The sequence below is a fragment of the Vigna angularis genome, chromosome 9, assembly GCF_016808095.1.
Source record: "Vigna angularis cultivar LongXiaoDou No.4 chromosome 9, ASM1680809v1, whole genome shotgun sequence".
NCBI classification, from domain to species: domain Eukaryota; kingdom Viridiplantae; phylum Streptophyta; class Magnoliopsida; order Fabales; family Fabaceae; genus Vigna; species Vigna angularis.
The window spans coordinates 20623851-20695939 of NC_068978.1; the positions used below are offsets into that span (position 1 = coordinate 20623851).

The window sequence follows — 72089 nt, forward strand, 5'->3', positions numbered from 1 at the left end:
AGAAAATTAAATTTGAATGCAATTTGATCAATGGTAGAATAACACAGTGATGAACGGATGTTGTTTGTAATATGAGATGAATATGTTGTTGGGGTTAGATTTCACCAAGTTCCCTCTCATGTATGTAAGAATTATTCTTTAAGCATTAATGTTGACGTCACTCACTAAATCACTTAAACCTGATTCCTCGACAAAGAAGCATGTCCTTAATCACCAGTTCATGCAATTCCTAGCATTCCTAGTAATTAAATGTGAAGATCAAGAGCTTAAGACGACCAAGACTCATACCCTCATCATTGAGCAATATTACTCTTGGGAGATATCAACAAGAACCTGAATTGTATGGAACCTTCTCGCACTCATGAGATTCATACAATTATGCAATGAATGAGTTAAACAAAGCATGTAATAAGCACAAATGAATTACCCTAACAATTAATGAAAAACCATGTGTTATTAAAAATCAATTCAAATACATGAGAGTTCACAAGGTTACATCATCCCCCAACAACAAATAGAGTTTAGTTCACCATAAACATGGTGAAACTAGATGTAGCCCTAAAAGAGGCGCCCGGGCGGTGAGCGACACTTCTGGCGCTCAAGCCCCTCCTCAGGGGCGTCCAAGCCTCACGGAATTTTTCAACACTGCGCTTTTTTCTCTTTTTCTGCAGTTCTGCTTGCTCCTTGAGTTCCGACTCCTTCATACTTTGATTCCTCTTCCAAATCACTTTATTAACCTACTAAAACAAATGAATTTAGTTATAAAATCATTAAGTTCAACCTCAACTCTCTTATTCACACAACTTAACAGAAAAACATGATTCCAAGCAAGTTTCTAAGCAGAAAAGGGTGTATTTAGTGTCAAAATTACATCACAAATAATAGTATTTTCAACCGTTATCACATGGCTGCTGGGATGATGATGGGGCAGACTGTCCTTGGTGAGGTATCATTGTCCTAACCAGATTTTCAAGATTGTCAAATTTGGCCAGAAGTGAATCATAAGCCTCTCTACTAACGACATTGCTCTGGTGATATGTGTCGGATGTAGATGGTTGATGTTTCAATATCCCTCCTCTTCCAACATTGTAATTGGAGGCAAGTTGTGCTACCCCATATAGTCTTCCTTTCTTCTTCCCCCCGACAACCTCAACCCATCAGTAGGCCCTGATGATGTCATCATCAACATCTACTCTAGAGTCAGCATCATGAGCAGATCCCACCTCTGATCTCACCTGTGTTGATCTTGCAGAAAAATCTTCCTGTTAAATTTGTTAAGAAATGTGAGTAACATGAATTTGAAAGTGTGAAACAAAAAAAAGGAGTACAAAACTGAATGTTGTTAAAAATTTTACTTACAATGATCTTACGAGACCTTTCATCAACATATGTGTCAGTCCCCTTGCGAAGATGAGTTTGTGTAAACACCTTGTTTCGGTGCACATGACAAGAATCAACTCATTTGGAGTTCGGTGGAGAAAGATATGAGCAAAAGAACAAGCAAAGGTGAGAGTTGGCAAAAATATATGAAACGCTAACTTGAAACAATAAACTGTACCAATTCAGATGTCCAAAAATTACAAATTAGTAGTCATTGGAAAGATGTTTGAGTCTAGTTTCTAATAAAAAAAGAATCACATCATTTGGAGGTCGGTGGGAAACGTTATCAGTAAAATAGCCAGCAAAGGTCAAAGTTGACAGCATGTTATCTCACCCAAGTTGCTCACCTCATAAACATTGTTTCTTTCCTCCATCATGGGGTGCCAAAACATCACTTCCCACCACTGAAACACAAGGAACAGCCTAAGACAAGTGCAAAAGTGCCTAAAAGTCACTTCTTTTTCCAATGGTGACCCTGTTCATCTGCCTGAGTACCTGTGTTGGACTTTCTGTACAAATTCCAATTTTCTCTCGGGTAATCGTTTACAGGGTCCTGGTAATCGATTACAATGGCAAAAAAGGCCTAAACTTGATTACCATGACATAATTTGAAAGGTCTTTGAGTCTAGATTCCAACAAAACAAGAATCAACTCATTTGGAGTTCGGTGGAGAAAGATATGAGCAAAAGAACAAGCAAAGGTGAGAGTTGGCAAAAATATATGAAACGCTAACTTGAAACAATAAACTGTACCAACTCAGATGTCCAAAAATTACAAATTAGTAGTCATTGGAAAGATGTTTGAGTCTAGTTTCTAATAAAAAAAGAATCACATCATTTGGAGGTCGTTGGGAAACGTTATCAGTAAAATAGCCAGCAAAGGTCAAAGTTGACAGCATGTTATCTCACCCAAGTTGCTCACCTCATAAACATTGTTTCTTTCCTCCATCATGGGGTGCGAAAACATCACTTCCCACCACTGAAACACAAGGAACAGCCTAAGACAAGTGCAAAAGTGCCTAAAAGTCACTTCTTTTTCCAATGGTGACCCCTGTTCATCTGACTGAGTACCTGTGTTGGACTTTTTGTACAAATTCCAATTTTCTCTCGGGTAATCGTGTACAGGGTCCTTGTAATCGATTACAATGGCAAAAAAGGCCTAAACTTGATTACCATGACATAATTTGAAAGGTCTTTGAGTCTAGATTCCAACAAAACAAGAATCAACTCATTTGGAGTTCGGTGGAGAAAGATATGAGCAAAAGAACAAGCAAAGGTGAGAGTTGGCAAAAATATATGAAACGCTAACTTGAAACAATAAACTGTACCAACTCAGATGTCCAAAAATTACAAATTAGTAGTCATTGGAAAGATGTTTGAGTCTAGTTTCTAATAAAAAAAGAATCACATCATTTGGAGGTCGTTGGGAAACATTATCAGTAAAATAGCCAGCAAAGGTCAAAGTTGACAGCATGTTATCTCACCCAAGTTGCTCACCTCATAAACATTGTTTCTTTCCTCCATCATGGGGTGCGAAAACATCACTTCCCACCACTGAAACACAAGGAACAGCCTAAGACAAGTGCAAAAGTGCCTAAAAGTCACTTCTTTTTCCAATGGTGACCCCTGTTCATCTGACTGAGTACCTGTGTTGGACTTTCTGTACAAATTCCAATTTTCTCTCGGGTAATCGTGTACAGGGTCCTTGTAATCGATTACAATGGCAAAAAAGGCCTAAACTTGATTACCATGACATAATTTGAAAGGTCTTTGAGTCTAGATTCCAACAAAACAAGAATCAACTCATTTGGAGTTCGGTGGAGAAAGATATGAGCAAAAGAACAAGCAAAGGTGAGAGTTGGCAAAAATATATGAAACGCTAACTTGAAACAATAAACTGTACCAACTCAGATGTCCAAAAATTACAAATTAGTAGTCATTGGAAAGATGTTTGAGTCTAGTTTCTAATAAAAAAAGAATCACATCATTTGGAGGTCGGTGGGAAACATTATCAGTAAAATAGCCAGCAAAGGTCAAAGTTGACAGCATGATGGATGATATGGGTGAATGGTATGAACGTTCGTTATTTGATTGTATGAATATAATGCATGATATTTGATTTATTGAAGTACATGAACGTTCGTTATTTGGTGAAATGAGGTATATGAATTTACATGATATGGATTGTAAAAAATGTGGAAGTTGATGTTGATATGAACGTATGGAGTTATGAGAATTTCATGTTGAGATTGAACTGGAATATAAATGGATTGAAAAAGAGTCTTCCGTGATAATTAACATTCGTGCCAAACGGTCTTTAACCGTTCGATTTCCTTATTTAAATGGTCATAATGGGATTCGTTCATTTGGATGGAACCTTGTTGAGGACGAGCGTCGTCATGTTCTAAAGCTTTGTTTGAGCGTTCGGTCAATTACTGTGGTGTTCGGTATTCTTTGATAAATCCCATTCCTTTATATTTATATAAATATGCAATAGTATACTTTACCATTCGTAAATACTTCTTCGAAAATCCCTTAGTATAATTATCAAAGTCTATTATTTTAAGGCTATTAACGTTCAGTTCTGAACTGAGCGTTCGTCCTAATTGGTGTTTAGTCTTATACTGAACGCTCGTTCTGTTTGGTGTTCGGTTCATAATGAGCGCTCGCTCAAAATGGTGTTCGATCTTATACCGAACGCTTGCTCTAATTGGTGCTCGGTCTCACACTGAGCGTTCGTCCTAATGGTGCTCGGTTCTGAACTGAGCGTTAATCCTTTAGGGTTCTCGGTTTTATGCTGAGCACTCGTTCTAATTGGTGTTCGGTCTTATACCGAACGTTCGTTCAAATTGGTGTTCGGTCTTATACCGAACGTTTCGTTCTAATTGGTGTTCGGTCTTATACCGAACGTTCGTTCTAAAGGGTGTTCGGTTTTATACTGAATGCTCGTTCTAAATAGGGGCTCGGTCTTAGATTGAGCGCTCGCTAAAAATGGTGCTCGGTCATATACTGAGCGTTCGTACTCCGATTCTTAACGAGCGTCCTTTTGGTCCAGTCAGCATGGTTCGTCCTCGTTTTCTTTGTGAGGGCAGGACGATCGGTTTTTGATGGTCATCCTATTAATGATGAAAACGGTTGTGGAATGATGAAAAATAAATGATGAATGTTATTTGAGATGAAAAGAATATTATGGATTTGAACGAGCGTTCCGGGTTGGAACGACTCCTGATTGAGAGTTTGAGAATTTGTAAAGTATGACTGTGGGAAGTTAATGCTGGCTGTTCGATCCTGATGTTCCGTGAGTACTCATCCTCAAGTAGAGGGAGTACGTCATGTGTGGGAACGACAGGAGGTCCTCGTCCTTAGGAGTACTTTGGACGGAACGGATTAACCTCGGGTTGCAGCTGATGAGGATGCCAGTTACCACACCACTCGGGTGCGCGAACGCCTGTGACTACGCAGAATTCATACAGTCCGGACGTTCAGTCGAGTGTTGAGTTTTATGTAGTACGTACGTTGAATTGTGTTCATGTGTGATGAATTGTTTACATGAATTTGTATGTTGATGCATGAGTTAAATTACATAAGCTTACCCTGCGTTTTTCCTTGTGTTGTCTCGTTTTGTACATTCGTCCTGTCGTTGCAATGATCATCCGTGTGGATGTGAGCAGAGGGAGACGAGCGTTTGGAAGAAGCACTGGACGAAGCCAACTTAGTTGAAGTTGAAGTGAAGAATGAGCAGTGAGAATGAGACGCTCGGCTAGTAGTGGAGTTGTTGAATTGAGTGGTCATTCGACCACCTCCTTCTTTCATTTTGGTTAAGACCGTTCGGTATTTGTCCCGTGTAAACCGTTCAGTCAGGTTTTTATTTTACGTTCGACCTTAATTTGTAACCCTTATTGTATGGACGTGCGGCTTTGCGCGTTCGTTCTTTATTATTCTAAGACTATACTCAAGGACGTTCGTCCTTGAGCGTTCGTTCATTCGGTTTTGTTTTTAGTTGGAAAACTGTTTTGAATTATTATTAAAAGTGATTTTCTAATTATATGGTTTATGACTGTATTTTTAGGATGTCACACTATCTCATAAGACTTGAAATAATACATTATTTCATTGATTAATTTATATGTATTGTTAAAAATACTCGTGCAAATACAATAAGTAAAAAATATATATATATTATTATTTTAAATTTATTACGAATGCAAGTACAGTTAAACTTACAACTGTAAATTCTAATTTTAAAATGTAAAAAATTAAAAATTCTAAAAGAATTTAGAAAATACTACCAAATTTTGCGCCATCAAAGTTGTTAATATACATTAAAAAGAGTATTTAAGAAATAGAATTTCTTGACATTTTTATTTAAAATTAACTTCTAATTATTAGCTGAAATTTTTTCAAAATAATTTACTTCGTCAGAAAAAGAATTCAGAAGTTAGAACCATTTCTAAAGATAATTATCTGACTGTTAAAAAAAGTTAAAGTTGATTTTTATATTGAAAAATATACTTTCCTCCGTTTTCATCACTCTAAGTTGAAAATATTTCATTTTTTTAGCCATTTTCCAACTCAAGTAATTTTTGTCACCTAGGAGAATGAGATGTATGTTTAATATATATATTTTCTGTTTGTAAACAGGTTTTTTAATTCACATATTTATGTAGGTGATGTAAAAGTCCAGCTCCGGTAACGATTCATGACTCACCAAAAGTAAAAGTGGAGTACATGATGATGGAGACCTTCAATGTTACCTCTTTTCTATCTTTACCATTGCAGCTAGACAACCATAGCAAAATTTGTATTTAAAACAACTAAAATAACATATCAGAAAACCGTGATATGTATACAAACTTCTAAATTGTCTAGATCAGATGCAGTCAGAAGCTACAGTTTTAAAAGGTTGTTTACATTGAGACACCAATTAAGTATTCTTTTGTGCTGGTTTCTTCGAATTGTTTTTTCGACGAACCTTCACCAAAGCTTTCTGTAAATCCTACAATCAGTGAAAAGAAAAATGATCATTCGAATCATTCATCCTACAGTATTTATCTCAAGAATACATATTCATCATCATAATAAAAATAATAAAGACATATGTCTATGTAATTGCTCAAGCCTAGTTGAACCAAGCCATATACACTAACATAAGCCTAATCAGATAACTCGCGCGAGCCCCCAAAACCCATCAAATGCATGCTCTAAAACCTCCACCAAGAATAACTTAAAGTACCATTTTCAACTACTCTTGACACAAACTGGTACAGGAATTGGCCTCAATCACAACGCCTAATCCATAGGAAGATTTGGTGTGGCAATACCATCATAGTATAAATCCAAGTAGTGAATGAATGTTAAGGTGGCAGGCACAGAAGTAAGAAATGGTGAATTCCACTTAATGGTTTTCAAATTGAGTTTTATTTGGTGCGCTGTTATCTACACTATTAACCAATAAAAAATTTGGTAGGTATGACAATGTAAATATAAGCTATAAATCAAAAAATGATTAAATAGTAAACCTGTAACAAACCCAAACTATATCTAACTATCTTACAACTTAAAACGAATATAAGCTAGCCTCGTACTTACCCCATCAGGTTCATTTTGAATTGTCCCTCGGGTCCAAAGACCCTCCAAATTGTAGTAAGCTCTGGCCTTTTCATCAAGTGCATGAACTATCACTTTACCTAAACATAAAAAAAAAATGAACCAAAAAGGGAAAGCAAGGCATGTTAGAACTATAAATCCAATAATTGAAAGTTTTCATAACATAAAAAGCAATGTTCACTGATCTAGCAAATCATACATCACCAAAAATAATAGACTGATAGAAGGAAAGTGACAGAGAAAGGACCTATTAAACCCTAAAGACTAACAAAGTAATTTTTTCCCCGAAGCCTTGTCAAGCCACCGCATGCGCTAAGCAATGAAAAGTTAACATGAAAGAATCACTAAATTGCAACACCTCCCGAAATAGATAAAAAGAATTAAACCACAATGTTAGATTAGTTGTAACAGACAAAATTCAGTTAATTCTTCAATAGAAGAGTCATGCATGTTGAGGGGCAGGCTCACCCACACTTTGGCCAATGGGCTGCAGGTTATAATGCCCCATGCAGATTGACGGGCTTAAATGTCCAGCCTACCCACACCTTTTTACAGCACCCGTCTTACCTTGTTATCCCTAATCACCCAAGAATGGTAATTCGCTGGCTCCATTCACCAGTGAAGAAACTGGAATAAGTGCAAGAAAGAAAATCAGAGGTTGTAGAGTGTAGAAACTGATACCATGCTGAGACTAAACTCATTATCTTGTTTGATTTAATGAATATCACGCAAAGCAACATACGCTAAGACAATAATGTTGCGGAACCAACAAGTTAATTTAACAACTTTCTAGTACTAAGGAACTAGTAATTTGTCACACAGGTAGATCAATTAGCTAGGATAGAGTATAAGTCTCCACTTAAACTGCATCAGTAGCTCTCTGATGTGAGTTTCAACCAGTATTTGCATATTGGTTTACTAATTTATAACATCACACAACATCTATCGTGTGGATGGAATAGACCTCTCTAAAAAAGAAGACCCCATTAAAGATAGTAAACTAGTTCTTCGTAAATATTAATTATTGGAAAGGCCTGTGAATACCTAACATTCCTAAAAGAACAGAACATTTAGCAAATGCAGTCTGTTAACTGAGAATAATATACTCACTTAAGGTATGTGCTGCATAATCTCTTATTATTAACAAAACGTAAGTTGGCTTATAAAGCCAAAATACAGATAACTGACCGAAAAAGAAGGACTGAAAGGACTGTATCCACCCACGATTTTTCATCCTAAAATTACGTGAATGGTTAACTGATCTAGATTTAATCTGCATATCCTAGAAAATAGGATTGCACAACTTATTTTAACAAACTGGAAACAGACTAACATAAAATAAATATCTCCTAAACCAACCAACATTCCCTCCCTTAAACTATATGCTATGACATCTAGTTTAATTTTGAAATTTCAATCATGCCAAGCATACTACGAAGCTTTAAGAATTGATCCAGTTTCAGAGGCTTGGTCATAATGTCTGCAATTTGAATCTGTGATTTGCAATAGCTCATCCTGACAACTCCATCCTTCACCAAATCTCTCAAAAAATGAAACCTTATATCAATGTGTTTGCTTTTCCCATGAAACACTGGATTCTTGGATAATTGTATGGTTGAATTGTTATCACACAGAATTAACGTACTGTTCTACTCGTTAAGGCCAATCTTCTCCAATATCCTTTTAATCCAAACACATTGACAAGCACAAGAGGCAGCTGCTATATACTCAGCCTCAGTAGTAGACAATGTTACTATAGGTTGTTTCTTAGAGGACCATGAAACTGCTCCAAAGCCAAGTAAAAACACAGATCCAGAAGTGCTTCTACGATCATCCAAGTCTCCAGCAAAGTCACTGTCAGAATAAGCCACAACATTTGTGCTGCCACCCTTCTTGTAAAAAATGCCCAGTTCAGTGGTACCTTTTAAGTACCTTAATATGCATTTTGCTGCCACCCAATGTGATTCAGTTGGACAAGACATGAATCTGCTAATTAAACTTACTCCATACATAATATCTGGACGAGTAGTCAAGTACATTAGACTGCCAACTACTTGCTTAAACATGGTTGGATCAATTTTAGTCCCTGCAACATCCTTTGACAGTTTTGTACCTGGGACAATAGGATTCTTTACTGCATTGCTATTCTCCATGCCAAACCTTGCTAGTATCTCATGAGTATATTTTCTTTGACAAATAAAAATTCCATTTGAATTTTGCACAACCTCTATTCCAAGAAAATACCTCATTCTTCCTAAATCAGACATGTCAAACTCTGACATCATTGACTTTTTAAATTCATCACATATGCCCCAATCATTTCCAGTATATATCAAATCATCAACATAAAGGCTTACAATTAAAATTTTACCTCCCTCTTTTGATTTTGTAAAAAGAGTATGTTCACAGTAGCACCTTTCAAAGCCTTTACGAGAAAAATAATTCTCTATCTTACTGTACCATGCTCTTGGGGCCTGTTTAAGGCCATACAATGCCTTTCTTAATTTGTAAACTTTGTCTTCTTCCCCTTTCTTGACAAAACCAATAGGTTGTTGCACATAAATATCTTCCTTGAGTTCACCATGAAGGAAGGCACTTTTCACATCTACTTGAAAAACTGGCCAACTATAATGAGCTGCTAATGCAAGTATGATGCGAATAGTGTCAAGCCGAGCAACCGGGGCAAACACCTATGTGTAATCAACTCCAAATTCCAATACTGTTTGGAACGTAGTAAATTTTCCATCAACTTTGCCCAATGATCATAATGACCAGCAAATTTTGGGATTGCAGGTTGCACATACTTATCATTCTCTGCCATTCTGTTTTCACACTCTTTTTGAAATAAATTTGTTGTTTCTTTCCACTCACTCACCACTATTTCTCTCACTCTCAAGGAGATTTAGGATCAGGCCCCTATATAGGAGCTCTGATACCAATTGTTAACTGAGAATAATATACTCACTTAAGGTATGTGCTGCATAATCTCTTATTATTAACAAAACATAAGTTGGCTTATAAAGCCAAAATACAGAGATAACTAACCGAAAAAGAAGGACCGAAAGCACTGTATCCACCCACGATTTTTCATCCTAAAATTACGTGAATGGTTAACTGATATAGATTTAATCTGCATATCCTAGAAAATAGGATTGCACAACTTATTTTAACAAACTGGAAACAGACTAACATAAAATAAATATCTCCTAAACCAACCAACACAGTCAAGATGCTAATTCATGACATTGTATCTGTTATCAGCCATTATCGCTACTGCAATTTTCTTTAGTTGGAGTTCTGTTTGGACAAATTTCTTCAAAATACTTTAGGTGAGAAAAATTAAAAAAGAGAAGGTAAGTTAGATTAGCTCATTGCACAAAGTAAAAGATAAAAAAAAAAACAAAAACAAAAAGTTATATAAGAACAATTCTACAAATTTGGGTATGTATAAATTAATTTTAACCGAAAAAAACTAGAAGATTGTCCAAACGACCCCTAATGGATTTTCTAAACTCAACAAAATGAACACAAAAATGATTACAAAAGCACGAGATACCAGAGTCAATGACTATCCACTTTCCTCCCTCTTCCCCTTCTACACTCGGTAGCATCATTCGTTCAGCTCCTCTCTGTTTCTGTTTGGCCTGGTTAATTACACAAATATACATAAGTCGGAAGAAAAACAAAAATGAAAACCACTTTTGAGTTTCAATCGAAAATCAATGCAAATATAGCGATAAAAAGGACGAAGGAAGGAGGGTGTGGTGCCTTGTAAATTAGGGCTTGGGCTATGTTCTTGACGTGCCAGGTGGACCTGCCAGTGGCGAGAACCATGAAATCGGCCCAATCGCAGTGCTTGGGAACCGATATCACCTTAACGTCGTCAGCTTTGATATCCAACAGAACCTTCTCGATCTCCGGCAGATCCAGAAGGCAATTACGGCCGTCAATGGCGGACAAAGAACAGAACCCTACCTTCTTCTTCCATGGTTGATGAAGAAGAAGGGCCTCTGCATATCGCAAACACGTTCTAGTTCGAAGAAGCCCCCACATTCCAGTTCCACGCTCAAATCAAACTAGAGCAGTACGAGTGAGTTTGTGAATAGGAAAATGTTATTTGGAAAACGTTTTTTTAACACTGTTTTGACAACGCCACGTGTCAGCGCTTCATTGGCTTAGTGATTTGAAATGAAAACAGAGAAAGGGTTACGGGGCGAGGGGTAGTTTGGGATTTCCAGGTTAAAATTTTAAGAATTGGGTTTGGCGGTTTAGGGTGGGAAAGACGTTCGTTCTCTCGCTCTCTCGGAAAGACGTTCGTTCTCTCGCTCTCTCGCTCTCACGCTCTCTCGTTCTCTCGCTCTCTCGCTCTCTCGCTCTCTCGCTCTCACGCTCTCTCGCTCTTTCGCTCTCTCGCTCTCACGGTCTCTCGCTCTCTCGCTCTGTCGGTCGTTCAATCTTTACTGTAGTACGGACGTTTATTGGTGTAAGTAAAAATGGGCGAGCCCTGGCATTGTGTTTTACATTGTGTTTTTGGCGTTTCGTTAAGTTGAATGATATAACTGAGTGTGGAATGTTATCTTGTTAGGGCCGTTTCAATGGAAGGGAAAAAAGCAAGTGTAAGAAAAATTTTAATGTTGTGTTTATATATTATTTAATTATGGTATTAATTTTTGTTAGTAATAAATATTTATCATTTTTTTTGTAGTGGTGTAAGGACCGTGTCCTTTATGCTTTTATTATTTTATTTTATTTTAATAGGAGTGGAGGACAATTAGTGCTGTAGCGTTTTGGTTGTATTGAGAAATTAGGAAAAAAGCAGCAACATGCTCTCCGTGATTTCTCTCATTTTGGCACCATTCAAACGCGTAGGAGAATAAATTTGGGGTAAGGGGTTCTGCACTGGGGGAGGTTTTGCTGCTATATTTTAGTAAAGAACGTGAAGTTCAAAGTTGCTGGAGAGGAAAGAAACTTAGTTCTGCAAGTCTTGGAAGGAGATCCAGACACTTGTATTTCTAGGTTCAAGATTTCACAAAGGAAGTCTTCAAGAGGTAAGGGAAGCTTGTGTAATTTAACTGGTTTGATGTATGTGTGTGAACGTTCGTTGTTAACTGCATGAATATAATGCATGATGTTGCTGGAATTTTGTTGTACGAACGTATGTCATTTGATTAAATGGATATAATGCATGATACTTGATATTACTGAAGTACATGAACGATCGTCATTTTAATGAAGTGAGATATATGAAATTGCATGGGATGAATATTTGGGTTTCTGGTTTCGTTTCTGGGTTTTCTGCAAATTCTGAAATCCTGCAGGCGCGTTCGTCCAATTTGGCTTCAAATTGGACGTTCATCCAAATTATCGAGCGTTCGTCCAATTTGGTTTCAAATTGGACGTTCGTCCAAATGCCTAAGAACGTTCGTCCAGATATTGAACGTTCGTCCACATTGGAGTTCGGTCTCATACCGAACGTTCGTTTAAATTGGAGTTCGGTCTCATACCGAACGTTCGTTTAAATTGGAGTTCGGTCTCATACCGAACGTTCGTCCAAATAATGCTCGATCTCGAGCGTTCGTCTAATAGTGCTCGGTCTCGAGCGTTCGTCTAAATAATGCTCGGTCTCGAGCGTTCGTCTAATAGTGCTCGGTATGAGCGTTCGTCCAAATAGTGCTCGGCTCGAGCGTTCGTCCTAATAGTGCTCGGTATGAGCGTTCGTCCAAACAGTGCTCGGTCTTGAATGAGCGTTCGTCCAATGAACAGTACCAGACTTGTACATTTCTGAGCTTAAACCGTTCGTTCTTTGATTTGAACGAGCGTCCTTTTGGGTCTCATTTTACAGCGTTCGTCCTCGGTTTTTGGGGACAGAACGTTCGGTCTTGGTGGTTTCTTATGAAATGGTGAAAATGATTATGTAATAATGAATAGTAAATGATGAATGATAAATGATGAATGATAAATGATGAATGATAAAAGATGAATAGTAAAATGACGAAGAGTTTATGAGATGAATGGAAAGTTATGATTTTTGAAAGAGCGTTCCGGGGAGGAACGACTCAGAACTTGATTATTAAGATTCGTAATGTATGAATGTGGTAAGCTTAGCCGGTTGTTCATCCTGATGTTCCGTGAGTACTCGTCCTCACGTAGAGGGGGTACGTCATGTGTGGGAACGGCAGGAGGTCCTAGTCCTGGTGATTATTTGGACAGATAGGACTAACCTCGGGTGACAGCTGATGAGAGTTCCAGTTACTACATCACCCGGGTGCACGAACACCGAAGCTACACAGAGTTCATACAGTCCGGACAGTCAGTCGTGTTAAGTTTAATTTGTGAATACGTTAAAGTGCGTTGTTATTTAATGAATGTGTATGTATGTTGAATTGTTACCTGAAATTGCGTATTGATGCATGAGTTAAATTACGTAAGCTTACCCTTTCGGTTTCCTTGTGTTGTCCATTGTACTTGTACGTCCGTCTTGTCATTGCAATGATCATCCGTGTGGATGTGAGCAGATGGAGACGAGCGTTTGGAAGATGCGTTGAACGAAGAGAACCTGGTTGATGTTGAAGTGAAGATCGAGCAGTGAGACCGCTCGGCCAGTGTTGTATTTAGTAGAACTGAGTGGTCGTTCGACCATCTCTTGTTTTCTTTTAAGTTAATTCGACCGTTCAGTAATTTATCCTGTGTGAACCGTTCGGTCAGGTTTCTTGTACGTTTGGCTTTAATTTGTAAACTCTCATGTGTGACGTGTGGCTTTTGCACATTCGTCCGTTATGTTGGTTTTGTACTCAAAGATGTTCATCTTTGAGCGTTCTTTTGCTTCGCATTTCTTTAACTTTTAGTGTAAAACTGTTTGAGATTATTATTAAATGTGATTTTTTCTAAATTTATAGTTATGACTGTATTTTTGGGATGTCACATTAGTGGTATCAGAGCAGTTTTGTCCTCTTAAGGACACTGTAGGTTATGAGTACACTGTGTTTTTGCTGTGTGCTTAAGTTTCGTTCAATGAGTTACTTTCGACTCTTTTAATAGGACTAACATTCGTTCCTTTTCTCTATTCCAGAGAATCAATGGCACCTAGACTTTCCCCTCTTTCTCCACCGCAGACCAATGAACATGATGTGCCCAACAACACCAGATTGTTGGAATCCGTAATTGAAAGGTTACAAGAGCAGAACGCTGTTTTGACGCAGCAAAATGCGGCTGCCTTACAGAGTTTGGAGGCCGCTCGTGCAAATTCTGAAGTGACTCAGAGACAACTTATGGAGATTCTTGCAGCTACCAGGGGTACACCGGGAGCATCTGCTTCAAACACTACTCATCAGACTGAGTGGAGTTTGGAGAACTTTTTACAGCATCGTCCTGCAAAATTTGATGGGAAGTGCCCTCCCGACGGAGCTGATCAGTGGATAAGGGACATGGAACAGATTTACGATGCTAAGGAATGTCCGAATGATCGAAGACTGGCATTCACCGAGTATCTGTTGACTAGAGAGGCCAGCCATTGGTGGTCGACTGCGAAGATGATACTAGTAGAATCTCGCAGTCCTATTTCCTGGACAGTCTTCAAAGAGAAGTTTTATGAGGAATATTTCCCGGATAGTGTTCGATTCGGCAAAGAGGTGGAATTTCTCCAATTGGTACAAGGTAATATGTCTGTCTCGGAGTACACCAACAGGTTCAAACATCTGGTTCGCTTTAATACCCTTGCCACCAGTGAAGTGTGGCAGTGCAGGAAGTTTGAAAATGGACTGAGGAGTGATCTTAAGGTATTGATATCCAGCCTCTGCATTAAGTCCTTTCCTGCTATGATTGAGAGAGCAAAAGTATTAGAGAAAAATGTGACTGAAGCAGAACGATTGAAGAAGCAGCAACAACCAACTAGAGGACCCATCATGACCAGGCCGAATATGAATCGGGATAAGTTGTCATATGCTCGTCCAACACAACCATCAAATTCTCAGGCTATGGTTGTTGCGGGACAGTCTGGACAGTCTGGATCAGTCAGATGTTTTAAGTGTGGAGGACCACACTACAGATCGTCGTGTCCTCTGTTAGAGGGAGCAAAATACTGCACTCGCTGTAGAAGAAACGGTCACATGGAGCACGAGTGTAATATGGGAGGGCGAGCAGTAATGAGGCCGCCAAATGCTGGAAGAGTGCAACAGGGAAGGGGTGGACGAGCACAGGCTGTTGGTAGAGTTTATGCGATCACGACCGCGGAAGCTGCCAGTTCAGGTACGCTCGTTACTGGTACTTGCTTATTACATGGAATGCCTGTTTGTGTGTTGTATGATTCGGGGGCAACACACTCCTTCATTTCGAAGGCGTGTGTTGAGAAATTGGGATTGGCCGAACGCGAAATGCAGTTCGACTTGGTAGTATCAACCCCAGCGGCTGGTGAGGTTAGGACGTCTACTGTATGTGTTAAATGTCCTATAGAGGTTGAGGGGCGTAATTACAAGATAAATCTCATCTGTCTACCCTTGAAAGATCTCGAAGTAATCTTAGGGATGGATTGGCTGGCTACCAATCGCATTCTCATAGATTGTGGTGCAAAAGAATTGGTGTTTCCGGATGAGTATGAAGTGGATCTATCTGTGACGCTCGGTCAACTGAAAGAAGACATCGTGGATGGCGCCAGTTGCTTTCTGATAATGACACATTCGGACGAACGACTTGAAGGTTTGACTCATGAGCGATCGTCCAGTAAACTGAATGGAGGACGATCAGTCATGGATGAATTCCCTGATGTATTTCCTGATGAAGTGCCTAGATTACCTCCTCCACGCGAGGTGGAATTTACTATAGATCTAGTGTCGAATGCTGGACCTGTCTCTATTGCACCCTATCGGATGTCGCCAGCCGAGTTAGCTGAACTCAAGGAGCAGATTGAAGAATTAATGGATAAGCAGTTTATCAGACCAAGTGTATCACCTTGGGGAGCGCCTGTACTCTTAGTGAAGAAGAAGGATGGCAGTTCTCGTCTCTGCATTGATTACAGGCAGTTAAACAAGCTGACTATCAAAAACAAGTATCCTTTGCCTCGGATTGACGACCTGCTAGATCAATTACATGGCGCGACTATATTCTCAAAGATTGATTTACGGTCGGGATACCATCAGATTCGGGTGAAGGAAGAAGACATCCAGAAGACAGCCTTCCGATCTCGTTATGGACACTACGAGTATGTAGTGATGCCATTCGGTGTGACAAACGCCCCAGCAATATTTATGGACTATATGAACCGTATCTTCAGGCCGTATCTTGACAAGTTTGTGGTTGTATTCATTGATGATATTCTTGTCTACTCCAAGAGCTATGAAGAGCATGAAGATCACTTGAGGGTTGTTCTAGGCATCTTAAGAGAAAAGGAGTTGTACGCCAAGTTCTCTAAATGTGAATTTTGGATGAAGGAAGTGCCATTTTTGGGACATGTGGTTTCAGCTGGAGAAATCTCAGTGGATCCGGTTAAAGTACGAGCAGTGTTGGAATGGGAGAGTCCACGCTCGGTAACTGAAGTTCGCAGCTTTGTGGGACTCGCGGGCTACTATAGACGGTTCATTGAAGGGTTTTCCAAAATAGTGGCTCCGCTTACTCAGCTGACCAGAAAGGATCAACCGTTCGCTTGGACCGATCGGTGTGAAGAAAGTTTCCAAGAATTGAAGAATAAGTTAACGAGCGCCCCGGTATTAGTCATACCTGACACGGCTAAACTCTTCGTGGTATATTGTGACGCATCTCATCAGGGTTTGGGTTGTGTACTCATGCAAGAAAAGAGGGTGGTTGCGTATGCATCTCGACAACTGAAGGTTCATGAGAAGAACTACCCAACTCACGACCTGGAATTAGCAGCAGTCGTCTTTACCTTGAAAATCTGGAGACATTACTTGTATGGGTCGACATTTCAAGTATTCAGTGATCACAAGAGTCTCAAATACCTGTTTGATCAGAAGGAGCTGAATATGAGACAGAGACGTTGGTTGGAGTTCTTAAAGGATTACGACTTTGAACTACTATACCATCCGGGAAAAGCAAATGTTGTAGCAGACGCTTTAAGCAGAAAGGTAGTTCACGTCTCCTCTATGATGGTCCGAGAGTTGAGTTTGGTAGAAAGTTTTAGAGATCTGAGGTTACAGTTTGACTTACAACCGAATTTTATCAAATGTTGTACTCTTAGAATCTCCAGTGACGTATTCGACCGGATTAGAGTGAAGCAACGAGAGGATGAAGAGTTGGTGAAGATCTTGAGCGCACTCGGTACAGATCAAGCAAAACATTTTAACACTGGAACTGATGGTATGCTACGCTACATGAATAGAACGTGCATTCCGAATGATGGTGAGTTGAAAAGGATGATTCTTGAGGAAGGACACCACAGTCGTCTTAGCATACACCCTGGTATGACTAAGATGTATCAGGACCTCAGGAAGTCGTTCTGGTGGCCGGGAATGAAGAGTGATGTCGCACGTTTTGTGGCATCATGCTTAACGTGTCAACGAGCCAAGGCTGAACATCAAAGGCCAGGCGGTCTACTTCAGCAGTTAGAGATTCCAGAATGGAAGTGGGACGGCATTGCGATGGACTTCGTGACCCACTTACCTCGAACGGTCAGGAATCATGATTCCGTATGGGTAATTGTGGATCGACTGACGAAGAGTGCTCATTTCCTAGCAGTCAGTCTGAAGATGTCAATGACGAACCTGGCTAAGCTTTACATCAAGGAGATCGTTCGTCTACATGGAGTTCCGTCTAGCATTGTTTCAGACCGAGACACACGGTTTACTTCTCGGTTCTGGCGATCATTACAAAGTGAACTCGGTAGCAAACTCCATATGAGTTCGGCTTAGCATCCACAGACGGACGGCCAGTCCGAGAGAACCATGCAGACGCTTGAAGACTTGTTGAGGACGTGTGTCCTAGATCACATGGGTGTCTGGGATGAAGTCTTGCCTTTAGTGGAGTTCACATACAACAACAGTTTTCAAGCCAGTATAGGAATGGCTCCTTTTGAAGCTCTGTACGGGAGAAAGTGCCAAACGCCTTTGTGTTGGTTTCAAGAAGGGGAAAAGGTGTTAACAGGACCAGAGCTCATTCAGCAGACGACTGAGAAGGTGAAGTTAATTCAAGAGAGGCTGAAGACGTCCAGGAGTCGACAGAAATCTTACGCTGACAAGAGAAGAAGACCCTTAGAGTTCGATGCAGGAGATCATGTTTTCCTTAGACTGCATCCGACCACGGGGGTTGGGAGAACCATTCGACCCAAGAAGTTGTCTCCCAAGTTCATCGGACCCTATCAAATCTTGAGGAAGATTGGACCAGTTGCGTACGAGTTGTCTTTACCACCTCAGTTATCCAATCTTCATCCAATCTTTCATGTTTCTCAACTCCGGAAGTATGTAGCCGACCCTTCTCACATATTGGAGTTAGAAAACATTCATCTTCGTCAAGATCGTACGATAGAAATGCAGCCAGTACGCATTGAAGACAGTGACACCAGGTACTACAAGAGGAAAGCAGTCAGATTGGTGAAAGTCGTCTGGGACGAGAAGACGGGTGATTCTACGTGGGAAGTGGAAGATGCTATGAAGGACTTATATCCCCATCTGTTCGAGACTCCGTCCTAATTTTTTTCGAGGACGAAAATTTTTGTTGTTGGGGAGAATGTAAGGACCGTGTCCTTTATGCTTTTATTATTTTATTTTATTTTAATAGGAGTGGAGGACAATTAGTGCTGTAGCGTTTTGGTTGTATTGAGAAATTAGGAAAAAAGCAGCAACAGGTTTGCTCTCCGTGATTTCTCTCATTTTGGCACCATTCAAACGCGTAGGAGAATAAATTTGGGGTAAGGGGTTCTGCACTGGGGGAGGTTTTGCTGCTATATTTTAGTAAAGAACGTGAAGTTCAAAGTTGCTGGAGAGGAAAGAAACTTAGTTCTGCAAGTCTTGGAAGGAGATCCAGACACTTGTATTTCTAGGTTCAAGATTTCAAAAAGGAAGTCTTCAAGAGGTAAGGGAAGCTTGTGTAATTTAACTGGTTTGATGTATGTGTGTGAACGTTCGTTGTTAACTGCATGAATATAATGCATGATGTTGCTGGAATTTTGTTGTACGAACGTATGTCATTTGATTAAATGGATATAATGCATGATACTTGATATTACTGAAGTACATGAACGATCGTCATTTTAATGAAGTGAGATATATGAAATTGCATGGGATGAATATTTGGGTTTCTGGTTTCGTTTCTGGGTTTTCTGCAAATTCTGAAATCCTGCAGGCGCGTTCGTCCAATTTGGCTTCAAATTGGACGTTCGTCCAAATTATCGAGCGTTCATCCAATTTGGTTTCAAATTGGACGTTCGTCCAAATGCCTAAGAACGTTCGTCCAGATATTGAACGTTCGTCCACATTGGAGTTCGGTCTCATACCGAACGTTCGTTTAAATTGGAGTTCGGTCTCATACCGAACGTTCGTTTAAATTGGAGTTCGGTCTCATACCGAACGTTCGTCCAAATAATGCTCGGTCTCGAGCGTTCGTCTAATAGTGCTCGGTCTCGAGCGTTCGTCCAAATAATGCTCGGTCTCGAGCGTTCGTCTAATAGTGCTCGGTATGAGCGTTCGTCCAAATAGTGCTCGGTCTCGAGCGTTCGTCCTAATAGTGCTCGGTATGAGCGTTCGTCCAAACAGTGCTCGGTCTTGAATGAGCGTTCGTCCAATGAACAGTACCAGACTTGTACATTTCTGAGCTTAAACCGTTCGTTCTTTGATTTGAACGAGCGTCCTTTTGGGTCTCATTTTACAGCGTTCGTCCTCGGTTTTTGGGGACAGAACGTTCGGTCTCGGTGGTTTCTTATGAAATGGTGAAAATGATTATGTAATAATGAATAGTAAATGATGAATGATAAATGATGAATGATAAATGATGAATGAGCGTGCTGGACGAGCGTCCTCGCTGGGCGAGCGTCCGCTGAGAGTCTTCTCTGAACGAGCGTCCTATGCACGTCCTCTCTGGACGAGCGTCCTCTCGTGAGTCCACACCGGACGAGCGTCCAATTCTATCTGAGCGACCGTCCTCTCATGCGTGCACATTGGCCGAGCGTCCACCTTTCTCTGAGCGAGCGTCCACACTGGGCGAGCGTTTCTTGATGTGTGCTTGTTCCTTGTGTTTGGTTCAGCCCTACACATTGTTGGAGACTCTTCCAAGCTCATTATTAGCTACAAAATAAGAGATTATTGAAGAAAGTACAACGAAGTAGCCTAAAACACAATTATTCAGAAAACAAGACAAAAGAAGAGGATTAAACATGTTATAAGTTATAAAGGAGTTGATTTTGCTACTAAAATGATGCTTAGATAATGGTAAAAATTAGCATTATCAAATACCCCCAAACTTAGAACCTTGCTTGTCCTCAAGCAAAAGGTATCTGTCTTTAACGCAACAAAATTTTCAAAAGCACAACCGAATTCACAATACTTGCTTAACTTGAAACAACTGGAAATGTATAACAAATTAGTCTTCCACTGTGGTGCTCACAATACATTGAATCAATCAAATGTCACAGTTTATAAGAGATCAACAATCATGGCAGAATGCTTTACTGAACTATGTAGAACCAATCCTCACTCAAGATAGTGTTTCACTTTAATACTCTGGTGTATAAGGATGTGTATCTATCACTCTACTATCACAATGTCACACACATCAACTTTGCCCTTCGTTTCAACCGAATTAAACACATTCACAAGCAAGTTAGCATCACAAGGACTTTGATTGGCTTGTATTGAGGTTGGGCTAAGAAAGAAACATGGTTTTTCTGGATAACAAAGCACCTTGAGCTTAAGTGATAAAACAATTTACTTCATGATATAACATTAGTCTCTCTCTTTGCTTCAGAACTGGATAAACCACTTCTCAACTTATTTCCCAATTCTTTTTCAATGAGTTCATTTTTCTTCCTCTTCTTCTTTTTCCTTACTTTTCTATCTTTCTATTTTTCTCCATACACCCATACTGAACAAACTCCCCCAAACTTAAACCATTCTCCATTAGTACAAATGATTGCTCAATTAAACTCAAGGTAGGGAAATCAAGGAATTTTCAATAGACTTGAGGTTCAAAGAGGGAAGACATCTTTCATTAAGGTTGAAGGGGTTAGTATTGGCTTATTTGGCTCAGAACATGTAAAAGAGGTAGAAGAGTAAGATGGCCTTGATCATGTCTAACAAGCAAGTAAATGATTCAATTCAGAGAAACTCAGGCAAAGTCAATTGTGATCTAACATGATAGCATTTACAAGAAAAATATAAGGCACAACATCTCACAAGGTTAACTCAAGGTTCCACAACATCATGAAGCAACTGCCATAAATATTGATCGCAATTAAACATAAAGCATTCTCATAATTTTCCTGAAGAAAGCAACCACAATTTGAACTAACTTGAACCATCTCAAAAATCATTTCATATTCAAGCATAAGCATCATGGTTCAGCACAGTCTATCAAGCCAGATAACTTAAACATCTTCAAACAAACTAAAAAGTAAAAGTCACACACAACTTTAAAGACAAGCAAACAAAACATAAAAGCAAAATAAAAGGGTTTGTGAGTGCACAGAGGAGTCTCCAACTCTACTCATGAAACGTTATCATCGCTCATATCAGAATCCTCCTCCTCATCTGCATTATCTTCACCAGCTTCTGCTCCAACTTCCCCTACAAAATTGGTCTGGTCTCCAGGCCAAGCTACTCTGGCAGCATACTCCGCTGGAGTCATGAAACCTGGGTGAGAGGAGCAACACATAATCAAAGTGAAATGCAATGTTTGTGCAAAAGAATGTTCATTCAAGGCTTAAAATCATACACAAACAATTAGGACAAACCATCACAAACAATCACAAGAAGATCAAAAGGCAAAAATTGGAAAACAGTTGAAAAACTCAACACAGGCCGAATGCTGGCAGAACGAGTCGCGCCCGGGCGCGACTCTGCAGGGGGCGCCCGGCGCGAGTTATGCAGAAAAATTCTGCAGAAGTTTGGCTAGTTTTCTTGAGCCACAGCCTCTCCAACATTCAACAATCAGTTCAATTACAAACATCTAACCCTATTTCAAACCACGAACAGAAATACAAAGTTAAAAACAGAGAAATTGAAACCTGCTTGTTTTGGAGAAGGGAAATTGATTTTGAAATTGGGGTTCTTTGATGAGTTGAGAGTTTTTCTGTGAGTGAAGAGTGCCCAGATAGACTTGATTTTGTGAAGAGAATGAGTGAGTGTGATGTTTAAGTGGTAAGGTTTAGTGGCTGGGTTGAGTGGAGTTGAAAGGGTTCGTGAGTGAGAGAGTTCACAATGGTGAGTGTGATGGTGGTTGTGTGGTGACAGTGAGTGTGGTTGAGATGGAGGTGTATGGTGGTTTTGGAGGCTTTGGGAGGATGGGTTACGAGAGAGAGCGAGAGAGAATTGAACTGAGGTGAGGATTAGGGTTAGGAAATTGAAACGGACCACACTGTGCACTAAAACTCAGAAAGATAAGCCTGCACAAGTCGCACTCGAGCGCCCCTCGTGTGGAGGGCGCCGGGCGCGACCAGCACGTAGGTGGTGCCATATCGCGCCTGGGCGCGCCTGGTCAGGGGGCCTGGGCGTGAATTCTGCAGATTTCAGCAGACTGCAGATTGCTCAACTCACAGTACAATTTTCTGATTTTTGCATTCTCTAGCTCTCAAAACAACCCAAAACACCTTGATTTTACTAAACAAACTTGCTCAAATCTCTAACACTTGAAATTCAATTCAAGAATCAAAATTTTGGTGCTCAATTTCAAAAGTTCTCAGCATTCTCCAAAACAAGCAATTACAATTCAAGACACAACAAAATCACACTATTAACATCTCAGGCTACACAACACATTAACATGCTTCCACACAGCCCAATTTTAACAAGTTCTAAAACACATTCAAACAATCAAAATCACACTCAAATAACAAAATAACACTGAAGGAAGGTTAGAAAGCTAGGTTGCCTCCCAGTAAGCGCTTGTTTAACGTCAGTAGCTTGACAAATGAAGCATTTAAGTTTGGTTTTTGATGTTGGTGTGCTTCTTCCTTTCATGACACCAACATGTTCTAAGTAACTTTCTTGTCACCAACTTGACTCTTCTTGAATATGGAGCCTCGATTTCGAGAACTCCATTTGCTTTGATAGCCTTGATAACCCAGACCCTACTCTTGAGCTTAACTGGTTTGCCAGGTTTGGGTTCATCACTTTCCACAATAGAGCCTTGGTGAACTATTTCATCTTCCCTAACTTCTTCCTCTTCTTTCACTTTTGGGGAGAAACAATTAAGGCTCTTCTTGACCAACTTGGCAGCTTGCCCTGTTAGACTAGTCAATGATAAAAGTTCATCTGTGGCTTTAAGACTAGCCTGTTTTTCTCGACTTTGTTGCTGAGCTTCGAAGACATTGAACGTTATCTCTCTATCTTGGTCCTTTAATTTCAATATTCCCTCTTCCATATGAATGACAACCTTAGCTGTCTTCATGAAAGGTCTTCCAAGAATGAGTGGTATTTCTGCATCTTCCTCCATGTCCATCACTACAAAGTCCACCGGGAATTGGAGCTTATCAATTTTTATTATCACATCTTCAACTACACCAATTGGATATTTGATAGATCTATCCGCCAATTGAAGCATCATTCTTGTTGGCTTGGCTTCAAGACCACCAATCTTTTTAAGCATAGAGAGAGGCATCAGGTTGATGCTAGCCCCTAAATCAATAAGAGCCTTCCCTATATCATGGTCTCCAATGGTGCACGGAATGGTGAAACTCCCCGGATCTTTAAATTTTGGAGGGAGGGTCTTCTGCATGATGGCACTACAATTTCCCTGCACTTCAATTGTTTCCTCATCTAAATACCTCTTTTTCTTGTTGAGGAATTGCTTCATGTACTTTGCATAGGCGGGAATTTGTTGCAGTGCTTCGGTCAAGGGTATTTTGATCTCCAATTGCTTGAAGATATCCATGAACCGCCCAAACTGCTTTTCTTTATCCTTTCTTGAGTATATTTGTGGATAGGGAAGAGGCTTCTCAACTTCTTTTTCTTTTCTTTTTCTTCTCTCATCCTCTTCTTCTCTTCTATTCTCAAGCTTTGTCTCATTTTCATCTTTTCTTTCTTCACGCTCCTCTGAGTTCTTTTTCTCCCCACTCACTAGCAACTTGCCACTTCTTATGGTGATTGCCTTACATTCCTCCTTTGGGTTGGCTTCAGTATTGGCTCCAAAACTCTTATAAGGCTTTTCTTCTAGCTTCTTGGCCAGTTGGCCAACTTGTATCTCCAAATTCCTTATGGATGCTTCTGTGCTCTTATGGTTGGAGATGGATACTTGCATGAATTGTTGAAGAGTATCCTCCAATTTAGAGGTCCTGTCTGATAGAGAGGGATGTGGTTGATATTGTTGTTGAGGTGGTATGTTTGATGGCCCAGCTTGTCCTTGGCCCATGCTTGGGTGAGGTCTCCATCCTTGGTTGTAAGTACCTTGGCGGTCTTGATTACCCATATAATTCACCTCTTGGAAATTTGCTTGCAAGGCACACTGACCATTTATATGATCTCCACCACATAGCTCACAACCTTGATGTTGAGCTTGCGAAACATTCTGGAGCTCTTTAGGAAGTTGAGAGAGCTTGTTCATGAGAGCTTCGAGTTGTTGGGTCATTATTTTGTTTTGAGCTAACAAGGCGTCCTGAGATTGTATTTGAAAAACACCTTTTTGTTGGAGTTGAGCCCTTTCATTTTGCACTTCATTGTCATTAGAAGCCATATTCTCTATCAGCTCATGTGCTTCTTCAGGTGTCTTCCATCTGATGTTTCCTCCAGCTGAGGCATCCAACATTAATTTGGTTTGGGATTTAAGGCCTCCCAAAAACATATTCAGGACGGTAGGCTCGTCAAACCCATGAGTGGGCGTCTTTCGTAGTAAGCCCTTGAACCTATCCCATGCTTGACTCAAAGTTTCACTACCATCTTGCTGAAAAGATGAGATTTCCTGCTTTCCTTTATTTACTTTTGACTATGGGAAGTATTTGTTGAGGAACTTGGCAACCACGTCCTCCCATGCCGTGAAGCTATTCTCAGGAAAAGAATTCAACCACACCTTGGTGTTTCCTCCCAACGAGAATGGAAACAGGCTCAGCCTTATAGCTTCATCAGGAACATCATGAATCTTCACAGTATTACATATCTCAAGGAAGGTGGCCAAATGATTGTACGGATTCTCATGAGAAAGGCCCTGGAACTGATTGTTCTGCACCAAATGGATGAGAGCAGGCTTTATCTCCATGTTGGCGGCATTAACTCTTGGCCTAGCAATGCTGTTGAAGTGAAGAGGCCTTGAGAATGTAGAATAGTCCTCCAAGGTGCGTCTAGCTTGGCCCTCACCATGACCATTTGGATTGGCGGCCATATCTTCTCCGTCCTGATCAAAAACAGGTAAGAATGGTTGCTCAGGAATCTCTTGAATGAGAGAAGTTTCTCTAGCAGCCCTGTTTTGCCTTTTCCTTCTACTGTTGTTTCTACGGGCAGTTTTCTCAACTTCAGGGTCTAAAAGGAGAGGTTCAGATGATGTTGTGCTCCTAGTACGGATTGTGCCCTGCATACACTAGAGACAACAATACTAGAGCACAAAGTTATCCAAAAATAAAAGAAAACAAAAAATTATTCACAGTAAAAAGAATATAAGAATAAAGCCTAAGTTGGTTAGAAACACACAAAAGTCTAGTTTAACACGGGTCCCCGGCAACGGCGCCAAAAACTTGTTGAGACTTTGGCAAGTGTACCAAATCGTTCAAGTAATAAAACCGGTAAGACCGGATATCGTTTCCCAAGAGACTCGTGTCCTAGACAATCGTATAATATCTAACTAATTTAGACTAAAGAGTGATTCCATGTTTTTGGGGTTTTCATGCAATTAAATTAAAGATAAAACATAAAGGGTAAAAGTGATCTTTGATAATGCAAACACTTAGGAAATGAAAGATTAGAAATGATATGGAATGGTATTGTTGGGGGTATGATTTCACCTACTTCACTCTTATGCATAGAAAAACACTTCCTCTTTATTAATATGCCAATGTCAATCTACTAAATTACTCAAACCCAATCGCTTGGTAGAGAGAGCCTAGACTTACTTCTTAAACTCCAATCCCTTGGAAAACCTAACAAGTTCATCCGCTTTAAGAATTGAGATTCAAGACAACCAAAGGTCCTAGTTCTATCCCTAGATACAATTTCCTTTAGGTGTTTAATCCAATTCTAGATTCACCCAATATTTCCCAATATCAAGCAAACCCTAAAATCATGATATGGTTGAATCAATCATACAAGCTTTAAGCAAAGGAATTAAACACTAACAATCAATCAAAGAGGCATATAATCATTCAAAACAACTGTAATTTACATAAGAGATCCGTGGTTACATCAATCCCCCAACAAGAATGAAACTAGCTCTCCATGAATGGAGAGCTTGATCTTACAACAATGGTGGAAATGGAAGAAGGAAGAAGAACCAAGGATGAAGAAGGGCTGTTCCCACAGCTCCTAGCTCGCCTCTGGACGCTCCAATTGAGAGAAATCGTGTCTGGGATGCCAAAGATCCCAACCCCTTTGCGTTTTAGGGTTAAATAGACGTATCTGCCACATCAGTAAAAGTCGCGCCCGGCGCCCTCTGTCAGTCGCGCCCGGGCGCGAGGCTCTCGCAAAAAGTTGAAAACTCGCGAAAAGTCGCGCCCGGCGCCCTCTCTGTTTCGCGCCCGGGCGCGAGCCTCTCGCAAAAAGTCGCGCCCGTCGCGCCCGGCGCGAACCATGTGGATAAATGGAAAGTGGACGAGCGTCCTCTTCTCTGGCCTGGACGAGCGTCCTAAATCTTGGACGAGCGTCCTCTTATCCCTCTGGACGAGCGTCCTCTTAACTCCTTCTGGACGAGCGTCCTCTCTGCTGGAGGAGCGTCCTCTCTGCTAGCTGGACAAACGTCCAATTCTCTCTTCGCTGGACGAGCGTGCTCTGTAAGCGTCCTGGACGAGCGTCCTCGCTGGGCGAGCGTCCGCTGAGAGTCTTCTCTGAACGAGCATCCTATGCACGTCCTCTCTGGACGAGCGTCCTCTCGTGAGTCCACACCGGACGAGCGTCCAATTCTATCTGAGCGACCGTCCTCTCATGCGTGCACATTGGCCGAGCGTCCACCTTTCTCTGAGCGAGCGTCCACACTGGGCGAGCGTTTCTTGATGTGTGCTTGTTCCTTGTGTTTGGTTCAGCCCTACACATTGTTGGAGACTCTTCCAAGCTCATTATTAGCTACAAAATAAGAGATTATTGAAGAAAGTACAACGAAGTAGCCTAAAACACAATTATTCAGAAAACAAGACAAAAGAAGAGGATTAAACATGTTATAAGTTATAAAGGAGTTGATTTTGCTACTAAAATGATGCTTAGATAATGGTAAAAATTAGCATTATCACTACTTCCACAACTTCCAGCTTGTCTCTTTTCCTCTTCATTGCTACTGGCTTGATGTGTGCGCGTGCATCTGTTGGCTTTCTGGACCTGGCCGTGAAGTGTTGGATGCTTGAACTGCTGGTGCAGCTGCTCCGTGTACACCTCCAAACTGCTGGAATACCGTGAAGCTGTTGGACTCTGGATGTAGTACACCAAAGTGAAGGCCCCTTACTCTTGGACTGTGGTGGCTTCTTGGACAGAGCATTCCCTCCACTGCTGGATGCGGAAGGACTTCTTGCTTGGACACCACACTGCTGCCACCATGAATCAGCCCTTCATTCTTCTCCCTGGCGTGTGTTGGTGCATGGACGTTGGACCACTTCTTCTTCTCCAGCCAAGTCCTTCCCGTGGACAAAACCAGATAAAAATTGTAATGGAAATCAACTTCCTTCCAGCAGAACGTGTTCTGTGTTTCAACGTGGCAGTGACCCCTTCATTCAATGTGTCATCCTTTTCAATCTTTAAGAATAATATTCCCTGACAGCCCATACTTTTATCTATGTTTTTCAATTTGGATTTTGGACACATTCAAGCATATATTTTGCCAAGGCAAATGCTTTAGAAAATGTGGCAGCCGTGTTGTGTTCTGTACTGCCATGCAGCTTCACGGGTTTACCTCACTTTAGTCAAAATTCTCCATGCTAAATGATGGCTCCCACTTTAAATTCCAACTTTGTTAATTGCTTTTCCAAATTGGCCTCTTCATGGGCCCTAGGCCGTGTGCTTTTAGTTTGGTAGTAATTATAGCAAGCTGTTCAATGAATGTTAACTTAGCAAAACAATGAGGGGCCCTTCATTTTATTCTTCGGTGAATTCAACTTAAACATCCGTGACAAGGCACATGTTAACGTGAGTTTGCAACACAAGTGTGACCCTTCTTTTAATTTTCATTCAACAGTAATGCTTGCTGCAACAAAGATGAATGGTCGTGTGATGTTGTATGTGGTTCCAAATCATCATGCTTCTTCGTGAAATGAGCTCCAAATTGTGCCAATATTCCACTTCAACACACTGAAATAAATCAGTGGAACTAGCTTCTCCCATTTAAATAGCAAAAATGTTCTTCTAAATGTCCTAAAATGTAATCCAAAATATTCCTGCAATCATTAATGAAAATAATAAGCTCAGATAATTCAAATTAATTAAAATAAGAATTTCTGATCAAATTACGCACAATTAACAAAAATAGAATAATATCGAACATTTAAGCACAATTTCCCGATTAATTCTAGTACAATAAACTAAGTGAAGTGAATAAAATATCGACTCATCAAAATAGACCACACTTAGTCTTTTGCACTCCTGGGCAAAATTAAAACTCAAATCAGGAAATGGTTCAAAGGACTTTTAGGAAGGTGACATAAACTCAGCAGACAGAAAAATAAAGACTCACGAGAAAAATAAACAGAATTTACAAAGTTCTCAAGAAGTCTGGACAGAGAAAAGAAGTAGACAATATCTAACACATAGTCAAGAAAAGCACATACTTACAGAAATCATCCAAGCAATTCAATACATAGCAAAATGATTAATCAGTTCAAGAGGTGATTCAAAAATAACGAAACCTCACAGATGCACTACAATGTTTCTCTCAAGTGTTTAAGGTAAATCAATGTCACTCAATGCACTCAAGAAAGCAAACACAAGTAGACTTGGCAAGCTTCTAATATCAATACTTAAAACATATGCATGTTCAGATCAAAAGGTCTTTTATGGGTTGTAATGGGGCCAAGGACAGGGGAGGATAAAATATGGATAAGTAGGTGTAAACTAGAAGAAAATAGAGGAGCAATGGGGAATAAGTGTAAATACAGTCAAATCTCACCCAAACCTCTAATTCAATCCTCTTCTCGACTCCATTGTTCTCAAAATTGTTTTTTTTTCTTTTTCTAAATTTTTTTTTTCATTCATCCTGTCTCTTTTCTTTCCTCTCTTTATCACACAACAGGATATAATTCATATTTTCAAAACAAAATGATGAACCAACTAGCCAATTTATCAAAATCCCCAAGGAGACCACACTTATTCACAAAAAACTTTTATAGCTCCAGACTTTCCTAAGGTTAAGGTAATCATTGTTTTTACTTAGGATCAGTGTATGAGCTTCAATCACAAGGAAATAAATACAGTATAGGCTCAAAGGGGTTTCAAAGGATAATAGCAGGGTAGGCTTATTTGGCTAAAGAGGCTCAAGAAATAAAATGCCTTTATCACTTCCAAAAATGCATATAAATCAAGTATATGAAAAAGAATCAAGCCAAGGCATATGTGTAAGAAATCAAGATACATATCACACAAGAAAGAAAATAAAGTGGCTCAAATCTCACAGGGTATATTTGTCATAATTAACTCAACCTCTTAAACGCATAATCATCTTTCCAAGCAGAGAAAGCAAGAATTTCAAACTGAGTATCAATGAAGTGAAGGAAAAATCTACAACTTAGACATCATCCAGAAATCAAGAGAAAAATGTAAAATTTATTAACACTCAAAAACAAAAAATTTAACACACAAAATAAAACTAACAGAAAAATCAAAATTTCTCCCCCACACTTAAATTACACAATGTCCTCAGTGTGTTACAATCATCAGATTATCAATTTCAAAGCAGTCAAATAATATAGACAAGTGCAATAAAAAGTAGGAAAAAGGTAAGAAATTTTCAGTAACATCCATCAGTAGATGTTATCATTGACATCCATCAGCAGATGTCTAAATCACCTAGCACCCATCAGTAGATGCTATTTTTTTTTTTTTGAAAAAGGAGATGATCGGCACTGTGACAACAGTTTCGGTGGCAATGACCGGAACTGTTGCTACAGTGGAAAAAATTTGCCTATAAATAGGCCATTCTTCGGCGCCCGAGCGGCATTTCTGACTGCCCTGCTCTCTCTCTACTCGTCTCTTATCTCTCTTCTTTCTCCCACTCTCTCCTCTGAGCGTCTGGAGTCTGTGCGGAGCCTCTGCCACCGTGCCATCTGAAGAGTCTGAGATCGGTGAGGAGCCTCTGCAAGCCCTACTTCTACAGGTAAGTCCTCTTTCCTTACTTCTTTCCTTCTTTCTTTTCTTTCCTCCCTTTGCCGCTTTTTCTGCTATTATTACCTTCTTGCTTTCCTGCTTTTCATTTCATCATTTTTTTCTTCTGCCGATTATTTTCCATTTCCTGCTTTCCTTTATTTTTCTTCTGTGTCCTGCTTCTTTCTTCTCCTTTTCAACTATTTTCATTTTTTTTAAACTTAAAACACTTAAACACATAAAACACAACTGTCTTAAAACTTAAGGGGTATATCGGATGGAAAACAGACGTTAATCTCCCTTCGTTTGAAGGTATGGCAAAGACAATCGGGTAGAACAACGCCACGTACCCCACTTAAAACTAAATAAACACAGAAACTTAATTTACATGAACAACAAGGACAAGGACAACTGGACATAGATCCGTTTAGGACCCTTTTGCAAGGACCGTGAAACAGATCTGAGACTAGACACTGAAACATCAAAGACTGACTGGATAAAATAAACCTAAAAGGAAACAAAAACGAATAAAGAAAACACAGAACTAAGAATCTAATGTATTATTATTATATATATATATATATATATATATATATATATATATTTTATGCCTTTTGTTTTGTTTTTGTTCGTTTTATTATTATTATTATTATTTTTTTTTTATGTTTTAGAATACTACGAGAGGAAGGATGAGTGATATGGAAATAGAGAGATACACCAGTCAGTGGTGGCGTCCTACCGATGATCAGATCAAGATGATGACCAATATATTCAATTATTGGGTCACACACCCAAGCATAGCCCAAGTCGTCGAAATCGCGTCTCGACTAAGAGCTTTCGGAGATGCCAGCGAATATAACGTGCATTGCTGGTTCAACAACCATGGCAATCGGGTAAGGCGCCTGCAAGCAGAGATAGACCCCACTGGCACCATCTTTTCTATGTTGCCGCGATATATGTACGGTAAGAACTCTAATTATATCTCTATTTTTATTTGAATTTTTCTCTTCCTCTTCTATTATTAACATACAATTTTTTTTTTTCGTTGAAAGAATATGACTGGGTAGTAATGAGGGCACCGAGGCTGCTGGATCTGTTCCCCATTCCGATCATCATCGACGACGACAGAGATGAACGACAAATCCCTCCACCTATGCCTCCTGCATTCCGTACCAGAGCTCCCTCGACGGAGGTTACCTTAAGACCGTCACCCAGTAACCACTTTCAATTTTGAAGTTTTATGTTTTTTTTTTTATGTTTTTGTTGGCCGAGTGTGGCCAAAATTTGAATAAGGACTGTAATATGGACACTTAAATTTTTTTCATGTTTTTATGTTTCTTTTTTTTTATTTGGTTTGTAATATTAACGATCAGAAATGATCGAACCCCGAACATCTTTATTTTCATCTATATCTACTGCAATTTTATTTTCAGATCTGTGAGTTCATTTTTTTTGCAGAAATGTTAGTTAGTTTATTTTATTTTTATTTTTATTTTTTTTATTTATTATTATTATTTTTTTAAATAATTAAACTATGGAAAAACGGAAAAGAAAGAAAAAGAAAACTCCCCTAGTCATGGTGGTAGTTGCCAAATTTGGACAATCAGGGAGATGCCTTCCACCATTTGATTTAGCAGAGAAATTTTGAGGAGGAACTGCTTTATCAGTATTGCCTTATCATCCACGGCACGATGTTTCTTCTTTCTTTTCACAGCAAGCTGTTGCAGCAATATCTCTCCTTCATTAATCATGATTTCCTTAGTGTCAGCACCTGTATTCTCATTTAATTCTGCAGCATGGTCATCAGACTCACAATTAATAACATCTGTTATAAGCTTAGAATCTGTCTGTAACACATAATTAATTTCAATACAAATCGGGAAAGAACCAGATTCACAATCACATTCAAAATTTTCAGAAAACTGTGTTAAATCAAAGTTTAGTCCTAACTCTATAAAGTCATCAGATTGCACAATTTTTCTTTCAAAATCAATATTGATGCAACTTTTACCAATGGGTTCAATGGCTGACACTGAAAATTTTTTAGAATGGTCAATCAATTCTGTATTAGTATCAGTTATGAATCCTATAGAATCAGTGTGCAGCAAATCACAGGTATTTGAATGTATAGGTAAATCAGGTAAAGTGTTTGGAATCTCAAGTTCAGAATAAACCTGTTTTTGCTCATTGAAAATTTTCTTACCAATCTCCAAGTCATCAGCTGCATCCTCAGAGCTATCATATAAATCAAGATTAGTGAAAGGATAGTGAACATCAGGTATGTCAATGTGCTTTACCGGGAGTAATGAATCCACAACATGAGTGTGCACATGCATATCAATATCAGAATCCAGAACAGGCTTAATGGGTTCAAGTTTTACCAATTCAAAAACATTAAAATTTACTTGAACCTCAGATACGTGAGTTGGGATTTCAAGTTTACGGTAAACCTGCTCAGGTGTTTCCTTTACTACCTCACTTGGATTTTGACCCGCCAGCTTGCAGAGCAACTTCTTTGCCTCTGTTGGAGTTCTGTCCATCAAAGATCCACCAGCAGCTACATCCACTAATATCCTTTCATAGCCCAAGAGCCCTTCATAGAAGTGAATCAAGAGCAAATGCTCTGAAATTTGGTGGTTTAGACAAGCTGTACAGATCTTGTTAAACCTCTTCCAATAATCCGTCAAACTTTCTTCTTGAAACTGCTCAATGGTGGTGATCTTCCTTCTAATGCTGATCACCTTTGCTATTGGGAAAAACTTGTCGAGGAATTTTTGTTGTGTTTCCTGCCAACTATTAAAAGGATACTTGTATATGAACCAGTCTCTTGCTTCATTTTGAAGGGACATGAGAAACATTTTTATCAACACTGTCTCCTTTGAAACACCAGCAGGCCTCATAGACAAACACACCAAACAAAACTCCTTGAGGTGCCTATATGGATCTTCATGTGCCAACCCATGGAATTTGGGAAGACTCTTTACTAACTCATACATCCAGTCTTGAGAATCTGTCATCTCCTCTATTGTAGTGCAAAACCTGTCTCAAACTTGGACTTCCACTTCATGCAAAGATTATACCAAACATATAGAAACATAACATGGGGAAAAACTAATAATTACAGTTTTTTTTTATTTTTTATTTATTTTAAATTAAAATTAATTTACATAACGAAATCTGAAACCAAACCTCTTTTGGTCCCCGGCAACGGCGCCAAAATTTGATGGAGTTGTCGCTGTAACATCCCGATTATATAATAACTATATTATATAATAAAGACGTTAACATTCAAATATAGAGAACAGTCGGAGTATGACGTGTAATTAAATGTGAAATTACATTCATCCAGAAATAAAAGAAACTAAAAATTTAAACTTGAACAGTTGAAAGGATTAAACACTACAAGTGTTCAATCAGGAAATTCCTAAGAAGACTACTCCGCAACATCAGTAACCTCCAGCTCTTGCTCCTAGGGAATCTCCGCAACAACATCTGCTCCCATCCAAGTGGATGATCATCGCCAAAGAAACATACCCAAACAGCGCACAACATAAAACAATGCAAGGGTGAGCTAGATATAAAAAGCATGTTATACATATAGCACAGTTAATTCATGTAATCATACTTGGATTCGTATAAAAGAACAATTAGAGCATACTCATTAAACCACAATTCACCCACTCACACGACATGCAAAAGTCATCCAAACATGGTAGACTAACATCACAATACTTGTTACTTTATACCCCGACTTGTTACTTTATAGACCGACTCGTCCGGACTATAATGATTACCGAGCTATGGCGGGTCTTGCACTCGTGGTGGCTTTATGAAACCTTGGGCACTCCCGCCCGGTGGAACTTTGGGCACTCCCGCCCGGCCACAATCACGAGGTTAATCCGTTATCACTCACCTTGGATCATATGGAAGCATCCAAGACTAGGACCTCCTGCTACTCCTCACCACATGGTTCAATCCTCTCTACATGAGAAGAAAGACCATTGGAGTTTTAGGATGACCCCCAAAACTGAGCTACCATGTAATCATTCTATACAACCCCAAAACACCACCATGTATCCTCTCCTTGAGGATCATGGAATTTCGTCCATGAATCATACTGTTACTTTGAACCTTATCCCAAGTCATGAATAACCAGATGCCCCCATAATATCACATTAAATCCAACGTATCTCATACATTCACATAAATCACATCACAGTATATATTTTCCAAACATTTTGCACATAATTCAATTCAAGAGAAAATGAACTTAAAACCCAACATTTGCAGAATACTATTTGGACGAACGTCACCTGCCGAACGGTATTGAACGAACGTTATTTACCAACAGGCCGAACGCTGAGATTGATACTTAGGCCGAACGCTGGGATTGATACTTAGGCCGAACGCTGGGATCGAGTACTTAGGCCGAACGCTATTTTACAGAACACCATATTGGATTTAAACACTATTAGGACGAACGCTAAGATTGATGCTTAGGCCGAACGCTTGGATCGAGTTCTTAGGCCGAACGCTATTTCACCGAATACTATGGACCGAACACTTCTAGAACGAACACTGTGAGATCACACCATACTAGGCCGAACGCTCAAAAACAAACACAATGTTGGATTCAACACTTTTGAGTCGAACGCTAAGATCAATTTCCTAGGCCGAACGCTAAACCATTGGACACCATATTGAATTCATCATTGTTTGAACGAGCGCTAAAAGATCGAACATCATCAAGGTCGAACGCTTACAATCTAAACCTCAGAATACGCGATTTAGGTCGAACGCTAATGATTGCTAACAGATATCAAGACCGAACGCTTAAGATCCAAACTTAAGACTTTCAAATGAAGACCGAACGCTCAACATTGCTACCCGAAAATACTAAGTGAAGAACGAACGCTCATATTCATAATATACCAAGGCCGATCGTTTAAGATCTCAAACATAAAATATCGAATTACAGTCGAACGCTCACACTCACAATTTTTAAGAACGAACGCTCACAAGCGAGAATACCTCATCAAAACCGAACGCTCAATTGCTAATACAGAAACAAGACCGAATGCTAAAGATAACTGTAAATATCAATTTAAGGACAGACGCCTACAAGCACTATTGAATCAAAACCGAACGCTTATTATCACAGATACATCAAAACCGACCGTTTCCGATTCCAAACCTAGGAATATTATTTTAATACCGAACGCTCATCATCAAACTCTAAGAATTTCCACCTTAAGACCGAACGCTCATTTAATCCACCACAACCGACCGTTCAAGTTTCAAACCTAAGAATCCATATTAAGGACGAACGACTGCAATCACTAATATCCAATACCGAACGCCCAAGATTACTTCTTGTAAATACCACTTTAGGGACGAACGCTTAAGGTTGAACCCTAAAATACCGAATTGATAATGAATGCTCACAATCTGAATAATGAAAATACTAAACTAAGTACGAACGCCTAACATATCTAATTCACTGGATAATATTTTGACGAACGTCTAATAATTTACTAATTCAAGAACGAACGGTAACGTTCGTTACAAGAGAATACAAAACCGAACGTTTAATATATTTCTAACTTTACCTAAGGACGAACGCGAACGCTCGATACCTTAGAATACCAAAACCGAACGCTCATAGTGAATGGGACAAACGTCCCATTTTCACTCACCAAAATTGAACGTACGCGCGTTTCTGCAGAATTCTGCAGAATCGCACCAGGTTTTCCAGAAACCCTAATTTTTCATCCCCTTCTTCCCAGATTTGCATCAAACACAGTATATATCAACAATCAAACAAAAGATCTAGCTCCCCTTACCTCTTGAAGACTTCCTTGAATCTTGAAATGCAGCGTGTGGATCTTCTTCCAAACCCACGAGCTCTCCACTTGTCCTCTCCCAAATCTGCAGCAAGCCTTTCACCCCTCTAAATGCAGCACCAACACTCTTCTTGAATCAATCTTCCCAAGGCTTGCAATCCAAGGCCTCCTTGCACTTCAGCAGCTCCCCACTTCTCCTTTCACAGATATGGCAGCAAGAAGTTCACTCCACCAGAATTTCTGAACCCCTTGAATCCATGGCTTTTACCTTTAAGAAGGAAGAAAATGGTGCTCCCCACAGCCACTCCTCAGTGCTATGCCCACCAACGAAGGAGATGATGGTGTTTCTTAGTTGTTGGAGCACTTCAAAGTGGGAAGACCTACCACCCATCAGCTGCACCACTCTGCAGACAGGGAGCCTCTCCACTTTCTCAACGTGCAGCCGCCCCCTTCCACTTCTAGGAACGTGCCTACCTTTCCCACCACTTCCTCCTTTTAAAATAAAAGGACGCTCGGTCCTTACAGTCGCGGCCCCACAAAATTTTTGCATAAAAGAATGCAGTATAACAAGGAAGTGACTCCTAGGTCGTCTCTCAAGGACCAAATATAGATTCGGTCTCAGATTTTTGACGAAGTGGGGGGTGTTTTTGTGGATATTTTTATGCAGAAAAATAAATTAATTAAAAGTTGAAAGTTAAAAACAATTGACAAAATTAAGAAAATTAAAAGCTGAAAGGAGAAAACCGAACGGTTCTAACTAGTGTTAAAACCGAACGGTTTTGTAAAAGACCGAACGGTTCAAAACACAGAACGAACGGTTGTAGTATAAATTGCACAGAAGTAAAAACCGAGCTGTAATAACATTGAGACCGAGCGGTCGCCAAAAATGGAATTGAGCGAACGCTAAATATCGAGCGTCCTAAGTAGGAACAACTCGAACGTCACAGCAACGATAAAAAGCAAAACCGAAAATGGTCGAACGTCCTGACATACGACGAACGGTTGTTTACAAAAACATACCGTTCGGTCATACACAGAAGTATGTCCGAACGGTATTACGTGAAAAAGCCGAACGTTAAGAAAACAGCAGATAATGAAAACATAGCAGAAAGAGTCGTTCGGTCTCTAACAGGCCGAACGGTATGAATATTAAGAACGAGCGTCTCTAAACAACAAGCACGAACACAGAGACAAACCGAACGCACAACAAATAAAAATCAGATCCAAGATGGACGAACGATCTCTAACAGTGACGTTAAAGACCGAACGGTTTTGCACCTAGGCCGAACGTTAAGAAAACAACAGATGAAAATTTTGGAAAACAGTCAGGCCGAACGGTTCTAAGAGTAACCGAACGGTATGAAGACAAAAACGAACGCTCACAGAAAACAGCTAAACGGTAATTAAGCAGAAGGTAAGGGCCGAACGTTCCTACAGATGACCGAACGGTATGAACATGACCTAGCGGTCTTTAAACAAGAACAAATACCGAAGCCGAACGGTTTTGACCGAACGGTAGACGTAAGTGTAAATGAACAAGTCGTTCGGTGTCTAGCAGACCGAACGGTATGACAGTAAAATCAGAAACAGTGAGCAGACAACATAAACGAACGTAAAAATTAAATTCAACACAGATTGAATTGCAACATTTAAATGACATCATTGAATAAAATAGTAAAATAAAATTGACATTTCAGTGACAGAAAATTAAATCAACTCATACATTGAAATTAAATTCATTACAACATCGAAAATAAAATTCAAACCGTACACCACAGATTGTTAAGTGCCAATCACCTACTATCCCGCCGTCTGTCCACTGTTCCACTGATCTCCTCCACGGCCCTCTCTCTCCTCTCATACATCACTCTACACTCCACTACTATTACATTTTACTAAAATTCACATCACTTTGAAGTTGCCTACACTACTGGAATGAGAATCTGGAGCTATAGGGAAGAAAGGAACTCTCCCAGGCCGTCTACCCTCTATACCCACACGGCCTTTACTCTACTGGAACTCTCCACTCACCAGACTCCCCTTGGAACTCCCCCCCTAAAAAATCCTCTGGAATGTCTCATTTTAAAGCCAATTTCCTCCCGTTTCTTTTGGATGGTAAAATAAATGGAGCAAGGGACCCTCCACTATTGTGGGACACGCTGCCTTCCTAATTTCAGATTTCATTCCATACTTATACTCTGCACGTGAACAAAATATTCCATAGTCCATATCAAAATGCTTTTCTCCTTCCCTTCACTGTATGGATGCTACGACTGTCGCGGTCATACAAATTTGATGTGCACGAATTAATGCAGTATATTACTAGGATTTGACTCCTAGGTCGTCTCTCAAGGACCAATTTATGTGGTTCAGTCTCAGATTTTACACACGAAGTGGGGGGGTGTTTTTGTGTTATGGTTTTGGTTGCGGAAAATATAAATTAAAACTGAAATTTAAATAAAACAGAATTTAAAAAACTTTTGAAATAAATTTTAAACACGGTAAAAATGGAACAGTAAAAATCCAGAAACGGTAAAATTTAACGATGCAGAAAACAATAAACGGTAAAATAAAGAGACGGTAAAAATAAAACACTTAAATGAAAATGAAATTTAACTTTTTCTGAAAACGTAAATCAACGAGTGCAGTGAAAATAAATTGAGAAATGTGAATGAAGTTTTGAAACCGTAAATAGAAAACTGACAGAATGAAATTTGCAATTAACATCAATTAAAACCAAATACATGAAATTGTAAAATTAGACAAATCCTAAACCTCCCCAACGGGGAGGAAGAAAAATAAGCTGCAGAAAATAAAACACTTCCGTATTTGCTCTCTTCCTAAACTACTCCTAAAATCTAATGAGTTGCTTCTTTGATGCTGCTGAATTTATATAGCCAATTCTCTGGAATCTAGCCTCCCTCCTAGTTTGCTCCAGCCGTGCCTAGTGTGCTTTCCAGATTTGGTTTGTAGCAGGTTTTGTTTTTGTTTCCCGTAGGTTGAAGACTTTCTCCTACTCTAGATGTGCCAAAATCAACAAGGTGGGCCCTCTTTCATTCAATCCACCAGAATTTGCGTTTTGTTGTCTCCAACTTTCTTCACGGAAATTCTTACAACCGTGGGCTCCCACTCCAAACTGCTGTAGTTGCCATGGTCGTGAGCTTCACTTCTTTCAATTACATTGCAGCTGGTGTTTTCCTTTCCAAAGCCAAGCAGACCTCTTTCTTCTTCCAACCGTTGCAGCTGCTCTTCTTTTCCAGCCAACCATGCTTTGCTTTCAATCTCTTTTCCTCCTCATAGTGGGCATGAACCGCTGGATTCTTCTCTTTGCTGTACCAGCTGCTTCTTGCAAGGTGCTGGACCGTTTTCAACCAAGCTGGATGTGTTCTTTACTGCCATCATTAGTGGAGACAGCTGGACTGCTTTCTTCTAGCTTCCAACCAACACCGTGCTCCTCCTCTTGCTAAAACACTTCTCCTTCCAGCCAAGTCCCTCACACCGTGCAGCTCCACTCCCTTCAACGTGGTGTGCCTCTTGATCCAAAAGAATAGAATGTTTTGTGGCAGCCAACTTTCTTCATTTGTAAATTTTGTTGGATTCAAGTAATGAAAAGCTCACTACAAGTCTGCTGCTCCTTCACGTTAATTGTCAATGGTCGTGGAGTAGTGGCTGGTCTGTGTGTTCTCTGCTGCCATGGTGAAAATGACTGGATGTGCTGCTGGACGTCAACCATCGTGCTCCCTCCAAGCAACCAATCAACTCTTCTCCATAACTTCCAAAATTAAACCAGTAACAGCTCTTACTTTCTCCTCTCCGGTGGTGGCTTCAAGCTACTGTACCGAGAGCTTCTTCATGGTTTGCTTCTTCTTCCAGCTGAAATAAAACCGTGCACACCATCCCTTTTCTCCGTGAATATGTTTCTCTTTTCCAAAGAAAATATCATTATGGACCATAAACTGTGAGCTTCTATCAATTGAAAAATTAAAAGCAAAAGCTTGAAGTGAAAGAGCATGGAGAGTTGAAAGAAAATCTGCACCAAAACTTTTCCATGTGGGCCGTGTGTTTTGTCAACAATCAAAAGCATTTTGGAGCTCTCCCAAATGGACGTAAGTTTCAAAGCGGTGGCCATTCTCCATGTCCTTTATTTCTTAAAAGAAAGAAGATTCCAAACCAATAATGGCCGTGTATTGATCTCCTTGCACAATTTCTTTAATAAACTTTTAACAAGAAAAGGGACCATGTACTTTACGTAAGTTTCTTTTTATTGCATGTGGTCCCCTCCATTAATGCCATCTACAAAGAATGTGGCTTATGGTGTTGAATTTGTTTCAAGCCATTTACAAAATGAATGTGCCGTGAGATGCATTTGTAAGGTGGTCCCCTCCATCTTTTGTTTCTTTTATTCAATAAATTAAATTCCCTTCTTGGTAGCTTGTTATAGCCGTGTGGTATTTGTTACCATGATGCCCCTTTTCCAAATTAATAATGTAACAACACTTCATTCTTTGTGCTTGGGCATATTGTCCCTTGCAATTTTCTTTGGTCCGTGAGCTTTTAACAAGCGTGCCCCTCCTCTTTTCCATCCAATACATGTAACGGTTTGCTGCAACAAAAAAATGAATGGACGTGTGATTTACTTTTCAAAGGAATTAAATTTCTTTTTGTGGCTAGTTGCTTAAGGACGTGTGCTGTAATGATGCTAAGCTAATTTTGCTTTTACAAATTCTAGAAAAAATATTTTATCTTAAGTTTCACACAAATTAAATTAATGCAACACAGGTTCGAGTAAATAACACATGCAAATGACATTTCTTCTAAATATCCTAAAATATCTTCAGAATTTCCCCTTCAATTTATAATGCAAAATATCATCTCAGATAATTCAAATTAATTAAAATAAGAATTTCCGATCGAATTAAGCACAATTAAGAAAAATGGGAAAATACTGGACAATTAAGCACAATTCCCCGATTAATTCTAGCACAATAAACTAAGTGAAGTGAAGAAAATAATGATTCATCAAAATAGACCACACTTAGTCTTTTGCACTCCTGGGCAAAATTAAGACGCAAATCAGGGAATGGTTCAAAGGACTTTCAGGAAGGTGACACAAACTCAGCAGACAGAAAATAAAGACTCACAGAATTTACATAATTCTCAAGAATTCTGGATAGAGAAAAGAAATAGACAATATCCAACACAAAATCAAGAAAAGCAGATACTTATAGAAATCATCCAAGCAATTCAAAGTATGGAAAAATAATTAATGAGCTTAAGAGGTGATTTAAAAATAACATAACCTCACAGATGCACTATCAGTGTTTCTCTCAAGTGTTTAAGGTAAATCAATTTCACTCAATGCACTCAAGAGAGCAAACACAATTAGGTTTGGCAATCCTCTAATATCAACACTCAAACACATACGCATGTTCAAATCAAAAGGTCTTTGCATGGTTGTAAATGGGGTCAATGACAAGAGAGGATATATGTGGATAAGAAGCTACAAACCATAAGGAATAGATGAGCAATGGGGAACAAGTATAAACACATTCAAACTCACCTACAACCTCTAATTCCATCCTCTAGTTAACTCCATTATTCACCTTTGTTCACAATTTTTTTTTTGTTTTTTTGTTTTTTTTTTTTTTGTTTTTTTGTTTTTTTGTTTTTTGTTTTTTTTTTTTTTTTTTTTCATCTTGTCTCTTTTCTTTACTCTATTCAACACACAATTTCAAGAGACAAGATGCACCACATATTTACAAACAGAAACAAGATACGAAGAGAACTCACTAGCCAATTCATCTGAAATTCCCAGGAGACCACACTTATTCCCAAAACAATTCCAAAGCTACAAAATTCCCTAAGGCTAAGGTAATAATGGTTTTTTCACTTAGGGCTGGTGTATGAGCTTCAAAACAAAGAAATGGGGAAAAACATAGGCTCAAAAGGGTTATCAATGGATCAAAACAGGGTAGGCTTATCTGGCTATAGAGGCTCAACAACAAAATGCCTTTATCACTTCTGAACATGCGTATTAGTCAAGAATCATCAAAAAGAGTCAAGCCAAGACATATGTGCAAGCAATCAAGAGACATATCACACACACAAGAAAGAACATTAAGTGGCTCAAATCTCACACAGGGTGTTTGTCACAATCAAATCAACCTCTTAAACATTTATAATCATCTTCCAAGCAGAGAAAAACAAGGATTTCAAACCATAAGTATTAAGTAAGTTAAGGAAAAATCTACAACTTAGACATCATCCAGAAATCAAGAGAAAAATGTAAAATTTATTTCACACAAAACACACTAAAAACAACTTAAAACACACAAAAACAAAAAAAATTCACACACAAAACAACAGAAAAAATCAGACTCTCTCCCAATAGACCACACTTAAACTACACAGTGTCCTCAATGTGTTCTAAACATGTCATCAGCAATCAAAACAGTAAACATATCCTGGACAAGTGCAATAAAGTAGGAAAAAGGGAGAGAAAGAAAATGCAAACTCCCGTAGGTTATGGTGGAAGCTGCCAATTTTGGATCATCAGGGAGATGTCTTCCAACTTAGATTCCAGCCTGGACGTTTTGAGGACGAACTGCTTCATCCTCCAAATCTGATCTAGTAGTGAAATGTTTTCCACAGCTGGATCAAAGCAGAAATTGTTGATGAGCCGATTCAGCAGGTGTCTGTTGTTGTTGAAACAGTTCTGGGTGCTCGCACCTTTGTCTTCAATTGTGGGTGTCTGCTCAACAAGTTTATACGTACCTCCTGCAACATGGTTAGTGCAATGTGGCACTACAGAAATTTCATGCAGGGGTATAACACCCAATCCCAATGTAATAGGATGAACCTCAGATATATCCTCAGAACATGAATCAATTTCAAAATTACATGCATTACCAAACACAGACTCAGATTCATGTTCAGAGGGAGAATTAAAAACATGCTCAGCAACAATACAATTATCAGCATACCAATCAACAGTACAATCAACAGAATAATCAATTTGTGGTATGCTTACCTCCACTTCCTTGAAGATTTCTAGAGTGTGGGAAGATGAAGGTGGTCTACCTGGTTCAGTACTACTGCTTATTCTTGCCTGGTCCTCAAAATCTTCAGCATTATCCTCAAGTGCAAGAGTGGCTATCTGCCTGATCTGATCAGTCATATTCTTCATGGCAGCTTGAGTTTCCTGCTGGATTTGCTCGAACTGAATTCTCTGTATGGTCATCTGCTCTAGTAACTCCTTTAATGTAGAATCAGAAGTAGAAGGCTGAGGAGCTATTTGGGCAGGAGCATCATATTGCTGACTCTCATATTGCTGGACTGGTGGAGGCATGAAAGGACTCTCGAATGGTGGTTCTTGATAATAGTCTTGTGGGGTATCGTACCATTCATTGTTAAGATTGTTCCACTCAGGATCGTTGATGTATCCATACTGCTCAGGGGAGAATTTTCTCACAAACTGAAGCTCAAGATATCCCCAATCGGTAACGGATCCTAGAGGAAGAGAGTCTTGCCAATCCTTAGCTGCTCCTTGTAATGAGTGTGGAAATGCCCTCAAGAAAATGTGATCAAGAGGGACATGTGGAGGCTTCATTGAAGAGCAAATGTTGTGGAACTCCTCCAAATGTCTATGTGGGCATTCTCCAGCAAAACCATGAAACTTAGGAAGCATATATATCAGTCCAGTGCTAAGAACGCAATGAATATCATCCTTTGTAGGTGGGACCGGCTCACGAGGAGTGAGCTCAGGAAATTTAGGATGATCCATATTTTTCTCATCATAAAATTTAGCAGAATTAAAATCACAGTAATATGCAGAATAAGACTCATAGCTAGAGGCATCCACAGAATAAGCAGTATTCACATAGCCAGAATAGGTAGACATGAAAAAAAATAAAAATAAAACAAATAAAAACTAAATACTAAAAATTACAAAACAGATAAATCACAACACATTTATACATGTTACACGCACACAAAAGACAGAACATAATAAATTTTTTATTTCTTTTTTAATTTTTTTTTTTTAATTTTTTATTTAACAGATAAAACACATGCGACACACATACAGATAATAGGATATCACATCACAACAAAAAAAATAAAATAAAATACAACACAATTAACATGCTACAGGCACAAACAAGACATAACAATTATTATTATTTTTTTTTTTATCGAACAACTAAATACACAACATAGCACAATAAAAATATAAAAGACAAAACATAGATTACAACAACGTAATAAAACAAAAACAGTAAAAATCTAAAACAAGAACCTGGACTGAAGTGACAACACCGCCAAAATTTGCTGAAGGTGTCGCTATCGCCTACAAAAATATACAAGACAAAACACACAAAACAAACATATTAACAAAACAAAAATTTACACAACAAAAATCTAAAACCAAACCTCCATTGGTCCCCGGCAGCGGCGCCAAAATTTGCTACGACTGTCGCGGTCATACAAATTTGATGTGCACGAATTAATGCAGTATATTACTAGGATTTGACTCCTAGGTCGTCTCTCAAGGACCAATTTATGTGGTTCAGTCTCAGATTTTACACACATAGTGGGGGGGTGTTTTTGTGTTATGGTTTTGGTTGCGGAAAATATAAATTAAAACTGAAATTTAAATAAAACAGAATTTAAAAAACTTTTGAAATAAATTTTAAACACGGTAAAAATGGAACAGTAAAAATCCAGAAACGGTAAAATTTAACGATGCAGAAAACAATAAACGGTAAAATAAAGAGACGGTAAAAATAAAACACTTAAATGAAAATGAAATTTAACTTTTTCTGAAAACGTAAATCAACGAGTGCAGTGAAAATAAATTGAGAAATGTGAATGAAGTTTTGAAACCGTAAATAGAAAACTGACAGAATGAAATTTGCAATTAACATCAATTAAAACCAAATACATGAAATTGTAAAATTAGACAAATCCTAAACCTCCCCAACGGGGAGGAAGAAAAATAAGCTGCAGAAAATAAAACACTTCCGTATTTGCTCTCTTCCTAAACTACTCCTAAAATCTAATGAGTTGCTTCTTTGATGCTGCTGAATTTATATAGCCAATTCTCTGGAATCTAGCCTCCCTCCTAGTTTGCTCCAGCCGTGCCTAGTGTGCTTTCCAGATTTGCGTTTTGTTGTCTCCAACTTTCTTCACGGAAATTCTTACAACCGTGGGCTCCCACTCCAAACTGCTGTAGTTGCCATGGTCGTGAGCTTCACTTCTTTCAATTACATTGCAGCTGGTGTTTTCCTTTCCAAAGCCAAGCAGACCTCTTTCTTCTTCCAACCGTTGCAGCTGCTCTTCTTTTCCAGCCAACCATGCTTTGCTTTCAATCTCTTTTCCTCCTCATAGTGGGCATGAACCGCTGGATTCTTCTCTTTGCTGTACCAGCTGCTTCTTGCAAGGTGCTGGACCGTTTTCAACCAAGCTGGATGTGTTCTTTACTGCCATCATTAGTGGAGACAGCTGGACTGCTTTCTTCTAGCTTCCAACCAACACCGTGCTCCTCCTCTTGCTAAAACACTTCTCCTTCCAGCCAAGTCCCTCACACCGTGCAGCTCCACTCCCTTCAACGTGGTGTGCCTCTTGATCCAAAAGAATAGAATGTTTTGTGGCAGCCAACTTTCTTCATTTGTAAATTTTGTTGGATTCAAGTAATGAAAAGCTCACTACAAGTCTGCTGCTCCTTCACGTTAATTGTCAATGGTCGTGGAGTAGTGGCTGGTCTGTGTGTTCTCTGCTGCCATGGTGAAAATGACTGGATGTGCTGCTGGACGTCAACCATCGTGCTCCCTCCAAGCAACCAATCAACTCTTCTCCATAACTTCCAAAATTAAACCAGTAACAGCTCTTACTTTCTCCTCTCCGGTGGTGGCTTCAAGCTACTGTACCGAGAGCTTCTTCATGGTTTGCTTCTTCTTCCAGCTGAAATAAAACCGTGCACACCATCCCTTTTCTCCGTGAATATGTTTCTCTTTTCCAAAGAAAATATCATTATGGACCATAAACTGTGAGCTTCTATCAATTGAAAAATTAAAAGCAAAAGCTTGAAGTGAAAGAGCATGGAGAGTTGAAAGAAAATCTGCACCAAAACTTTTCCATGTGGGCCGTGTGTTTTGTCAACAATCAAAAGCATTTTGGAGCTCTCCCAAATGGACGTAAGTTTCAAAGCGGTGGCCATTCTCCATGTCCTTTATTTCTTAAAAGAAAGAAGATTCCAAACCAATAATGGCCGTGTATTGATCTCCTTGCACAATTTCTTTAATAAACTTTTAACAAGAAAAGGGACCATGTACTTTACGTAAGTTTCTTTTTATTGCATGTGGTCCCCTCCATTAATGCCATCTACAAAGAATGTGGCTTATGGTGTTGAATTTGTTTCAAGCCATTTACAAAATGAATGTGCCGTGAGATGCATTTGTAAGGTGGTCCCCTCCATCTTTTGTTTCTTTTATTCAATAAATTAAATTCCCTTCTTGGTAGCTTGTTATAGCCGTGTGGTATTTGTTACCATGATGCCCCTTTTCCAAATTAATAATGTAACAACACTTCATTCTTTGTGCTTGGGCATATTGTCCCTTGCAATTTTCTTTGGTCCGTGAGCTTTTAACAAGCGTGCCCCTCCTCTTTTCCATCCAATACATGTAACGGTTTGCTGCAACAAAAAAATGAATGGACGTGTGATTTACTTTTCAAAGGAATTAAATTTCTTTTTGTGGCTAGTTGCTTAAGGACGTGTGCTGTAATGATGCTAAGCTAATTTTGCTTTTACAAATTCTAGAAAAAATATTTCATCTTAAGTTTCACACAAATTAAATTAATGCAACACAGGTTCGAGTAAATAACACATGCAAATGACATTTCTTCTAAATATCCTAAAATATCTTCAGAATTTCCCCTTCAATTTATAATGCAAAATATCATCTCAGATAATTCAAATTAATTAAAATAAGAATTTCCGATCGAATTAAGCACAATTAAGAAAAATGGGAAAATACTGGACAATTAAGCACAATTCCCCGATTAATTCTAGCACAATAAACTAAGTGAAGTGAAGAAAATAATGATTCATCAATGGACGTGAGTAAGGGACCCTCCATTCAATAATCATCTCCTCTTCATGAAAATGAATTGGCATACACTATTCCTACCGAGACACCTCTCCACCATCATGCTATTCAATCAGCGCGCAACAATACCTTAGAGCTCTCCTTTCGTTCACGCTGCAGGTGGCAGCCTCCATACCTCTTCTCCTTTTAATCCAGCGTGCTCATGAAGCCCCTCACTGGACCAGCTGCCGCACCCCTCCAAGCTTGCGGATGGAGCTTTTCATTTTAGAATTCATCACCCGTGGTGCTCTCCAAAGCTGCTGTCTTTTCTTTTGTTTTCTGCTGCCATGACTCAGTGTGGGCTACTCTTCTCTTGCTACAACTTCATTCACGTATTGGACCTCTTCCTTTTTGTGCACAAAGAAAAACAAAGATGCCTCTCTAATTCCAACTGGACTTGCTTACTGGAACAACGCCGTAAATCCTTTCTCCTTTGGACGTGAATCAGCTCACAATGCATCCAAGCTTGCTGCTACTTCCACAACGTCCAGCTTGTCTCTTTTCCTCTTCATTGCTGCTGGCATGATGTGTGCGCGTGCATCTGTTGGCTTTCTGGACCTGGCCGTGAAGTGTTGGATGCTTGAACTGCTGGTGCAGCTGCTCCGTGTACACCTCCAAACTGCTGGAATACCGTGAAGCTGTTGGACTCTGGATGTAGTACACCAAAGTGAAGGCCCCTTACTCTTGGACTGTGGTGGCTACTTTGACAGAGCATTCCCTCCACTGCTGGATGCGGAAGGACTTCTTGCTTGGACACCACACTGCTGCCACCGTGAATCAGCCCTTCATTCTTCTCCCTGGCGTGTGTTGGTGCATGGACGTTGGACCACTTCTTCTTCTCCAGCCAAGTCCTTCCCGTGGACAAAACTAGATAAAAATTGTAATGGAAATCAGCTTCCTTCCAGCAGAACGTGTTCTGTGTTTCAACGTGGCAGTGACTGTAACATCCCGATTATATAATAACCAATATTATATAATAAAGACGTTAACATCCAAATATAGAGAATCGTCGAAGTATGACGTGTAATTAAATATGAAATTACAGTCATTCAGAAATAACAGAAACTGAAAATTTAAACTTGAACAGTTGAAAGGATTAAACACTACAAGTGTTTAATCAGGAAACTCTAAGAAGACTACTCCACAACATCAGCAACCTCCAGCTCTTGCTCCAAGGGAAACTCCGCGACAACATCTGCTCCCATCCAAGTGGATGATCATCGCCAAAGAAACATACCCAAACAGCATATAACGAAAACAATGCAAGGGTGAGCTAGATATAAAAAGCATGTTATACATATATCACAGTTAATTCATGTCATCATACATAGATACATATAAAGGAATAATTAAAACATACTCGTTAAACCACAACCAACACATCTTTACACTCGCATAGTCTGCTGGGACTCCCCAACACTATGCAAAGTAAATCCACACACACGATTCATTTTACACTCACATAGTTCAGCTGGCACTCCCCAACACTATGCAAGGTAATTCCACACACACGACTCATCCGGATTTTGTATAACTGTCGAACTATCAGTCGTCTTTGCACTTGCATAGTTCAGCTGGTCTTTCTCCAACACTAGCAAGGTGAATCCCCCAATCTGTCTATGTCTAAATTCAAAGACTATAGACGAGGACCTCCCTCTACTCTCACCACTTACATTGTTCTTCTCTACTTGAGTATGAACAATGCTGTGAGTGTAGGGATAGACAGACCAAAATACAAAGTTCACTACAGTTATACAGAACAACAACAACACCCCACATAACACTTTCGTCCATCTCTCCCCGAGATGTCCAAATCATACTCAAATTCATTATTCACATTCACGATTATAATATCCCAGTAATTTAGTATATCTCATGCATTCACATACATCACGTCACAGTATATATTTTCCAAACATTTTACACATAATTCAATTTAAGAGAAAAATGAACTTAAAACCCAACATTTGCGGAATACTATTTTGACGAGCACTGTTCACCGAACGCTAATGGACGAACGCTATTAACACCATAGGACGAACGCTAATTACCAAACACCAGGCCGAACACTGTTTGGACGGACGTTATTAAATCCTACACTATCAGGCCGAACGCTAAGTCCGAGTACCATATTAAATTGCACACCATTTGGCTGAACGCTGAGATTAATACTTAGTACGCACGCTTGGATCGAGTTCTTAGGCCGAACGCTATCTCGCCGAACACCATATTTGAATTTAAACACTATTTGGACGAACGCTAATACCACTCACTGGATTAAACACTATTGGCCGAACGCTAAGATCAATTTCTTAGACAGAACGCTTAACTATCGAACACCAAATTCAACAATGTTTGGACGAGCGCTCAAAGACTAAACCTGAACAAGACCGAACGCTGCTTATAACGAGTACTTCCTGAAGCCAAACATCATCGAGACCGAACGTTCACTAATACATAATATGACCGAACGTTCACAATCACTAAACCTGAGAATACCTCATTAACGCCGAACGCTAAATTTGAGAATACAAGTTTAAGATTGAACGCTTAAAATTTCTTTTTCACCAAGACCGAATGTGAGGACTCTTAAAAAAAAAAAAAAAACGTGCGTCCACATGGCGGCAGGAGAGCGAGCCACCTCAGCCTGACATCCATTAACGGACGCCAAGTGTCGCACGTGGAGGTGAGTCAGCAGCGTCAGTGGAGCGCCGTCTGCCAGGCTGTGAACGTGCGCCCGACAATAGTGGAGTACACGTGTCCGCCTGGGAGTGGACGTCCGGCATGAGCGGTCAGATAGAACGTGCGTTGATGGAAGTGGATTACACGTGTCCGGCTCAGAATGAACGACCATCCGGCGTGGGTTGGCAGACACGTGGTGGAGGCGTGCGCTGTCCGATCGGGAGCGTGGCTGCCTGACCGGACGTGCGCTGGAAAGGGAGTGGAAAGCAAATCTGAGATCTGAACTTATTCTCCACTCCCTCTGCACAACCATCTTTCCTCCATTTCTGAGAATTCTTTCTCCTTACTCTCCCTCTCTACATTCTCTCCTCCTTCTCTCTTCATTCTCTGCTCTCTCTCTGAGGAACACCCAGTTTACCTCCTCCGATTCATATTTCCGGTACTGTGGAAGGACGCACGACATCCAGGATTCTAGAGAGAACGTTCGGCTAGTGAAGCTGGTAAGTCCTTCCCTTCGTCTCTAACGTTCGTTCCCCGTGCATGCAAACTCAGTTCTGAGTTATGCGTTCGTTATTTTCTTAAAGTGGATAGTTCTGATTTTTGGTATTCGGGGTTCGTTCGTATAGTGAATTAACGAACGTTGGCGAGTGGAGTCTGAGTGGAGAAGTGTCTTTGTACGTTCGTGAGCGTTCGTTCATTTCCAGGTAAGGGAAGCTTATTTAATTTAACTGGTTTGATGTATGTGTGTGAACGTTCGTTGTTAATTGCATGATGTTGCTGAAATTTTGTTGAATGAACGTTCGTTAATTGATTGTATGGATATACTGCATGATATTTGATACAAATGAAGTACATGAACGTTCATTATTTTGGTGAAGTGAGATATATGAATTTGCATGAGATTGGCCTGTATGAAATGTGGAAATTGATGTTGATATGAACTAAAAATGAAAAATGGATTGTGAGAGAATTTTATGCACATGTACGTTCGTACTGAACGGTCATTGACCGTTCGGTTTTCCTTAGTAATATGGTTGAAATGTTGATTCTGTCATTTGGATAAATCCTTGGTTGAGGACGAATGTCCTCGTTCTAAAATGCTCCGTTTGAGCGTTCGGTCAAGCACTAATGAATCTAGTATTTTTGATAAACCTCTTTCTTTTGTACTTGTATATGTATATGTAACAGTGCATGTTTCCGTTCGTAATATTTCTTCAAAAGTCCCTTAGTTTATTTTCAAGTTCTATCAATCTGAGTTATTGAACGTTCGGTCTTACACCTGACGTTCGTACTGGCAAGCGTTCGGTCTTACACTGAACGTACGCTCAAATCGACACTCGGTCTTATACCGAGCGTTCGTTATAAATGAGGCTCGGTCTCATACTGAGCGCTCGCTCCTAATGAGGCTCGGTCGTATACTGAGCGCTCGTCCTAAATGGTGCTCGGTAAGATTCTGAGCGCTCGTACTCTTATTGCAAATTAGCGTACGTCCAACTTCAGAATTTCCACGTTCGGTCATTGACAGGTAGTGGGTTCAGTATGATAAAATTTTATAAAAACGTTCCCTGGAAGTCTTTAAACGTTCGTGTCGATGTATCCGGCCTAGGGCCTCTATACTTAAATTATTTCTTGGAGTATTGGTTTTAAATTCACGAGCGTCAGTCCATTAAACTAGTTCACCTGGTAAATGACGTTCGTCACTTGGAATCCTGATATTATACAACTCTGAGTCGTTCGTACTCGAATCGAACGAGCGTCTTTCGGTCTCGTCCACAACGTTCGTCCTCGGTTCTATTGGGGACAGAACGTTCGGTTTTTGATGGTCTCTCTAAAAATGATGAAAATGATTATGGAATGATGACTGGTAAATGATGAACAATATATGAGACGAAACGAAAGTTATGATTGTTGAACGAGCGTTCCAGTTAGGGACGACTCATTGATGAATAGTAAATTTTGGAAAGTATATGAGATGGAATGAAAGTTGTGATCTTTGAACGAGCGTTCCCGATAGGAATGACTCTTGGGAAATGTTGGAATTTGTAAAGTATGACTGTGGGAAATTAATGCTGGCTGTTCGATCCTGATGTTCCGTGAGTGCTCGTCCTCAAGTAGAGGACGCACGTCATGCGTGGGAACGGCAGGAGGTCGTCGTCCTTAGAGGTACTTTGGACGGACGTACTAACCTCGGGTGGCACCTGATGAGGATGCCAGTTACCACACCACCCGGGTGCGCGAACGCCTATAACTATGCAGAATTCATACAGTCCGGACGGTCAGTCGTGTTGGGTCTTATTTTGTGCGTGCGTTATAATGCCTTGATGTGTGATGAATTATGTACTGAATTGTATGTTGATGCATGAGTTAAATTACGTAAGCTTACCCTGCGTTTTTCCTTGTGTTGTCTCGTTTTGTACGTCCGTCTTGTCATTGCAATGATCATCCGTGTGGATGTGAGCAGAGGGAGACGAGCGTTTGGAAGAGGCCCTGAACGAGGAGAATCTGGTTGAAGTTGAAGTGAAGACCGAGCAGTGAGACGCTCGGCTATTTTAGTTTTTGGTTAAGTGGTCGTTCGATCTACTTTTCCGTTTTCTTTTAATGTTAGACCGTTCGGTATTTTCATGTGTAAACCGTTCGGTCAGATTTCTTGTACGTTCGGTTTTAATTTGTAACTTTCGTATGGACGTGCGATTGTGTGCGCTCGTCCTTTAAGTTTGGTACTGTACTCAAGGACGTTCGTCCTTGAGCGTTCGTTCTCATTTTTGGATTTTTGTTGTATTTGGAAAAACTGTTTTGGATTATTGTTAAATGTGATTTTTCTGAATATATAGTTTTGGCTGTATTTTTGGGATGTCACACCGAACGCTACACTCACATTGAAGAACGAACGCTAACGTCCACCGAACACAAAACTGAACGCTTGAGATTGAAACCTAATAATACCAACTTAGGACCGAACGCTATTTAATCCACCAAAACCGAACGCTCACTTGGCCGACCACTAATTGGTCGAGCCAGAATTTGGACGGACGCATACTGTTGGGACGAACGTATAATCACTAATTTACTAAGACCGAACGGTCATGAATACCTATTTTAATCAAGACCGAACGTGCAAGATATATTGGCTTTGAACGAACGCACGTTTCTGCAGAATTCTGCAGAAACAAACTCAGATTTCCAGAAAAACCAGAAACTCCTAATTTTCATCCCCTTCTTCTCAGATTTGCATCAAAGAACGTAAAATTCAATAATCAAACGAAAAATCTAACTCCCCTTACCTCTTGAAGACTTCCTTTATGAATCTTTGAATCTATCCCCCCCTCAAGATTTGCAGAACCAAGGCTTCTTTGCCACTCCAGCTACCCTGAAGTTCTCCTCCCTCACAATTTTCAGCAAGACATTTTTCCCCCATTTCAGAACCCAGTACCCCTTTTATTTCCTACACCTAATGCTTTCTGAATGTGCCAAAAATGTGAGAAAAACCTGGACGTGTGCTGCTCCCCATTTCCCAAATAAAGCCAAAATCTTCCTCTTTCTATGGGCTGCTGGTCACTGCTTGCTCCCCCTATCTCTTTTAAAATAATAAAATGGGTCCTTACATTCTCCCCATCAACAAAAATTTTCGTCCTCGAAAATTTATCACTCAAACTACTATGACTAAATTGAATATTTCATATTTTCAAAATGTGAAAAATCAGATATTACTACATTTTTTTTTAAACCGAAACTATTGAAGACTCCGGTATGCATGACCAGAACTGTAGACACAGTGAGATTTTTGGCTATAAAAAGGAGGAGCTAGCCGCGTTGAGCAACACTTTGAGACGTTGAGATTTTGGAGCGCGTGAGAGAGTGCGAGATCTTTTGAGAGAGAGAGCTTTCAAGCAATCCTTTGGGTGCGAGTGAGATCTGAGCACCGAGAGTTGGAGACCGAAGAACTTGAACACAAGATCGGAAACCTTTCTAACCAAACTTCAACTTTCATGTTCCAAGGCTTTGCTCCGCGGCGAGTAAGTATTTCTTTCCTCTTATCTCTTCCTTTCCTTTACCCCGCTTCTCCTTCTTCTTTACTTCTTTACTTCTTCCTTCTTTTCTTTCCTTTCTCCTCTTTGCTTCCTTTTATGCATTTTTTTTTCTGAGCTTTTATTACTTGCAAATATATTCTGCTCTCTTCTTTACTTTCCGCTTGTTATTTACTTCAGCTCCTTTACTTGCTTTCTTCTTCTTCTATTTTTCCTTTTTATTAACTAAAACTAAGAACACACTGCCTTAACAAAGATAAAGGGTATATCAGCTGGAAACCAGACGTTAATCTCCCTTCGTTTGAAGGTATGGCAGAGACAATCGGGTAGAACAACGCCACGTACCCCATAAAAATGAAACTTAGAAAAAGAAAATTTTATTTGTATGCACAAAATGGACATGAACAACTTGGATGTAGATCCGTTTAGGAACATTTGCGAGGAACGTGAAACAGATCTATTTTTGGACATTGTGACTAAAGACTGGACAATGAAATTTAAACTAAAAGACAAGAAGCCAAATGGAAAACTTGACTTAAATTGGAACCTGACTTCACTGTAATAAATCTTTTTACTTTCACTTTACTTTGTGAACAAAACCTAGAAAATGGATATGGAAGCCAAAACAGTTCAGAAACGATGGCGGTCTACCCCGAAACAAATTAGAATCTTGTTGAACATCTTCAACCATGGGATCATCAATCCTAATCGAGATCAGGTTCGCGAGATTACAGGACGACTCCAGGAGTACGGGGAAGTCGGAGAATACAGCGTCTATTGTTGGTTTCAAAACCATGGAAATCGGGTGAAGAATCGAGGCCGACAACAAGATGTCCCTAGTACATCGGTACCTTCATTTTCCCTCATTCCATCGTATATATATAGTAAATCTTCTTTCCTTTCCTCTTCTTTCCCTTTATTCATTTTATTTAACTCTGACTACCATTATTTTTGCACTACCGCAGATCCTTCATGGGTACTTCCAAAGACTCCGAAGCTCTTAGATCTCTTTCCCATTCCCGTTATACGCAAAGAAGAAGAGAAAGTTACTCAACCCATGCCGTTTCGCACCCAAGCTTCTTCCACAGAGCTTTCCTTGAGGTTGTCGCTCACTGATCAGTAGTCTCCTTAAGGGGATTATTTTTATTTATTTACTGTATTTTATGTACTGTACTCTTAATGGTCACTTGTGGCCAACTCGCGGACATTTTATTTTAATTCAGCAATGTGTGACCTTTATCTGCTTTGCTCTTTATGTATGTTTGTTTATCGTGTGTGGTACCATCTTCACACGAATATTAAGGTATCTGGTTATAACTATGAGATTTGGAAAAACATGTAGTCCCCATGACCTAATAGACCTGAGTTAATGAAATATATGATATTCGTCATATCATACTCTATTGTCTTATTCATTTCCAAAAATAAAATTTAATTTCTTTGAGAATAGCTCTCATTTTTATACTCTTATGTTAACACATATTTATAATATTCCAATTGTGAAACAAGAGCACATAAAATTATATCCTTCAAGGTATTGGCACAACTTATACCACTAACCGCGCCAAACAATATAACCATTAAAGCATCACAATTGAATTTGAAACATCCTAACTCGCATACACTTATATATCACAATTTCCGTTGAGCTAACACCACAAAACACATGGCTCCAATCCTAACATCCGTCAAGACTTCCTTGATCGAGATCGGCTCCAAACCATCTGAGTCGGGGAACACCAATTACTTTCGACCACAGTCAAGAAGAATATGGTTGACACTCAACCAATCCATTCCCAGAATGACATATAGGCCTTGAAAAGATAAAGAGATCAAGTTCACCATGAACTTTCATCCGGCGACGATAATTTAGCATCCAACACAAACTGAACTGGTCGGGATTTGTCCTGATGCTAGGGTAAAACCACCAGTTCCAATCCTAGATCACTCACTAGTATACGGAAGTATTCCAAACAAATCATTCCTTCTCTTCAATCTTCACCCCAAAAAGTTTAGGGCATTCTCTCTTGTAGTGAACACCCCCACCTTGATAACACGTTACTGCTGTAGGTACAAGCGGTTGGGGTCGCTGATAAGGTTTCTTGCCTTGCTTTCCCCGAAATGATTTGTTCTTCTGAGTCTTGTCAACTCGACTTTGATGTCGATTCACATCCCAAAATCTCTAAACCATGGGTCTGCTTCCTCGACACTAGTATTGCCACAAAATTTAGTTGTGTAGAAGAAAATTCTGTAGGCTCCACTCTTAAACAGGAATGACAGAGGGAGAAGCACCCTGAGTGGTCCTGCCACTAGTTAACACTTCAATGAATTGCTTTTGAATGTTCTAAAAGGCCACTCTCGCGTTCTCGGCGGATACCCTTGCGACTTCTAGATTATGTAACGCAATGGTCTTTGGCTGCACCAATGCAACATTTTGTTGTTGTAATGCGTGAAGTAAAGATTCCAGCGTTCCATTAGATTCAGACTGCACGGTTCAAGGGGAAAGAGAAAGTCTAGGTGCCATCTTCTGTTCACACAGAGAGGAAAGACCATTAGCCTGACTGAAACCAACACAACTTCCAACACGAGACCAGAGTACACAATCACAAACGAATCACACCAAAAACCTACAGGTTTCTAAGGAAAGAACTGCTCTGATACCATTAATGTAACATCCCGATTATATAATAACCAATATTATATAATGAAGACGTTAACATCCAAATATAGAGAACAGTCGGAGTATGACGTGTAATTAAATATGAAATTACAGTCATTCAGAAATAACAGAAATTGAAAATTTAAACTTGAACAGTTGAAAGGATTAAACACTACAAGTGTTTAATCAGGAAACTCTAAGAAGACTACTCCACAACATCAGCAACCTCCAGCTCTTGCTCCAAGGGAAACTCCGCGACAACATCTGCTCCCATCCAAGTGGATGATCATCGCCAAAGAAACATACCCAAACAGCATATAACGAAAACAATGCAAGGGTGAGCTAGATATAAAAAGCATGTTATACATATATCACAGTTAATTCATGTCATCATACATAGATACATATAAAGGAATAATTAAAACATACTCGTTAAACCACAACCCACACATCTTTACACTTGCATAGTCTACTGGGACTCCCCAACACTATGCAAAGTAAATCCACACACACGATTCATTTTACACTCACATAGTTCAGCTGGCACTCCCCAACACTATGCAAGGTAATTCCACACACACGACTCATCCGGATTTTGTATAACTGTCGAACTATCAGTCGTCTTTGCACTTGCATAGTTCAGCTGGTCTTTCTCCAACACTAGCAAGGTGAATCCCCCAATCTGTCTATGTCTAAATTCAAAGACTATAGACGAGGACCTCCCTCTACTCTCACCACTTACATTGTTCTTCTCTACTTGAGTATGAACAATGCTTTGAGTGTAGGGATAGACAGACCAAAATACAAAGTTCACTACAGTTATACAGAACAACAACAACACCCCACATAACACTTTCGTCCATCTCTCCCCGAGATGTCCAAATCATACTCAAATTCATTATTCACATTCACGATTATAATATCCCAGTAATTTAGTATATCTCATGCATTCACATACATCACGTCACAGTATATATTTTCCAAACATTTTACACATAATTCAATTTAAGAGAAAAATGAACTTAAAACCCAACATTTGCGGAATACTATTTTGACGAGCACTGTTCACCGAACGCTAATGGACGAACGCTATTAACACCATAGGACGAACGCTAATTACCAAACACCAGGCCGAACACTGTTTGGACGGACGTTATTAAATCCTACACTATCAGGCCAAACGCTAAGTCCGAGTACGACCGAGCGGTGAAGGTCGAAGGACCAAACACATGTGAAGCCAAACGGCCAAAAGCTGGAAAGCTTGAGGCCGCAAAAGGCCGAACGTTGAATGTTTGAACACATGAGGCCATGTATGGCCGAGCGGTAAAGGCTGAGTGGTCGAACGTCAGTGAGGCCGAATGGCCGAATACTGGAATTCTTGAGGCCACGGGTGGCCGAGCGGTAGAGGTCGAGTGGCCGAACGTTAGTGAAACCGAATGCCTAATTTTGGAACGCTTGTGGCCATGGATGGCCGAATGGTAGAGGCCGAAAGGCTGAATGCTGGAACGCTTGAGGCCATGGGTAGTCGAGCGGTAGAGGCTGAGTGGCCGAACGTTAGTGAGGCCGAATGGCCGAACATCAGTGAGGCCGAATGGCCGAATGTTGGAGCGCTTGAGGCCACGGGTGGCCGAACGGTGGAGGCCGAGTGGGCGAACATCAGTGAGGCCGAATGGCCGAATGCTTGAACACTTGAGGCCCCGAAAGGCCGAACGTTTGAGGCCGAAGGAACGACAACATGTGAGGCCGAATGGCCGAGTGCTGGAACGCTTGTGGCCACGGATGGCCGAAAGGCCGAATGCTGGAACGCTCGAGGCCACGGGTGGCCGAACGGTGGAGGCCGAGTGGCCGAACATCAGTGAGGCCGAATGGCTGAACATCAATGAGGCTGAATGGCCGAATGCTTGAATACTTGAAGCCCCGAAAGGCCGAACGTATGAGGTCGAAGGAACGACAACATGTGAGGCCGAACGGCCGAGTGCTGGAACGCTTGTGGCCACGGATGGCCGAGCGGTAGAGGCCGAAAGGCCGAATGCTGGAATGCTTGAGGCCACGGGTGGCCGAGCGGTAGAGGCCGAGTGGCCGAACGTCAGTGAGGCCGAATGGCCAAATGTTGGAACGCTTGAGGCCACGGGTGGCCGAACGGTGGAGGCCGAGTGGCCGAACATTAGTGAGGCCGAATGGCCGAACATCAGTGAGGCCGAATGACCGAACATCAGTGAGGCCGAATGGCCGAATGCTGGAGCGCTCTTGGCCACGGATGGCCGAGCCGTGGAGGCCGAGTGGCCGAACATCAGTGAGGCCGAATGGCCGAATGTTGGAACGCTTGAGGCCACGGGTGGTCGAACGTTAGAGGCTGAGTGGCCGAACATTAGTGAGGCCGAATGGCCGAATGCTGGAGCGCTTGTGGCCACGGGTGGCCGAACGGTGGGGGTCGAGTGGCCGAACGTAAAATGGCCGAACGTGAGGGTGATCGATGGCACTTTTAAAACTGTGTATTATAGCGGTACGTTGAACGTATCCTTCATAAGTTGCAACAGGCATTCACGTTCAACGCCTTATGCTCTGAAAATTATTTTCTCCTTATCAAGAAAAGTTTCACAGAAACCGAGGACGCTCCAAGTGACCCGTATGTGAAATTGCTTTATCAAGATGGCATGGTGAGTACTGATAAAGCTTGAATAATATATTAAAATACTAGATTACTCAGCAAAGAATAAAATAAACTTATGATGGCTAAATGTTTCGGAGTAGGATTTATGACCAGGTTCACAACGTTGCCAGTTCCTGCATAAAAATATAAAATGCTGACCATATCTGGATTAAAAGTTGCGGCCTCGGTGATGAAATGGTGACAAAAAGTCTTCTTCTCGCCTCTTTCTATCAAATCCCTTTTTACCCCAAAAAACCCTAGAATCAATCGCACTACGGAACGGCCGATCATGAGGTTGTCGCCGACGGAAGCCGCGATCGGAGGTGATCGAAGACCGTGGAGTCCCCAGGCTTGGGATGGACTGGCGGATTTGAGGTAGCCTTGTTTGGCGGTGAGTAATCAAAACTCAACCAAGATGTTAGTTATGAAATTGAATGTTCAAAGACTACTTTGAAACAACGTGCAAGACAGTTAATCATAGGATTTTCAAAATCCTGACGTAATTTAATCGATTATGCTATTAATGTAATCGACTACGTTTTTCCTGCTAGTTTAGCAGTTTTTTAAAGCATTTCAAAATTCGACTTTTAATCGATTATATAGTGAATGCAGTCGATTAAACACTTCTTAACAACCAAAAATAAATGCAATATGACCGTTATAACAAATTGAATTGATAGAAATTGAATTCATCATTTCAAAATGACTTAACCGATTATACAACTCATGTAGTCGGTTGTATCCAAGACTTAAGCAAATATTCAATTTCAAACTTCTTTTAAAACAGATTTTCACTCTTTAGAAAACATGTAATCAGATCTTCACTCTTTTCAAAACATGTATTGGATAACTTTCTTACTTAATCAGTTATACACATTGTATATCAAATTATGTTAGAACAGTTTGCCTCCAATAAACCATACAAGAAATCTGAAACAATTTAACAGATTAAGTTATACCAGAAATACATTTTTAATCTGTTTAAACATGTAAACCTTTTTCCAATCACTAATAAATGTATCAAGCACACACATCAATAATATCAAACATTTGTTATGCCATTTTGTGCAAGATAACTATAAAACAGATCCTTAATGTCAATCAATAAAATTGTCCATTATACAATGTTCATCAAAAACAAGATATTCAAAGATTCATTCTTAAATAATGAATATGCATATCATAGATACAATCACAAATTTAATCACAATGAATATACATAACATATAGTTCAAGCACAAGCAAATATACAAACAACAATTTCGTGTAATGTGTGCAATTAACTATAAAAACATTTATGTTGTCATCATCAAAAACACATATGGAATATATGGGTTTAGCTTTCACATAGCTCCCCCTATCAACATGAACCTACAAAGAAGTGAAGAAAAATTAAGCTACAATGTCACAACAATTGTTTTTAAAATTATGAAAAGGATATTCATACTTTATATATAAACCATTGAGGGAACTGTGAGTGTATTATAGCAGAAGAACTCCCTTACGGAACTTGCATAGCCACAACAAACGAGCTGTATAAAATGAACACAATTAGTGACTATGAAAATTTTATGATTAACAACCTAGGAATGGGATGAGAATATACTCAAGGTACACCTTAACTTCAAGGCAATTAATTAAGACATGGACGTGAGCAAAGTTGAATTCAGCATCACATAACCAATGAGTAAACTTTTTGCCTACGTGACGACCCACTTGTCAAAATAGTGACAAAGTTGAATGAGATGTGGTAGATTGCAATTGTGTTTCATTCCTAACATTGATCGGCGACAACATGAAGTTCTTGAAATAATGAGAACAAAAGTACGTTGTCACACAATGCAAGTAAGATGCACAAATTGATCCTTCCACTCTGGCTTTATTTTTTACAGAACGTTTTGACTCTCCCATGAACCTTTCAAATGGATACATCCACGTATATTGCACTGGACCACCAAGCCATGCTTCATATGCAAGATGAATTGGAAGATGTTCCATGGAATCAAAGAATGCAGGAGGGAATATTCTTTCCAATTTGCAAAGAATAATTGGAATATTTTCCTCCAACTTTCTGAGGGAATCTGCCTTGAGCGCCATGGCGCACAAATACTTGAAGAAATGAATGATTTTTATTAGTAGATTTAACACGTGCATGGGCAAACAGCTAAATGCAACAGGGATTAGAGTCTCCATAAAGACATGGCAATCATGACTCTTCAACCCTTGGATACTACCCTAATCAATATTAGCACATCGGGCCAAGTTTGAAGAATATTCATCTGGCATTCTAAGCTCCTTTATCCATCTACAAATTATTTTGGCCTCGTCTTTTGATAAAGTGTAATTTGCCTTTGGCTTCAGCAACCTACCATTATCTTTGGCCTTCAACTCTAAGTCTCTTCCTGCACAATACAAAGGTAAATCTTTCCTTGCCTTTTCATTATCTTTCGTCTTGGCACTGACATTCATGACTGTGTTGAAGATGTTGTCAAAGAAATTCTTTTCTATATGCATGACATCCAGGTGATGTCTCAGCAAGTTATCCTTCCAATAGAGAAGATCCCAAAAAATGCTTCTCTTGGTCCAGTTATGCCACTCTCCCTAGCCTTCAATCCTATTGATACAACTTTTAGTGACTTTTTGAAAATGTTTCACTCTTCTCCAAACTTGAGATGGATTAAGCCTAGGATATGGCATATCTGTTTCGAGTTGTCCTTTGCGAAAAGCCTTTTTGTTCCTCATAAACATGTGATCAATGGGCAAGAACCTTTTGTGGCAATCAAACCAACAAATGTTTTGACCATAAGTCAATAAGAATGGCTTTGTGTGTTCCATGCAATGCGGACAAGCTAATCGAGCATGTGTGCTCCAACCAGATAACATGCCATACGTTGGAAAGTCATTAATAGTCCATATCAAAGTTTCCCTCATAAGAAAATTTTGCTTCCTTGAAACATCGTACGTCCAAATACCTCTCCACAGCTTCTTCAAATCATCAATCAAAGGCTCTAAATAAACATCAATCGCTGATTTAGGATTAAATGGTCCTGGTATTATATACGTTAAAAACATGTTGGGCTTTGTCGTACACATCTCAAGTGGAAGATTGTATGGGGTAACAATCACCTACCAACATGAATATGGTGATGCAGACACTTGAATGTACGGAGTAAACCCATCCGAACATAGACCAAGTCGCACGTTACGAGCATCACTAGCAAAGGATGGATGTTTATATTTGAAGTTCTTCCAAGCTTCACCGTCAGAAGGATGACGCAACACTCCTTCAGTTTTTTTACCATCATGCCATGTCATGTGTTCTGCTGTTTGCATTGAAACGAACATTCTTTGTAATCTTGAAATAATCGGCAAGTAGAACATGGACTTTAATGGAATTGGTTTCTTTTGCCTCCTTCATGGATGCAATGTTTGAAATCGAGGATGGCCACAAAACTTGCATTCCACCAACGATGCATCATTTTTGCCATTGTCGTTGTCATAGAAAAGCATACATTCATTCACAAAAGAATCAATTTTCTTCACTTCCAATCCCAGCTTTGAAACACATTTTTGGCTTCATAATAATTCTTCGGCAAAGAATTGTTTGGTGGTGTCAGATCTAACACCAATTTAGTAAAGAATTTCAATGCTTGATTGGGAACGTTCCAATTAGATTTACCAGCCATGAGTCTAATGCACACTGACAATTTTGACTCAGATGAACCTTCTGTCAAAGCGGCTGCAGCGGAATGGTTAGCGTGGAATAACAAACCAAGAGGGGTTTTTAATACTAACGTGTGCCTTTTAATTTCTACTCAATTAAACTTACTTAGCAATTAATAAAGACAAATAAAGCGAGAGTAAGGTTGAGAGAAATTTGCACAGATGATTTTATCCTGGTTCGGATCTTACCAATCCTACGTCCAGTCGCTTATCTCAAAACAAGATAAACAATTTACTACTCACACAAAACAATTACAAATTACAATCACAAAGAAACAATTTGTAAGAGTTTAGAAACCACCTCTCTTGATACCACAAGAGATGAAACTACACCTCCTTTGAGTCTTCACAAAGGATGAACACCTTCTCCGAATACTTCACGAAGGATGATTCTCTTCCGAACACCTCCTTAGACACACCAAGGATGAACCGGCTATTTCCTCTGTCACCGTAGCAGCACTTCACCAGCTCCACAGACAAGATTTTCACAAGCCGAACCAGAACACACAAGTCTCAAGAATTTCTGAGTATTTGAGCACAAGGGAAGAGTTTCTGTGTCTCTTGTTTGTTCTTGAGAGGAAATGAGAGTCTATTTATAGACTCATCCAAAGACTCTTCCATTTTTCGTTTTCAGCCTTTCTCACTGTGTTAATCGATTATCATAAGTTGCTAATCGATTAACGCTCCAACGGATAGTCCAACGGCTCTAAAAACGGCTAGTTTTTCAAACGGAAACTTTGCTAATCGATTAACAGCCCATGCTAATCGATTAGCGCTAATCGATTAACAGCCCTTGTTAATCGATTAGCTACAGTGTTTTGCTACAGTACATTGCTACAGTCATTTGCTACAGTAATGTGCTACAGTAATTTTACAAAACACTTTTCTTTTTCTAATCTAAGTCCTTGACACTAAACTATAATTATTACAAAAGCTTTCCATAGCAATACAAGTCTTCATAACATCTTGAATCTTGATTTCTTGACTTGATTTGGACATCATCAAAACTTCATCTTCATCATTTTGCTAACACCTTCAAATACAGGTTGGTTTGCCTCAACCAAGAGATTGTAAAACCTCTGAGTGCTTTCATTTTGAGACTTTTCATCAGGACTATCGTCAGCTTCTTGTTCAGCATGTCGACGAAGAGCATAGTCGACCATCTCTTGCATATAGGTAAATTGATCTATCTAAGATGTATGTATAATAGTATTCGAACCTGATGTAGGCCATTTTTCATGAGCAGTGGAGGTAGAAGGCATTTCTTCAACATGAAATGTCCAAACCCTGTAATTTGGCATGAAACCTTTTTGGTATAGGTGAACTTTGAGGACTTTATCTTTCAAAATCCTTGTACATTCAAACTTGATGCATGGGCATCGAATCCCTCCATCAAGAGCATAATATTGATATCGTCGAGTTGTCTCCACAAATGCATCGACTCCGAGAACAAAAGCTTCCTTCCAACCTCTCCTTTCGCTATAACAACGGTCGTACATCCATCCATAATGATTGGGAAAATGGGTCATGTTTTGTGACAAGCCAAACAAACAAAAACTTAGCCAAAACAACAACACTCCATGTGACATAAGTAATAAACCTATTACTACTTAAGTTGAACATGGAAGGCAATTTGATACTACTATCATAGGTATGCAATAAGAGTCATCCTTAGCTTCATTTAGACTTGTTCCTTAGCTTCATTTAACAAGTTTAAACCTATTAGGATATGAAGACCACATATTCTTAGCCTACTTTAGGTTAATTTCGAATGTAGGTACTTTTTAGTACACTTTTTAAGGTTTTAACTAGTGTCATTTTGAGTTTTAGGTACTTTAACCATTTAGACTTGTTCCTTAGCTTCATTTAACAAGTTTAAACTTGTTACGATATGAAGAACACATATTCTTAGCCTACTTTAGGTCAGTTTCAAATTTAGGTACTTTTTAGTACACTTTTTTAAGGTTTTAAGTTGTGTCATTTTGAGTTTTAGGTACTTTAAACATTTAGACTTGTTCCTTAGTGTTGATAGGAGAAGCACTATGATAGCTAAACCCAATCCCTGTGATGTTGGATTTTGATTATCACAACACATTATTAATAAAAACATATGTGTCTGATGATGACAACACTGTTTATGCTTATTATGAAATATATACACATATTGTGATTGTCACATTTGACATACATTTCATATATTGTATTGATTGAAGCATACTAATGTTTTTGCAAAGTGATCATATTTGTGTATGCACAATATATGTTTTGAAATAAAAAAAAAACCACATGGACAAAAGCATATCTGCATGACTTAATTGATTACAGTGTTGTGATAATTAATTAAGGTCATTGAATTAAGGAGCCAAGTTAGTTGTAATTTTGTTATACCTGTGAAATGTAACTGATTGAATAAGTTGGCTCATCGATTAAATTGTGTCGGGATTCACTTACACTATATATTAACGCATTGATTGAATTTCTGTAAGACAATTGAGATTTACATTTTCATATCTGATTCATATTCGTTTGAGAATTTTTAGAAAGGTAATCCAAAGCTCCAAGAAACAAGTGATTTACTATTCTTGAAGATTTCGTGAGAGGCAAACTTGACTGGATTAAAGAGGTTGATCGTTCTTCACAACTGAAGTGCTTGTTGTTTTATCAAGAGAAGAAGATTCACAATATTTAATTTGTGGTTCCTTGTGCGTGTGGCCAGGAAGAAGAACGAGAAGTTATTTATACTTTGAGAGGGTTCTCAAAGGGGTGACTGTAGGAGAAGATTGTTCTTGCTGCAGGTTTTTTGTATTGGCTATATTAGATTAGTGAGTTAGTGTTAAACTCGATTTTTGTTGCACAAAATGAGAACAAACTAAGTTTCCCCACTAATGAAGTATAGGGACAATCTAGGTATCAATCCTTGGACTCGGTACAATTAAGTTTAAAGTGTAAAGTTAATTCTTGCTTTTATTTTCTATTTACTAACTAAAAGACAAGGTGGGGAAATTAAAAATAATGAAATGAAAAGGAAATAATTAAAAATATAATATATAAACTGTATAAACGAAAAATAAGGAAATAAAATGTAAAGAAATAAAACCTACACTAAATAATGAAAAGATTAAGCCTAACTATGCATACAAATCAAAACAGGAGCTAAAACAAAAGAAACATATGTGCATGGAAATTGAAATGAACAAATGAAATCTGAACACTAAATCACAACAGTAACAAACTAAACAATATAAAACACATATAACCTAAGGTAAAACAAATAATTTAACATCTAAATTTAAAACACAATTGTAATCAAAATATAAAATCCTTAACTTACAGAGAATGTAAATCAGCACCAAAAATCAACTCTATCCTAATCTATATATCACCAAAAAGCAAATAAAAGCAGAATTCATAATCAAAACAAAACAAAATCAATACCTAAATTCTAACTAATCAAAAGCAAAATAACAAACTCAAAAACAGAAATGATTTCATAGGTGAATGTACATTGGAGTGAATAAAAGATTGCTTAGAGTTCTCAGGAAGACATCCTGTGAAGTTGAATCCCAATACAGGATATTCTAGGTCGTATTTCTAAACCTAATTTACCTCATTCCACTAATTTGTCCTACCAATGTTCATTTGCCTATTCATCAATATAAAATTCACTAACAAAATTTAAATGTGCAAATGATTGAGGATAAACTTTCAATTACACTTAAAGACATTCTGACTAAAGAAATTTTTATGATAAAAGAAACACAAATTTGAATCAATTTTTATGCATTGGACTCATCTCTAACTTGAGAAGACATCTCGATAAAGAATGCTCACTGTGGAGTCATTTAATTCCAAAAAGAAATTAAAGAATGCAGAGCTCTAGAGTCCAAATCAATTTCTCAAAATAATACAATTACAAAAATCAAAAGCAAAGAACAAAATCGAAACGCAAACAAGAATAGAACAAAAACACAGAACTGAACTTTATTAACATGAGAAAGAAATTACACATTACCGGACTCACCAAACCACTCGCAACTGTCACTCCCGCGAGCTCCAAGGTGAAATCCAGTAGCCAAGAACCCTACTTCCACAAAAGCACAAAAATCCTAATCTAAAGAGCGTATTGCAGAGTATGAAAAGTGTTTCTACATGCCCTTTTATAGGTTCAAAGAAGAAAAGAAAAGAGAAAATGAAAGAGGAAAAAGAGGAAACTTGCTCGCGACGCTTCCCACTTCTCAATCGGACGACCAGCCTTCCCCTTGCATCCTTGCTTTACTCTAACCGTCGATCTTATCCATGTGGCAGCTCCGGTCAACTCTTTTTCACCGAGCAAGTCCGCTCCTCTCTTTGTCTCTTGTCTCCTTGATAAGTGTAAACTTTACTTGTATTTGTCACTATAAATGTTGTGCTTTTGAGTAGTTTCAGTGTTTATTCTCATGAAAAGTATATAAATGTTGATGTAAGTATAGTTTTGAATGTTTAAATGTGTATTGATGCTTTTGTATGTTTATATCGAAGTAGAATAAGGATTGGATAATACCAATGACTTGGAGTGCGTCACTCGCCCAACACCAGTCACCTAGCGAGCCAACACCAGTCGCCCAGCGAGCCAGCACCAGTCGCCCAGCGAGCCAGTACCAGTCGCCCAGTGAGAAGAAGCCACTCGCCCAGCGAGTGGAAGCTTGTCGCCCAGCGAGAAGTCACTTAAGTTCCTTCCCTTAAAATATCACGAAACTGAACCAGAGAAAGAGGGGGGAGACAGTGGGAACGTTCCAGCTCGTGTCTAGCTCGTGTATGGGTGCTTCCAAGGTGCAAAACTACCACTTTGTACCATCCAATCCATCAATTATTGCTTTTGAGATGCATATGTGTAGCTAGAACTCCATTTCACTGGGGTTGAGAGTAAAGTTCTGAAACTCTTTGTAATTTATCTATTAATACATGATCTTGTATGAATTTTGTGTTCTATCTTGATTATTCATGCCTACGATGGAAATCTGAGCTAATTCAATGGTTAAATCATTGGAAAATGCATGAGACCGCGAACCTAGGATAGAACAACTAAGGGATTTCAATTCTAGACATAGATTGGAACTATTAGTCATCTGTGACATTGTGTTTAAGGCAAATCTGAGAACTGAATTTGGTAAGGGATTAGTGATTTAGTTTGAATGATTCGGAAATTGTCATCTGAGGAATCATAGGCTTGTATACGCCTAGGATGTCGATGCTTAATTTTGAGGAACTGTGTTAGGAGAAAATTATGTGAGTGATGAACTTGAATGTCAACCCCAGTGAACCTAAATTCGACTGTTTTTACCACTTTTTAAATCTGTATGCTAATCTTAAGTTTGTTATAAAAATACGTTTAATAATCGCTAAATTTGTAAACTTTAACAATCAGTGAATCTAAACAAATCTCTTGGGAAACGATATCCGGACTTACCGATTTATTACTTGAATGATTCGGTATGCTTACCGAGGTCTTAACAAGTTTTTGGCGCCGTTGCCGAGGATTTGTTTTTGTCTTTGTTGATTGTGTGTTGTTTATATGGTTTAGTTGATTTTAGCTATCTTTTGTTTAAGTGTTTATTGTGATCATATTTGAATTTTTGTGCATAATTGTTATCATCTGTAGAAATTGTGTCATTTTAGTTTGTGTTTTGTATTGAAGCAGAGAACAGGTTGAAAATCTACTTTTTGATCCGGAAATTGAAAGAACTGCTCGAAAGAACAACAATAGAAGGAGGAGACATAGTAGAGAATCCAGAGAAGCCTCTGTTATTTCTGAAGAAATTCTGGACTCTTCATCTGGTCAAGAAAAAGAAGAAATGGAAGATAATCGTACTGGAGAAGGTTCTGGGCAAGGAAGACGTACTCTTGCAGATTATAATACTTTCTCAGGACCTCTGCACTTCAATAGTATTGTAAGACCAGTGGTGAATGCTGCTAACATGGAGATGAAGCCAACTCTTATTCATCTGCTGCAGAACAATCAGTTTCATGGATTATCTCACGAGAATCCATACACTCACTTGGCTACTTTCATGGAGATCTGTAATACAGTGAGGATTCACTAGGTTCCAGATGAAGCAATCCGACTCAGCTTATTTCCATTCTCATTGGCTGGTAATGCAAAAATGTGGCTGAATTCCTTTCCAGAGAATAGTCTGACAATCTGGGATGATGTAGTTGCTAAATTTCTGAATAAGTTTTTTCCTCAGTCCAAAGTCAATAAAGGAAAGCTGGAGATCTCTTCTTTTCAACAAGATGTTGATGAAACTCTAGGTCAAGCATGGGATAGATTCAAAGGCCTACTGAGAAAAACCCCTACTCATGGATTTGATGAGCCTACACTACTAAATCTGTTTCTTGGAGGGCTGAAATCTCAAACAAAGTCAATGTATAGTGCAAGGCATGTCTCATGAAGAAGTAAATTATATGGGAAATCAAGGTCTTTAGACGAATTATGATCAAGGTCAAAGCTTTAATCAAGGATGGAGACCTCATTCGAATATGGGACAAGCTGTTCCGTTCAACATACCACCTCCACAGAACTTTCAGCAACAACCTACTCTGACAGAAGAACTTCAAAACTGGAAGAAACTCTTCAGCAGTTTATGCAGGTATCAATTTTCAACCATAAAAGTACAGAAGCCTCACTTCGGAATTTGGAGATTTAGGTGGGTCAATTAGCTAAAAAGTTGGAAGAAAAACCAGAGAAGAAATTTGTGGCAAACACTGAAGTAAATCCAAAGGAAGAATGTAAAGTTATTACTACAAGATCAGGAAGAATTCTAGAAGAAAGAGAGAATGAGAAAAAAATGAGTGAAGAAAAAGATGAGATGAGTAAACAGGGAGATAAAGAAAAAGAGAAAGAGGATAGAGAAAGTGAAAAAGAGAGTGAGGGAGAGAAAAAGAAAGATCAGGTGTATGAGAAACCTCTTCCATATCCAAAGGTTTTCTCTGGAAAGAAGAAGGAAAGACAGTTCAAGAGTTTCATTGATATTTTCAAAAAGTTGGAAATCAAGATGCCATTCTCAGAAGCACTGAAACAAATACCTTCTTATTCGAAATTCATGAAAGATTTGCTCACAAAGAAGAAAAAGTATATTGAGGAAGAAATTATAGAAGTACAGGGCCAGTGCAGTGCTATCATTCAAAAGTTGCTCCCACCAAAATTTAAAGATCCAACCAGTTTTACAATTCCATGCACCATTGGTAAACTGGCTATTGGGAAGGCGTTAATTGATCTTGGAGCCAGCATCAATCTTATGCCTCTATCAATGTTTAAAAAGATTGGAGAATTAGAGTTGAAGCCCACACGCATGACTCTACAATTGGCAAATAGATCGATCAAATATCCGCATGGAGTAGCAGAAGATGTTTTGGTAAAGGTAGACAAATTCTTATTTCCAAGGGATTTTGTTATCATGGAAATGGAAGAAGATACAGAAATTCCTTTGATTCTGGGAAGGCCATTCATGAAGACCGCTCGAGTGTTAATTGATGTTGATGATGGGAAGCTTAAAGTGAGAGTTGAGAATGAAGAAGTAAATTTCAATGTTTTTGAAGCAATGTCTCACCTAAATGATGAAGATACGTGTTTTCAAACTGATGAACTTGAGGAAGTCTGCATGATTACACAGAAGACGTGATGGCAACCCCTTTAAGGACTTTCCATCCTAAGAAGTATCAACTTAAGACTAAGAAAGGGAAGTTGAATAAACAAAAGTTCTTTTCTTTCTAAGTCTTAGAATGTTTACTTTACTAAATATATCTACATTGTTTTGTAGGACAATAATAAGGCTTGGAACCATAACCAAGCAGCCAAAGAAGCTTGCAGCCGCTGCCACTCACCAATGTCCAAGTTTGAAGCACATGTTATATATGAAACATAAAGCAACAGTGTAGTTTCATCTCTTTTGAGCACGTTTTCAATATTGTGCACATGGAACATGCATCTTAGTCAATATAGCTTCTCCAACACGTCTCTCTTACATTTCCAGTAGCTTGTTAGGCACGTTTGAAGGCCTCTCTTCATCTATAAAAGAGAACCTCAATCCATTGTAAGAATAACTTGAATTGAAGTAAAGAAATGCTGCCAATTTCCAGCTATTACTCTCAAGTTCACCTCTGTGCTTTGTTATCTAGCACCTCCTCTAGCTTCTTTCCCCTTTGGAAAGCCTACTGAGCTAGAACTCTACCAAACAGCCACTGTAAAACACCTCCAGCATATTCACAAACACCTTACGTGCATCCAGAACTCCACTGAATTCATTCAATCCGCTGCCACTTCTCTGAGTTTTGGAGCTTCTTCTGCATGTCCTAGTGTATCTTCCATCATTTGGCATCCAGAGCCAGTCGTCCACGCTTTTCGTCAAGAGCTAAGTTGCTCTTTCCTTTAATTTTCTTACTTCCGTGTTGTGCAGTTCGTATTCTCTGTTTGCACTTCTGTTTGATTCCAATTTTTTTTGTTTCTGTGGATGTTTGCGTGCATTCACGTGTTCCTTAGTATTCTTCCATCGTTTTAATCGGTGCATTTCTTTATTTTAGTTTGAATCCAGCTTAATCCTCATTTTCTGTTTTGTCCAGTCATGTGCAGAATTTACTGCAGTTTTAATTCTGTCTAGTATTTGCTTCTGTTCCAGCATTATTTTTTCTGTTTTTAAGTGTGTCCAGTGCAGTGATAGCTCTTCCTTGATTATATAAAGCAACAAGACATTGTCTAGCTTTGATCATATGAGCTAAAGCATTGACAAAACAGTTCATTCTGTTTTGAAATTCTGCATAAAACGTGATTTCTGGAT

The 72089-nt window shown here is 39.3% G+C and overlaps 3 protein-coding genes across 3 annotated transcripts; 2 read left to right on the forward strand and 1 right to left on the reverse strand.

Annotated features, from left to right (window-relative positions):
* Positions 1 to 6116: 6116 nt before the first annotated feature.
* LOC108345066 (protein Iojap-related, mitochondrial) lies at positions 6117 to 11077 on the reverse strand. Its single transcript, XM_052868273.1, has 4 exons — positions 10755 to 11077; positions 10543 to 10630; positions 6969 to 7066; positions 6117 to 6375 (listed from the first exon to the last, which is right to left on the reverse strand). The coding sequence occupies exons 1-4, from the start codon at positions 11037 to 11039 to the stop codon at positions 6304 to 6306; spliced, it is 543 nt and encodes a 180-aa protein (XP_052724233.1). The 5' UTR covers positions 11040 to 11077; the 3' UTR covers positions 6117 to 6303.
* Positions 11078 to 14062: 2985 nt separating this feature from the next.
* On the forward strand, positions 14063 to 15803 carry LOC108346630 (uncharacterized). The gene is made up of 3 exons (XM_052868115.1): positions 14063 to 15230; positions 15435 to 15677; positions 15769 to 15803. The coding sequence occupies exons 1-3, from the start codon at positions 14063 to 14065 to the stop codon at positions 15801 to 15803; spliced, it is 1446 nt and encodes a 481-aa protein (XP_052724075.1).
* A 39051-nt stretch (positions 15804 to 54854) lies between these two features.
* On the forward strand, positions 54855 to 55370 carry LOC108346633 (WUSCHEL-related homeobox 2). Its single transcript, XM_017585694.2, has 2 exons — positions 54855 to 55086; positions 55213 to 55370. The coding sequence occupies exons 1-2, from the start codon at positions 54855 to 54857 to the stop codon at positions 55368 to 55370; spliced, it is 390 nt and encodes a 129-aa protein (XP_017441183.2).
* The last annotated feature ends 16719 nt before the right edge of the window (positions 55371 to 72089 follow it).

Bases quoted from the DNA above. Each gene is read 5' to 3' on its own strand.
- LOC108345066 (XM_052868273.1), bottom strand. From the start codon at position 11,039: ATGTGGGGGCTTCTTCGAACTAGAACGTGTTTGCGATATGCAGAGGCC. The intron at 10,631-10,754 runs GCACCACACCCT...GTAATTAACCAG, and splicing joins CCCAAGCCCTAATTTACAAG to GCCAAACAGAAACAGAGAGG. The intron at 6,376-6,968 runs GTAAGTACGAGG...CACTGATTGTAG, and splicing joins TTCAAAATGAACCTGATGGG to GATTTACAGAAAGCTTTGGT.
- LOC108346630 (XM_052868115.1), top strand. From the start codon at position 14,063: ATGGCACCTAGACTTTCCCCTCTTTCTCCACCGCAGACCAATGAACAT. The intron at 15,231-15,434 runs GTACGCTCGTTA...AATGTCCTATAG, and splicing joins CGCGGAAGCTGCCAGTTCAG to AGGTTGAGGGGCGTAATTAC. The intron at 15,678-15,768 runs GTTTGACTCATG...TGAAGTGCCTAG, and splicing joins TTCGGACGAACGACTTGAAG to ATTACCTCCTCCACGCGAGG.
- LOC108346633 (XM_017585694.2), top strand. From the start codon at position 54,855: ATGGATATGGAAGCCAAAACAGTTCAGAAACGATGGCGGTCTACCCCG. The intron at 55,087-55,212 runs GTACATCGGTAC...GCACTACCGCAG, and splicing joins CCGACAACAAGATGTCCCTA to ATCCTTCATGGGTACTTCCA.